A 71,163-nucleotide genomic window follows, 5' to 3' on the forward strand; every position below is an offset into this window, starting at 1 on the left:
CAGCGGCCAATGCCAGGTGCCCCAAATATGTCATAGTTATGTCTCCCGGGGATGTGAAAAATTCACACCCCTGAGTACTGTAGCTATTCCAACCTAACCCCTGGTATAGATGCGGCTAGACACAATGGAATAATGCTTCTGTTGACCTAGGTACTGCTGATCAGGGAGGTGGATCACCTACAAGGACAGAAAAACCCATCTGTCGCTGTAGGAAGCGTTTACACTACAGTGCTACATTGGCATAGTTGCAGTGCTGAAGCTGGTCCGCTGTAGTGCCCGTGGTGTAGACATGGCCTCATACTCCCTTGTTGCATCTATTTCAAAATTAAACTGTTAGCTTGTTGGGGCAGGCACTATATCTTCCTATCTATTTGTACCGTACCTAGCACAATGGAGCACTGATTCTGTTTTGCATATTTTGGCACTTGCCTACTAGAAATGAATAAATATAAGGATTTATAACCTACTAAGCAAGACTCTTCCCCAGGGCCGGCGCTTCCATTTAGGCGACCTAGGCGGTTGCCTAGAGCGCCAGGATTTGGGGTGGCGGCATTTTGCCGCCTTTGGCGGCAATTCGGCGGCGGGGGGTCCTTCCGCGCTCCGGGTCTTCGGCGGCAATTCTGCGGCAGGTCCTTCACTTGCTCCGGGACCCGCCGCCGAAGTGCCCCGAAGACCGGGAGCGCGGACGGACCCCCCGCCCCCCCCGCCGCAGAATTGCCGCCAACGACCGGGAGCGTGGAAGAACCCCCGCCTAGGGTGCCAAAAACCCTGGCGCCGCTCCTGCTCTTCCCTGAATGTTTAAAAAGTTTGTTTTAGTATGTCCAGTGCAATGAATTCTGGGAGAGCAAACTGGGTCTTTTAATGGTTTTAATTTCACTAATAGTTCATTATTATTATTTTTTTAATAATTGTCATGAATTGACTTTGCAACCTTCATCCTTTTCTTTTAATGTCGTTTTTGTGTGTAATGTATTATATAAAGTAAAAAATAACCAAAAGCACCTACAAAAATTATAATAAATGGAAAAGGCAACCGCACACAAAACTCATGGCACTAACATGACATTTGCAATGTAGATTGTTTTCTTTTACCCCTCCCTTAGTCCATGTTGTCTGCTAAACGATAAGTTCGTTGGGGCAGGCGCTGTCTCTTGCTCTATGCCTGTACAGCGGCTGGCATAATGGGGCCCCAGTGTTGGATGGAGCCTTGACACGCTACTATAATATAATTAATACATAATAACGATCGTTTCTAGCCTCAGAGAATTGGGGACAAACAGAGCAGGGCTCTCTCTGAAAGCCCTAAACAAGTTAAGCTCAAGATGGAGGTTTTTCAAGCCCGTTCTCTCAGGCATGTACAAATGTTTTCTGTCTTCCGTAGTTCTGAAGGACTTTCCCATTCCCACTTTTCCATTATACCAACCAACAGATGATTTCCCTGCTTCCTAAACAAGCCTGGCTGCTTTTTCAGCTCTGATCACTACCATTTGAGTCTGGCAAGCATTCCCACAATCTCTTCCAGGATCGTGGTAGCATTCATACTCCCACTGTTTCTGCTCTGCCTGTTGCTGCCTGCCTGTTAAACGTGATTAATCAAATGCTGCCTTCATCCACTTGTAGCTATTGGTGTAGTAGGAAACCCAAGTTGTGTCTGTACAGGACTATCTGCATTGTGGTTTTGGGGCAGGCTGGCTCGGTCCTTCCTGTTGCACTGGGCACAGTAATTGCTCTATGTTTCAAAAGAGATTCACATTAACAGACCCTCCTTTCACTCACTTGCTCCATACCCAGCAGAGTTGTCACACGAACACAGGTGTCCTCGTTACTTGCATTAATTGGGGATTGCTCCCATGTGTTTGGTGAGGGCTCGGCTGCTTGATCTTTATTTTTTTATGTTGGTGTTTTGCATTGTTATTGCGTGGCCCTTAGGTGTTGGGCAATCAATGCCTGTCACAGGGTAGCACTGGCCCTTTATGAAGGCAGAGGCCAGAGCTCCTGTGACTGGTCAGCTGACTTGCACTTGGGCTTAAAAGAGGGCCCTAGCGGGAGGAGCTTGGCAGGTGCTGTCTGAAACCAGGAGAGGCAGAGACCTGGAGAGTCAGACCCGGAGAGGACTCCGAGAGAGAGACAGAGAGGAGCTGGCAGGCGTTGCTTGGGCATGAGCTGAATTTGGAAGGAGAGCAGTAAATGTGAGTTGCCAGTGAGGAACTAGGAGGAAAGTTATGGGGGAAGTTCTCTGACCTGTGTTAAACAGCAGGTCAGACTAGATGATCGAAATGAGCCCTTCCGGCCTTGGAATCTATGAATAAACAGCAGTTGGGGAGACTGGTCAGATGAACGGAAGGCTTGGGCAGGGACCTCTAGGAAAAGTGGAAGATTCTGCTTGGTCAGGGGAAGCCAAGCCCGGAAGCAAGAGATTGGATCCTGGCCGGACCTGTCCTGAGCAGCGGTAGACTCACAGGCAGGGAGGCCAGGGAGTGGACCACTGTGGGGAGCTCTCTTGCGGGAGACCTGACTTGGGGGCTGAGGTAAGAGTCAGGAGGATCCTGGCCATTCTCAGGTGGAAAATGTGGAGAGTGAGGCCCGGGAGTAGGGGGAAATGGAACTGGAAAGCCAGTGCTATGGGGGGTCCTGGGGGTCTTGTCCCTAAAGTGGAGAATGGAAATGCTGTTGTGTCATTACATTTATTGTGGAAACTGGAAAATGGTTTTATTACAAGGTTTTGAGGAAATTACTGCAGTGGTGGATGTGAATAAATTATGTTTAGAGATGGGACATTAAGAGACTATCTTCCTTTCATGGGCAGACAAAAGGGGAAACTGAGGCAGGTGCCCCTGTCATGCCGCATCCTGCCGCCGAGGGACACCCTGGACAAAGGCTGCTTTTTCACAATGCCTTATAAATGTATTGAATTACTAAGTAAGGTGTGATCTAGAACAAGTTCTGCAGCAGTGCAGGTACTAAAGAGCCTATGGTGTTCCACCAATGCACATTATATTATTTATTGTGTATTATTGGTTGAGCACCGATCATGTACTTGGTGCACAGAATGTGCAGAACGAACGGTCCCTCTCCAAAGGTACCTCCCATCTCAACGGGCAGACAACAAGAATCAGAACTGGATGTGGAGAGACGATGGTCTCGGTCCTACTGCACACACCAGTGTAAATCGGGAGTCACTCCACTGAACTCATTGGAGTTACACCGAGAAGAACAGGATCCAATGCACACGTGGTGTTAGTGACAATCTGCATTGTTGGCGGGGGGTTAAGGTCTGTGAGCTCTGCAGAAGAAGTAGGTTGATGGGAGGGATTTAAATGAGGAGAGGGTGAGGACACTGCGATTGGGAAGTTAATCCAGGCCACAGAGGACAGCATGGAAGAAGGAACGGAGATGAGGGTGGGGGAAAAAAGATATGAAGGAAGCAGTGAAGCAAATCAGGTTGCTGGAGAGGTATGGGTTAGGAGGGATGATAGAGCAGAGATATAGGCAGGAATGGAGCTGTGTAGGGCCCTGGAGAAGTGAATGAGAAGTGGCGAGAAGAAACCAGTGGAGCTAGTCAAAATGGAGAGTGATATGGCCCAAGCAGCAGATGAGGAGGAGGATTTTAGCCACTTCAGTCAAGGTCAGTGCTTAATTTGTGCCAGGCCTCAGCCCTGACACCTCTAAGCTTGGCAGTTCATAGCCCCGGCACCTCTAGGCCTGGCAGTTCGTAGCCCCGGCAGCTCTAGGCTTGGCAGTTCATAGCCCCGGCACCTTTGGGCTTGGCAGTTTGTAGCCCTGGCACCTCTGGGTTTGCTGCATCAGTTATGAAAGTAAAAAGATGGCTTGCACCCCGGCACCTCTTTCATTACAAATTAAGCACTGGTCAGGATAGACTGGAGCAGAGCGAGATGGGAATGGAAGGTAGTTGTGGCAGTACCTAACGAAAGACAGGATGGATTCTTGAGTTGTTATGGAGGAAGAATTGGCAGAGTTTAGTGATGGGCCTGTATATTTAGGATGAAGAGAGAGAGAGAAAGAGAAGAGTCCAAATTGCCACTGAGGCTACAAGCCTGGCTGAGTGGGATGAGTGGGCTACTGTCTAACACAATAGAGAAGGGAGAAAGGGAAGAGGACCTCAGAGGGAAAATGTCGAGCTCAGGTTTTGCCATGTTTTACCATGCACATAGAGCCTCCACTTAATCAAATAACTACATCTCAAAAACTCCTCAGCACGGCAGGAAAGAAGTTGCTGGGGATATCCTTTAACAGAGTACGGATCATCACACTGAAAGTAATCTCCACGGCTGGATTAAGAGTCTGGCTCCTGGGAAGTCTAAGATACTGTGGTGCTGCTTTCCTCATCCTCCCGGGCCACTCACAGAAAACCGCACCCCCGCCTGAGGCAGCCACCACCCCGTAACCATGTAGAAGTCACTGCTTTACAAAGACTGCCATCAGTTCTCGCTGGGACATCCCCTTACGGCTACGCGTCGGAACAAAGACCTCTGGTGCCGCGGACTCGGTGCATGTGGCCCAGTGGTGAGGGAAATGAATTGTCTAATTGCAATAGACTGCGCTAGCATTTCTGACCTCGGCAGTGAGAAAACTCACGCCAATCAGGAGCGAGTGCAGTTCATCTCTTCCGCTGATTCTGTAAATATCTCAGCTGGAGAGCATCCTGCACATTTTCTCCATAGATTTTTTTTTGGTCATTATCAAGGAGCAACATAATGGGGGGAAAAAATGATGGTAACCCAGTGTAGATTGAGGTCTGATGAATCCTCTTATTCAAACACAGAGCAACCCAGCTGATCAGACTCAAGCTTCTAAATTGCTTCTCCTGGCCTCTTGCCTCTTTCCCGCTATATGTGTTAACAGCTAGAGGTGTCTAATGTTGTCTCTAAGAGGTCTGCAAAGGTTTTCTTGGGGGGGAAAGTGAAAAAGGAGAATAGTAAATAACACTGAGGCCAAGACCCTTAGTTCATAGATTCATAGATTCTAGGACTGGAAGGGACCTCGAGAGGTCATCGAGTCCAGTCCCCTGCCCGCATGGCAGGACCAAATACTGTCTAGACCATCCCTGATAGACATTTATCTAACCTACTCTTAAATATCTCCAGAGATGGAGATTCCACAACCTCCCTAGGCAATTTATTCCAGTGTTTAACCACCCTGACAGTTAGGAACTTTTTCCTAATGTCCAACCTAGACCTCCCTTGCTGCAGTTTAAACCCATTGCTTCTTGTTCTATCCTTAGAGGCTAAGGTGAACAAGTTTTCTCCCTCCTCCTTATGACACCCTTTTAGATACCTGAAAACTGTTATCATGTCCCCTCTCAGTCTTCTCTTTTCCAAACTAAACAAACCCAATGCTTTCAGCCTTCCTTCATAGGTCATGTTCTCAAGACCTCTAATCATTCTTGTTGCTCTTCTCTGGACCCTTTCCAATTTCTCCACATGTTTCTTGAAATGCGGTGCCCAGAACTGGACACAATACTCCAGCTGAGGCCTAACGAGAGCAGAGTAGAGCGGAAGAATGACTTCTCGTGTCTTGCTCACAACACACCTGTTAATACATCCCAGAATCATGTTTGCTTTTTTTGCAACAGCATCACACTGTTGACTCATATTTAGCTTGTGGTCCACTATAATCCCCAGATCCCTTTCTGCCGTACTCCTTCCTAGACAGTCTCTTCCCATTCTGTATGTGTGAAACTGATTTTTTCTTCCTAAGTGGAGCACTTTGCATTTGTCTTTGTTAAACTTCATCCTGTTTAACTCAGACCATTTCTCCAATTTGTCCAGATCATTTTGAATTATGACCCTGTCCTCCAAAGCAGTTGCAATCCCTCCCAGTTTGGTATCATCCGCAAACTTAATAAGCGTACTTTCTATGCCAATATCTAAGTCGTTAATGAAGATATTGAACAGAGCCGGTCCCAAAACAGACCCCTGCGGAACCCCACTCGTTATGCCTTTCCAGCAGGATTGGGAACCATTTATAACAACTCTCTGAGTACGGTTATCCAGCCAGTTATGCACCCACCTTATAGTAGCCCCATCTAAATTGTATTTGCCTAGTTTATCGATAAGAATATCATGCGAGACCGTATCAAATGCCTTACTAAAGTCTAGGTATACCACATCCACAGCTTTTCCCTTATCCACAAGACTCGTTATCCTATCAAAGAAAGCTATCAGATTGGTTTGACATGATTTGTTCTTTACAAATCCATGCTGGCTGTTCCCTATCACCTTACCACCTTCCAAGTGTTTGCAGATGATTTCCTTAATTACTTGCTCCATTATCTTCCCTGGCACAGAAGTTAAACTAACTGGTCTGTAGTTTCCTGGATTCTTTTTATTTCCCTTTTTATAGATGGGCACTATATTTGCCCTTTTCCAGTCTTCTGGAATCTCTCCCGTCTCCCATGATTTTCCAAAGATAATAGCTAGAGGCTCAGATACCTCCTCTATTAGCTCCTTGAGTATTCTAGGATGCATTTCATCAGGCCCTGGTGACTTGCAGGCATCTAACTTTTCTAAGTGATTTTTAACTTGTTCTTTTTTTATTTTATCTGCTAAACCTACCCCCTTCCCATTAGCATTCACTATGTTAGGCATTCCTTCAGACTTCTCGGTGAAGACCGAAACAAAGAAGTCATTAAGCATCTCTGCCATTTCCAAGTTTCGTGTTACTGTTTCTCCCTCTTCACTAAGCAGTGGGCCTACCCTGTCTTTGGTCTTCCTCTTGCTTCTAATGTATTGATAACAAGTCTTCTTGTTCCCCTTTATTCCCGTAGCTAGTTTGAGCTCATTTTGTGCTTTTGCCTTTCTAATCTTGCCCCTGCATTCCTGTGTTGTTTGCCTATATTCATCCTTTGTAATCTGTCCTAGTTTCCATTTTTTATATGACTCCTTTTTATTTTTTAGATCATGCAAGATCTCGTGGTTAAGCCAAGGTGGTCTTTTGCCACATTTTCTATCCTTCCTAACCAGCGGAATAGCTTGCTTTTGGGCCCTTAATAGTGTCCCTTTGAAAAACTGCCAACTCTCCTCAGTTGTTTTTCCCCTCAGTCTTGATTCCCATGGGACCTTACCTATCAGCTCTCTGAGCTTACCAAAATCCGCCTTCCTGAAATCCATTGTCTCTATTTTGCTGTTCTCCCTTCTACCCTTCCTTAGAATTGCAAACTCTATGATTTCATGATCACTTTCACCCAAGCTGCCTTCTACTTTCAAATTCTCAACGAGTTCCTCCCTATTTGTTAAAATCAAGTCTAGAACAGCTTCCCCCCTAGTAGCTTTTTCAACCTTCTGAAATAGTTGATGTAAACTGAAGTAGCACTGTTGACCTCAGTGGAGTTATGCCTGTTTGCCGCAGCTGGGAAGCTGGTCCTTAGCATTATATTTGTTAGCTCATTAATCCTCACAACCCCCCAGTGCAGTAGGGGGAGAGTTAATTATCCCCATTTTACGGATGGGGTCACCAAGGTCAAGAGGATCAAGTGACTTGCCCAAGAACAGAGATGAGATTAAAGAGGCTAGGAGTTTTCAGCTTGGAAAAGAGGAGACTAAGGGGGGATATGATAGAGGTCTATAAAATCATGAGTGATGTGGAGAAAGTGAATAAGGAAAAAGTTATTTACTTGTTCCCATAATATAAGAACTAGGGGCCACCAAATGAAATTAATGGGCAGCAGGTTTAAAACAAATAAAAGGAAGTTCTTCACGCAGCGCACAGTCAACTTGTGGAACTCCTTGCCTGAGGAGGTTGTGAAGGCTAGGACTATAACAGCGTTTAAAAGAGAACTGGATAAATTCATGGAGGTTAACTCCATTAATGGCTATTAGCCAGGATGGGTAAGGAATGGTGTCCCTAGCCTCTGTTTGTCAGAGGGTGGAGATGGATGGCAGGAGAGAGATCACTTGATCATTACCTGTTAGGTTCACTCCCTCTGGGGCACCTGGCATTGGCCACTGTCGGTAGACAGGATACTGGGCTAGATGAACCTTTGGTCTGACCCAGTACGGCCGTTCTTATGTAGATTAGAACTCCTGCATTTCCCAGGCCTGGGCCTAAACCACAGCTCTCTTTCTTACTTGTGTTCCAGGGGACAGGCAACTGTGTTGCAGGTAAGGAGTGTCCCTTATTTGGTGCCTAATGTTCCCTACTGATGGGATAAAGAGGCTGCGTTCAAGCAATAAACATGCAAATGACCAGACACTGATTTTATATCATGAAGAAAACACAGTGGGTTGGCGTCTCTTAAAAGCAAGCTTTGCCGTAGATTTTTTAGACAGTTGATATTTATTTCCTTGACAGGTGGTCACCCTAATCTAGATTGAAGACTCCTAATGAGATTTCCAATGCCCTTTTCTGCAGGAAGACCCACCGAATATCCTCTCTGGCACTTTGGAGCAACCATCACAGACCGATTCATCACAATTCCCCCACAAAACCCTCCTGCAATAGCACGCTTGGGAGGAGTCCGTTCACTAAGTTCAATGTGTTCAATCCAAGCTGCTGGTTCTTTACCTTAAAAATGAGTCCTAGTGCACTAATACCAGACCCCTCCCCAAGCATAAACAACAGTGGGCTGCTGTCCTGGTGGGGCTTGTGACCCTGAAAAGGGAAAGCTGTCAAAGCTACAGAACTGCACTGGCAGAAAGCTTGGCAGATGTCTCCTGTCAGACCTGATGTTCTGCCATTCCCACTGTCTTTCAGTGAAAAGCTAGAGGCCTGCACCCTGTGTGGTGTAATGTACCAGCTAATGGGTGTATTTGCCATGTGTTTTCCCAGCATAGCACAACCGTTTGTGATTGTGTGGCCCTGTAGCCAAAGACAAAACGATAAAAGCCTTCGCCCTTGCGGCAGCTAGCAGTGATGTTACTTCAGCTCATATGTTTTGGGTTGCTAATCCTAACTAATTCCTCCCATGGAGGGTAGGACTCCGCTGCTTGTGTCCATCTGTAGCCACAGATTTGTTGCGTTGTCTCTCTGTGCAGCTGTAGCTTTGGCACTAAACGGCACAGAAAACAGGGCTTACAAACACCCAACTTTCCATCACTGCTCAGAGAGAGGAAGAGAGGTTGGGAGGTTATTTTTTTGGGTGATATAAAGTGAGTGGTGGAGGGAGAGGAAAGGGCTGCTGGCTTGATATCCGGCCTCAGAAGAAAGTGTAATGCAAAGTCTATATAAAATTTCCTTTTAAAATAAATATATATGTGACGGGTTTGGTCACAAAGACCCCCTTGGGACTGTCACCTGATGTGCTCAAATTACCTCTGAGCCCATTTTCCCTGCCAGCTTGGGACTTCCAGAACCCTGCCTTGTTGAACCAGACACGCTAGCCTGCTGCAACAGAGACCCCGGGTCTGGACCATGCCCCCAAAGCTACAGGCTTTAAGTGAAAACAGCTCAGCAGGTTAGCTTCCTCCAGCACCCAGACACCCAGCCCCCAATGGGATCCAAACCCCAAATAAGTCCGTTTTACTCTGTATAAAGCTTATATAGGGTAAATTCATAAATTGTCCGCCCTCTATAACACCGATAGAGAGATATGCACAGCTGTTTGCTCCCCCAGCTTTAATCACTTACCCTGTGTTTATTAATAAACAAAAGTGATTTTATTAATTATAAAAAGTAGGGTTTAAGTGGTTTCAAGTAATAACAGACAGAACAGACTGACATGCATCCGACGAAATGGGCATGCACCCACGAAAGCTTATGCTCCAATACATCTGTTAGTCTTAAAGGTGCCACAGGACTCTCTGTTGCTTTTTACAGATCCAGACTAACACAGCTACCCCTCTGATACTAGACAGAACAAAGTAAGTCACCAAGTAAAATAAAACAAAACACGCAAGTCTAAGCCTAATACATTAAGAAACTGATTACAGGTAATATCTCACCCTCAGAGATGTTCCAATAAGCCTCTTTCACATACTAGACTCCTTCCTAGTCTGGGCCCAATCCTTTCCCCTGGTGCAGTCCTTGATAGTTCCAGCAAACATCTTAGGTGGTAAGCAGGGATTTTCTCATGACTGGGACCCCTTTGTCCTGCTCCACCCCCTTTTATAGCTTTGGCACAAGGCAGGAAACTTTTGTTTCTCTGGGTCCCCACCCCTCCTTCTAAATGGAAAAGTACCAGATTTAAGATGGATTCCAGTATCAGGTGACATGATCACATGTCCTGTGAGACCCCAGCCTCCATTCTTCCTGGGCTGACCCACACATACACACGAAGGTTTGCAAGTAAACAGAGCTATTTACAATTCATTGATTCTAAGCACCCTTAATGGCTTCCACTTAACCTGTTTACATCAGTAATATAAGTTTATATCTTATTCTCCTAACTCCAGACATAGAAATAATACATGCAAACAAATCGGATGAACACACTCAGATTATAAGCTTTGTAATGATACCTTACAAGAGACCGTTTGCTTAAAGCATATTCCAGTGACATCATATTCAAATTCATAAGCATATTTTCATAAAGCATATGGAGTGTAACGTCACAATATATCTTTGTTCTCCGACCAGAAAAGGCCATAAAAACCTGCTCCTGCAAAGCTCAGGCAGATTTCACAGCCAAAGCAAGGTCATTCGGAGACAGCTGCCAGGTCAAGCTTTTTACTTTGAACATTTTCACTGTTTAAACTAGCCCTCACTTCAACGATGAGACGCAAAGGAGAGAGAGAGAGGTTTGGGAGCGAGGAGGGGCGTTCCCTCTTTTTGGTAATTTGTTTACCCAGGAAAACTCAGCTTCTGAGTTTTTGGTAAGGATCCTATTTATTTCCCCAAATCTCCAGCTGTGCAGAGCTCAGGGGAGTCAAGTGACTTGTCCAAGATCCTAGAATGAGTCAGTAGCTCTGGAGAGATTAGAACCAGGATCCTCTTGTCTGCTCATCCTTTGTACTCACCCCAGCTAAACTGCACAGTGTCCTCTGATTTTAAAATACATTTCAACCCACGGCTCAAGACCCAGGTGGAACAGAAAAGTTTCCAGGCTAAAACTTTGGTGGAGCTTTAAGATGGACGTGGTCAAAATGCCACTTACAATAGTTCTTATTGGATTTTTTTTTTAACTTCTTCTCACTGTTGTTTATAACAGCCACCTGGGACTCACGAGACTGAAATCTATTTAATTACCAAAGTTGTCGTCTCCATTGTGTGTACACAGCTAGTTTGTTGTTATTACAGGGATGCTTGTGAAAAATAGGTCCTGTGTACTGGTTGTCATTTTAGGGGTGCTCATGGCTGGGGGGGGGGGAGTTACCCCACACAGGCAATGAAAGGGTTAAGGCCTGAGAAGTCAGTTATGTTACTTGGCTACTGTTACCTGGAGGGTGGGCCAGGCTTAATTAAAAATGAAGTCCAGAAGGGGAAGGCACTGGGTGGTGACTCTAGAGAAAGGGAGCGCACATTAGAAGGCTGCTGGGAACAGAGAGTGGAGACACCAGGAGGAAGCCTAGGCAGAGAGTTGGCCCTTGTGGGCGGAGAAGTCTGGCAGGAGGCCAGGGGAAACAGCGCAACCACTGGGGGTGGAGCAGGCGCTGGCGGTGAGCCCTGATAGAGGGGCAGGATCTGGCTGTACAGGGAGAGAACTCTGGGAGGTGTTCAGTGGAGGACCATTAGAGTGCTGGAAGGTCAAACCCAAGGAAAGCAGAAGTTGGTTGACGTCTATAGATTTGGTTTAGGATTTCTGGGAGGGTTCCAGGGCAGGCCCTGAGAGAAGGGTGGACGTAGACAGGCTGTGGGAGGGGCCTGCTGGCGGGCAAGGGTAGGAAGAAGTCCAGGAAGGCAGCAGCCAGGGGTCTGAAGGAGCAGAGCTTGGCTGTTGGTTATAGCGTCTCTGGTCTGGAACCCACTGTAGTGGGTTCTTCTACTGACCACTGGGGAAGGTGGTGTGAGGCCTCTGACAAGGCAATAAAGGCAACCGAAAACCCTGAAGGAAGGATATGAAGACCACAGGGCCCCAATGGAGCAAAGACCAGGCATGAGGATTAAGACTATTATTTGCTGGGCATTCCCTTACCCCCGAAGGGAGGGGCAGGGGACCAAAATGTGACCTGGCCAGAGGGCCGAGTCATGAGAAGAGAGACCACTGCAGGACCCGACTGACTGTTGGCAGGAGGACTGCAACGGAAGGAGCTGCTACGCCACACCCAGCCACAAGGGGGTGCACCTGCAGTGAGTCAACTCTTGCATTTACACCTGCTGTCTGATCATGACAAGGTTGCACTTGAGTGGTGGGCTCTGCCCTGGTTTGTGTTGCAGGGTTTTTGCTGGGGTTCACGTTGATTTGTTATTGCACGGTTGCTTGGGGGTGGGGGGTGCTCTGTGCGCCACTCTCTTTCAGCGGGGATGCTCATGGGTGCTGAGTTCATAAAATCATAGAATATCAGGGTTGGAAGGGACCTCAGGAGGTCATCTAGTCCAACCCCCTGCTCAAAGCAGGACCTAATCCCCAACTAAATCATCCTTGCTCCTTGGCTCCCGCAGGGTTGCTCGAGTGCCGTAGGGATTTTTCAAAGACTGGAGTGATCAGTTTAAACGGAAGAGACGGCCCTTTCCCTGTCTGTGAACAGCCTGCCATTCTTACTAATTTGTTCATCCTTCAAAATGGTTCGATGGCTGTTTCATATAGCCACTTCTCAGCCTATGTGACGCTCAGGTGTTGTTTCTGCTGAGTCGTCCTCGAGTATTCACTATTCAATCTTTGATATGTGAGCCGTCATCACTCACCTGAGTTACAGGTGCCTGCTTCTGCCTCCAATTGGGTGACCAAACCTTTTTAGAATGATCTCCACCTCCCCTCTAAATTAATTCCATTTATAGAATTATAGAATTTTATAGAATTATAGAATATTAGGGTTCGAAGAGACCTCAGGAGCTCATCTAGTCCAATCCCCAGCTCAAAGCAGCAGGACCAACCCCAACTAAATCATCCCAGCCAGGGCTTTGTCAAGCCGGGCCTTAAAAACCTCTAAGGATGGAGATTCCACCACCTCCTTAGGTAACCCATTCCAGTGCTTCACCACCCTCCTAGTGAAATAGTGTTTCCTTATATCCAACCTAGACCTCCCCCACTGCAACTTGAGACCATTGCTCCTTGTTCTGTCATCTGCCACCACTAAGAACAGCCAAGCTCCATCCTCTCTGGAACCCCCCTTCAGGTAGTTGAAGGCTGCTATCAAATCCCCCCTCACTCTTCTCTTCTGCAGACTAAACAAGCCCAGTTCCCTCAGCCTCTTCTCGTAAGTCATGTGCCCCAGCCCCCTAATCATTTTCACTGCCTTCCGCTGGGCTCTCTCCAATTTGTCCACATCCCTTCTGTAGTGGGGGGGACCAAAACTGGACACAATACTCCAGGTGTGGCCTCACCAGTGCCGAATAGAGGGGAATAATCATTTAGTGATTATATTAATCTCAGTTCTGGGCCTGAGACCCTCCTTCCGCAAACAAAACCCCCACTCACACAGTCTTTCAGGAGAAGGAAATATAAATGGCTGTGAACACAATCAAAGCAAGATTCTGCTTAGAAACTGCTTTACATGTTTGCAAAATATTTTTTCTCACTATCTAGAGACATCGATTTTAAGGCCACAAGCTACCACTGTGATCACCTAGTCTGACCTCCTGCATAACACAGACCATAGGCTTTCTCTATATTAATTCCTGCTTCAGGTCCAATAGCTAGGCTTGTCCTAAACCATATCTTTCAGAAAAACATCCACACTACCCAGGTCTGTACCCTGGTTTATTTTGGTAGGGTCGCTCATGAGCACTGGGCTGCATGCACTGGTTGGTTGTTGCAGAGTTGCTCATGGATGGTGGGGTCTTTGCAGTCATTTATTATAAAGTTGCTCATGAATGCAGGTCTGAACAGAATGAATTATTATTGTAGGGTTGCTTGTTAGCACTAAGTAGCTCTTACTAGTTAGACACTGTAGCATTGTTTGTAAATGGTGGGTTTTGTGTGCTGGCTCGTACAGGATATTCATGGGCACTGGGCTACATACATAATGGTTTGTTGTCGGGCTTGAGGTTGCTGGGCTGCTAATATTTGTGTGTGTGTTTGTGTGGGTGGATTTAGTTTATTTAGAAAAAAAGAGATTGAAGCATTTGGTTTGCGGGGCAAAATATCACACACAAAAGAAAGAGACCAACCGTGCAAATGCTTCTGTCAGAGCAAATGAGAAGGAGGTCCCATTTGGGTTCTCACCAACCTTTTAAATAATAAACCAAAGGAAGCAAAATGCTCGGCAGGGCTGCTCTCGCCAGTGTCCAAGGAGCCACGTTCTGTAATGCAGCAGAAGCCTGTTAAAGAAATAATCTGAGTGTCCTGACCTCGTATCCTTTCACAGGAGTTGTTTTGGAGAACTCTGCCGTATGACCCGCTGTAACCCACACACTTCCTGAGTGTGTGTGTGGGGAGAGGCTGAGAGGCTGACAACCGGGGTCTACCGGAGTTACAAGTAGGAGCTCTTCCAGGATTTCAACCGGGAAGTCTAGCCTCTGTTTGCCAGAAGCTGGGAATGAGCAACAGGGGATGGATCACTTCATGATTCCCTGTACTGTTCATTCCCTCTGGGGAACCTGCAATTGGCCATTGTCGGAAGAGAGGATACTGGGCTAGATGGACCCTTGGTCTAACCCAGTAGGGCCGTTCTTATGTTCTTATGTCTCTGAAGCTCGGGACGTTCTTCCTCAGCTAGGGGAAGCATGTAACCCACACACCTCCTGGGTGGGGTGTTCTGGCCCATCTAGTGGGTGGGGGAGAGAGAGAGAGAGAGACTGCTGTACAGCCAGTTGGCTTTTAGTTCATGCGGTAGAGGCTCATGCACTGAGGTCCCAGGTTCAATCCCACCCGATGACGACTGGGGTCTGTCGGTGTTACACCAGTACTCTGGAAATGTCTTCGTTAAACAGATCTAAGGCCCGCTCTCAGTTCCACTGATACAATCCCATTGACTCCAGTAGAACTGCAGTCACAGAACTAAGAGTAGAGTGTGACCCCCTTCCTCTTACATCTGGTCCCACTTCTATTGTATTTCACTTTGTGGTGCACATGGAATTTTATTCTTTTAACAGTTTGTGCCTTTATGTAGAGTTTCTTTAGAAGGGGGTCAGGCCTGTGGGGAATCAGTATGTGTGAGCTGTTTGATGCAAAAGGAAATGTATTCTCTTAACTCGTCTATTTCCTTAAATGAGGTTCTCAGTTGGCCTCAATGTGCTCATGGAAACGGCTCGTGCTGGAGGAGAAAGAAGCCATGAATTTTAACTCTACAGACGGGTGTGCGGTGATCATCTTAAACCACATAAAGTTTTGTCTCTGTCACCAACAGAAGCTGGTCCAATAAAAGATATTACCTCACCCACCTTGTGTCTCTAAACCACATGCCGGCAGCCTTGGGACTAGAGCTCATGAGTCATGAGTCACCAAAACCACAGCCCAGTTATCCCCGGGGCTAACGAAGAAATCTTTCTTACTACAGCCGGTCGGGGATTTTTCAACTAAACGTTATTCCATCAATAAAGCTGATTTGTCAAAACTGAATCTTTTTACAGGAAAGGGTCATTTGGGCGACTTTCCCATTTTGAAAAAGTTTTGGAAAATTTGGAAAAGGCAGAATTGTTGAAACAAAAAGTTCCATTTCTCCGTTCAAAGTGACTTTACGTTTCAAAATTTAATTGATAGTATTTTAAGAGGTCACAAACAAAACATTTCAAAATTATCTAAACAAAATATTTTGATTGACCCCAGCTGCATTTTTTTTTAGGATTTTTGATTTGCAAAATATTTTGAGATTTTTGACTTTTTGTTCCAATTCTTCAGGACTGGAAAAAATTTTGAAATCTTGAAAATTTTCCCAAGACAGAAAAAGCATTCCCCTGCCTGCTTTATTTCTGAATCTCCTACTAGAGGGAACTAATATATGCATGAACAAGTCTAAAACATTTCATTCAGTAGAGGCACGCATTCCCCTGAAGCACTGGAGCAACTCAGGGATCAGGGATCTAGATCAGTGGTTTTCAAACTAGGGCCGCCGCTTGTTCAGGGAAAGCCCCTGGTGGGCCGGGCTGGTTTGTTTACCTGCTGCATTCGCAGGTTCGGCCGATCGCGGCTCCCACTGGCTGCGGTTCACCGTCCCAGGCCAATGGAGGCTGCAGGAAGCGGCGCGGGCCGAGGGACATGCTGGCTGCCCTTCCTGCAGCCCCCATTGGCCTGGAGCGGCGAACCGCGGCCAGTGGGAGCCACGATCAGCCAAACCTGCGATTGCGGCAGGTAAACAAACCGGCCCGGCCCACCAGGGGCTTTCCCTGAACAAGCGGCGGCCCTAGTTTGAGAACCACTGATCTAGATGACTGGACGAGCAGATGAAAAATGTAGATCAATATAGACATATTGGTATGTGATTTAATTAATCTGAGGGGAAGGATCCTAGCTTGGGAGCATGTGATGAAAGAAATGATCGCCATCCAGCGATACTGCCCAAGGAAAGAAAATGGATGCGATAGTGAAGAAATCACTGAAACCATAGCTCAGTAAAAATAAGGTAAACAAGGTACCAGGTTGTGTTGAAAGAGGGGCTGAATTCAGAACAAAAGATGAGATGTTGTGACTTTACAGTACAAGGTACTTGTTGGGCCCTGTCTGGACTTCTGTGTGCAGTGGAGGGCACCGTCCCACAAAAAGGAAGTTACTGATTTGTAAAAGGTTCCCTGGAGAGCAAAATACACAATACCAGATCTGAAGAATCTACGTTCTGTGATGTGCAGAAGGCTTTGCTTATTGTTTGAAAAGATGAGACTTGTCGAGACTTTTCAGATTAAGGCAAGAAATGGAATAAGTGAACAGAAGTGTTGTTATCATTGAAGGGGTCACAAATTAAGGGGCATCATTTAAAAACTGAGATGCTAGCAGTAAATGGAAACTGCGGGCAGACCTATATCATAGAGAGTATTGACAGGAACCAGTTACCTTGGAAGCCAGTTGAAACAGAATATAAATTAGATCAGGATGGCTTGAGGGACTTCTGTAGAAGGAGGAGTGAAGGGAGGCTGGTGAATAATCAAGAAGGGGGAATTAAAATGAGCCATAGAAATGAAGACAGATTGGGGTGTATGAACGTGCTCTTTGCTTAAAATTGTCTACGGCCTTATGATCAGCAAGAAAGCTTTATTCTCAATTATATAAATTACAGGAAAGTAGCATAATCCTGAAGATCTCCTGGGGTACTGGCTCAGTCCCCAGCTTTCTTCTTCCCCAGACCATTTTGAAAGAAAAAGATCATCTCATGAACATGCTTCCCCTCCCCACACTGAAATCTTGCACTGCCTGGTTCTCAGTGTATTTCATTCTAAGGATTCCTGGTGACCCATGGGTCAATGTATGAGAACCATTGCTCTAGAGAAGCCCTCTTAAAATTCCTTTCCTGGAAAAGGGTTCAATGTTATAAACCCTAGTCATTCTTCCTCTTATCCAACCAAATCAGTCAAAGAGAGACCTCCAGAGACACAGACCTCCCTTACCAGTTGAGCAAACTAACAGTTAATTTTTCCGAAAATGCTGCGAATCATAAATCTGGGATGGCCACCTGCCCTGATCTTCTTGGGACGGGACTCACTTTTCATGGGTAGACTGTGAATTCTGCAAGGCTGTTTTGCTGGGCATAAAAACAAATACATCTTGAATGTAGTTCGTCTAGGGAGGAAAACACCTCTGCTTTCTTCCCAGCATTGTAATGTTGCATCGTACTGTGATGCGCATGCAATGTCATGAAATCTCCACAGCAGCTGGCCTCATAAATGTTTTTTGTCAGCAGAAGTGAGAACTCCATTTTTGTCCGACCTTTTGGGGTCCCTTAGTAATAACAATATAATAAACAGAGAGTCCTGTGGCACCTTTAAGACTAACAGATCTGTTAGTCTTAAAGGTGCCACAGGACTCTCTGTTGCTTTTTATAGATCCAGACTAACACGGCTACTCCTCTGATACTTAACAATATAAGAATACCTCTTGCATAGCAGTTTTCTTGGGTAGATGTTAAAATGCTTTACAAAGGAAGTCAATATCATTATCCCTGTTTTACAGATGGGGAAACTGAGGCACAGAGCGGGGACGTGACTTGCCCAATGTCACCCAGCAGGCGCGTGGGGTAGCCTGTTAAAGAACTTAGGGCTTCTGAGTTCCAGTCCAGTGCGCTAGCCTCTAGGCAACACTGCCTCCTTGGGAAATGCACTTTGTGAACCGTCCCCTCAAAATACCGTCACTGCCGGTACTGAAGTGCTCTCAGTCTGTCTGGCATCCTGCAGGACTAGCTTGTGGGAAGGTAAAGAACCCTGAATTAATTTCAGCTATTGCTATATTGCATCCCTACATGCCCAGTGCCAGGAGGATGCAAAGCTGCCCTGCACGGACCCAGCTCAGGGACTCAACATCGCAAGAATTGCAGCGGTCTCTTGATACAAATGCACAAAGCTGACGGCCTTGACGGAAAGCATCACGTGCTCCCTTCACCCCACCTGCGGCTTCAGCAAAGTCAGTACTGTTAACACCAGGCATCGACTTGTCCCCCTCCCTCACCATGAGTTTCTCTCTCAGGGCCCATCATGGCTCTGAAAGCAAAGGAGAAAAGTTGAGAGAGAGCAATGCGCCTGCTCCCAGGTTGTGAAACTCTTTTCTCATGGGCCTAGGGGGGGAAAACAAAAACAAAAAAACCATGACTTGGACCCAGTTCAGGCCTTTGATGTGCGCTCTGAGTCTTGGAAGCTTAGAGACGATTGTATGTTTAATGCCCCACTGTTTCTGTGCTTGGCACAAGCTCCTTCTTCTCTCCCTGCCTCTTGGATTGCCTTTCAGTTCATTACTTCTCCGGGGGTGGGAGGGGGGGGTAATTTGGTTTTATTTTATTTTATTTTGTTGAATGAAGCAATGAGATATTTTAGGGGCCAATCTCCATTTTTTTTCTGGACTGGTGCACTCCGGGGGTTGCTTGGATCAGGATCATGCATCCGACGAAGTGGGTATTCACCCACGAAAGCTCATGCTCCAATACGTCCGTTAGTCTAAAGGTGCCATAGGACTCTTTGCTGCTTTTACAGATCCAGACTAACACGGCTACCCCTCTGAGACTTGGATCAGGGTGTCTATATTCTCCGTGCTGCTGAGGTGGCAAGGTATTAGCTGGTGCACAGATGAACAATACAAGCCACAACAGTGTGCTGTTATAGCGCTCTTCGTACACACTACCGTACATGGCTTCACAGAGGGACCCGGCTGCAAGCTAAGGAGAGAAGGAAGACTTCACCGTGAGAGCAGGCAAGTGCCTGGGGAGGAAGCGGAGAATTCTTGTAACAATGACTCGTCCAGCTCCATGAATGAGTCCTGCCTCCTGCTCCCCGCCCCTTACGCACACTTACTGTACCTGGAGAAAGGGCCAAATTCTGTCCTGACTTAACACCCCATGAAATTGTCATTGAAGTCAGTGGGATTGTAGAGGGGGTAAAACAGGGGTGTGATGCAGGTCACTCCTCTGACCCTACTCACACCCTCCCCCCCACACACCTACCTCATCTCATCCCCATGGCTGAGTCCCCTGAGCTTACCCAGCCTGGAGATCATGGTTTCCCCTGAACCCTGCCCACCCTTCCAGGCATCATTCCCGTCCTTTCAATCCTGTCCCTTTGCCCACCTGAATGTCAAATCCACAGACTCCTTGAGAAGTGCAAGATCTCGGACATATGTATTAACTTGCAAAAGGATCCAGCTGTGGCAGAAGTCATGGCTGGATGGCAGAGTCCTCGTGGTAGGCTTACAGTAAAGAAAAACTGTGGCTGTAAAAGGTTTTGCAACAGGTTGATATGACAAGTGTCTGGCTCCTTATTTAATCTTCCCAAGGCCCATATGAACCCACAACGCAACGCAGGGTCAAACCGAGCAAGCACAGCATAAAAATCAAATGCTGAACCTGCCATACGGTCACACAAATCCTCCCTCACTAAGACCCTGGCTGTGTTGCAACTTTTAACTGGGTTTGTAACCAGTTAGTAACAAGCTGATAGACTCTAAAGTTGGCTTGTGCCTACATACAATGCAGTTAATACTCACCATGGCAGCCAGCTATGTCACGCCTACCACCAGCCTAGGCGTGTGAAGAACCTGAGAGCTATCTGCATTATTTTCGTTAATATTATGTGTGCCTCTGTTTATTTGTTGTTATGATGTTAGCAACCTGGTTGCAAAGGGTTAACTCCTGCAGGAGCTCACCTCACAACCACAGGAAGGCAGATGATGGATTTAGATATCCCAGTCACCAGTTCAGAACTGACAACGCACATGTCAACGTCTTCGAAATGTTGCCTCTGACAATGCTGGGCCGAAAGCCCCTGGCTTGGGACAGGGGAGGAGGCTTTCAGGAGGGAAACATGAAACAAAGAACCCTAAAGGAAATAAAAACCTGGGCCCTGGGCTTGCACAGAGAGAGTGGGTTGTCAGGGAGCTGCTCAAGGAGGAGAGAAGACTAACACACGGACAGACTCTGAACACTAGGTCTTAAATAGCTGTCCCTGCTTAGGCTTTGAGGGAAATGCTAAATTTTCGGGAGGATGTATGCATGTAGGCCATTTGTTGTTTTACGCCTTTTCTCTGAATGACATGTTCCTATGGATAAATAAACACTACCTTGTTTTGAGGAAGCCATTCAGAGTCACTGTATCACGTGCTGGTCACTGCTTCCACACAGAATCCGTGCAGCTGGCCAAACACCATCGGACATGAGGAGCAATCACATAGGGGTGCTGCAGGCCCAGTCTAACGGTAGATGCATTGTGGGATTCCACCAAGATAGAAGTGAAGGCATGGGACCTGTCACCTGAAACGATGCACTTGAGAGAGATCTGAGAGGGGTCAAAGGGAAAGCTAGCCCAGTAACTGTGACAGAGTGTTTTCCTGTCACCCATTGAGTGTTTTTTTGTAGTGTGGGAAATCCTTCTACCCCTGCCTGTGGAACTTTTTTGGCCTGTCCTCCTTCCATCCAGCTCCCTGGACATCCCAGAATACATTGCTGGTGCTCTTTGTGCATATTCTCCAGGCACTGTATTCCCTTGCTGAGGCACTATAGGAAAGCAGCCCAGAATGCAGTGTTACAAATACAGTCCAGCAGCGTGGAAGGTGCAGACACACCCAAGTGATCATGTTGGGGGGGAAAAGCTGCTGCATGGATGCATCTAAATAGCGTTTGCGATCAGGTGAGGGTGTCATGAACTGGTTAATGAAATGTGGCAGCACGTGTAGCGGCCAGGGAAAAGAAAAGGCACCGTTTAGAGTATATGGCTAGGGCCTATTTGTGCTTCCTAGTCATGATGCATATTAGGTGATAACTTTCTCCCGCCCCAGGACATCTGCATTATTGATTCCAGCGAGGCCGCAGAAGCAGATGGAGAAATGGGTAGCGACCCCTCCCAAGTTTAGTGTGAACTGTGCGTTCTGAGATTTTAATCTTTGAAACAAAGGAAAGCAGAGCTACAAGGGCAGATTTCTAGGCATGGGTGAACCCTCCAAATTGTCAACATCCCAGCTGGCTGGAAAACTGTGACTATTATACATTTAATTCATAGTAATCTTGGAAAATTATAACTTTTTTTTTTTTTTGGTTTAGCTTTTTTGGCAATCAAAAAAGGTAACTCAGTGAAAACGCTGGCCAGAAATCCAACAGAGCTTGAAATGCTTCAAATGAGGAGGGGGAAAGAAGGGGTGTGGGGTAATTGCTTAACAACTGCTCTTGGAAAAATACCATAGTCATATTTTCATTACTCGGGGGAGGAAGGAAACAAGAAAGAAAATAAGTGGCAGGATTGTCGTTAGAAAATAATTGTGATGAATGTTAGAGATGTGGGGCATGGAGGTTTCTGGGAATTAGTTAAAGGGCCCACACCCAGCCTGTGTTAGTAGGGACTGAAAGGAGTTGGTATCTGACAGTTGCTCCATGTCCCATTTGGAATGAGTTGGTAGGTCTCAATCTAGTTCCAAGTGGGTATGTGTCCACATCACAGAAGCCAGCATTAAGGTTGGTGCTAACTGGACCCAAGGTGACAGTCTCAGCAGACTGGCCAGGATTTGAATGGGCCATGAGGTCTAAACGCCATTCTTTCTTCCTGTTGGTAAACATAGGGGGAGATTCCATGCCCACTGCCAATGTTGTACTTGAGAGACAAGATGAGTGAGGAAATACACCTCTGCCCCGATATAACGCGACCCGGTATAACACGAATTCGGATATAACGCAGTAAAGCAGCGCGCCGGGGGGGCGGGGCTGTGCACTCCGGTGGATCAAAGCAAGTTCAATATAACGCGGTTTCACCTATAACGCGGTAAGATTTTTTGGCTCCTGAAGACAGCGTTCTATCGGGGTAGAGGTGTATTTTTTATTGGACCAACTTCTGTTGGTAAAAGAAACGAGCTTTTGAAATTACACAGAGCTGTTCTTCAGGACATGATGCTCTGTGTAGCTCAAAACCCTTGTCTCTTTCAACAACAGATGCTGGTCCAATAAAAGATATTACCACAACTACGTTGTCTCGCTAATATCCTGAGACCAACACAGTGAAGGCATTCTGTACTTGTACAAAGGATGTTTCCCTTTAGGGCTTTCAAGCCATGTCATTCACTATGGCAACATTGATTTCAAAACGCAAAGTGCTCTACAAATAATTAAGCCTCACAGCTGCCTTTTGAGATGGGGAAATATTATTCCCACTTTAGAGACAGGGAAACTGAGGGTCGCAAAGTGGGGCCATAACACAGGCTGGAACAGAACACTGGTTTCCTGATTTCCACTCATGTGCTTTAACCATTAGACAGCACTCCTCCTCTTTAACACTTAATAAAGGAAGGATTAAGAGTTAGATCCTATACAAAACTCTAAGGGCAGGTCCACACTGGGGCGGGGGATCGATCTAGGAAACGCAACTTCAGCTACGAGAATAGCGTAGCTGAAGTCGACGTTTCCTAGATCGAACTAAGTTTACTTACTGCGGGTCCACGCGGCGCAGGCAGGCTCCCCCGTCGACAGCGCTTCCTCCTCTCGGCGAGCAGGAGTTCCGCAGTCGACGGGGGAGCGCTTCTGGGGTCGATCTATCGCGTCCAGATGAGACGCGATAAATCGATCCCAGAAGATCGATCTCTACCCGCCGAATTGGGCGGGTAGTGTGGACCTACCCTAAGAGAAAGCGATTAAATCGAGCAATAGATAAGAAAGAAAGGAAATAAGCATGTTTCCTTGCAGGACAAAATTATAACCTAACTTAATGTTTCCCGTAATGGACATTTTTATTTTAAAAAGTCAAATCCACCGTCACGCTGTTGCAGAATGTTTCAAAGCAGATTGACCACCGATTACCATGGACCCACAGTATTTAGGCACTGGTGCTACACAGCCAGGCAGGTGGCTATCAAAGGAAGCACAAATTAACTAGCAAAACCTGGCCCCAGAACTATGTGGACATCTCTGAGAACTTCAGCAGCCATGCTGAAGAATTGACTGGCTGGATTTCAAGCAAGTTGCTCTTCTGCCATCACGTACTTCAATGGACATGTCTCCTCCTCAGTGCAGGTTGTTCTCCAACCTACTTACTCACACTTCTCCTCAGTGCACACAGAAACGCCCCCATCTTTCTTCTGTAGGGAGATCTCTACTCTCAGTGACCTGAAGTGCTGCTCCTCTCTGGTCCGGGGAGTGGAAGCTGGTGGTGGAGTTGATACTTCAAAATTGTGCCCAGCCAGGTCTTTGACATGGCCAGTTGGAATGCTCTCAGCACTCCACCCACACAAAGCCAATCCACCCCAATCATGCTACAACAAGGAAGTAAAGCAGGCAAAGCCATGTCAGCTGATGCGCCATGATAACCCAAGGTGGGAGAGGAAGGATCCATGTTTGTTAAATGGTAAAAGACCAAATCGGTAAGGGAAGAGAAGTTATTTTCAAACTTCTCAGGGGTTACGAAATGACATATCTGGCTTCAGGACGAAGCTTGATAAGTTTATGGAGGGAATGGTATGATGGGATAGCCTAATTTTGGCAATTAATTGATCTTTGACTACTAGCGGTAAATATGCCCAATGGCCTGTGATGGGATGTTAGATGGGGTGGGATCTGAGTTACTACAGAGAATTCTTTCCTGGGTGCTGGCTGGTGAGTCTTGCCCACACGCTCAGGGTTTAGCTGATCGCCATATTTGGGGTCGGGAAGGAATTTTCCTCCTGGGCAGATTGGCAGAAGCCCTGGGGGGTTTTCGCCTTCCTCTGTAGCGTGGGGTACGGGTCACTTGCTGGAAGATTCTCTGCACCTTGAAGTCTTAAAACCACGATTTGAGGACTTTCAGACACAGGTTTGATACAGGAGTTGGTGGGTGAGGTTCTGTGCCCTGCATTGTGCAGGAGGTCAGACTAGATGATCATAATGGTCCCATGACCATAATGGCATATGGGATGGTATATGAAATTCATGGCCAAAATCAGCAATGGACATAAAAGGCAGCCATCACTTAGAAGGAGCTGGATGGTTTTCAGTGAGACAAAAGAGCCACAGAACGGTGCAGGTGTATTCCCTGGGTTCAGATCAGCATTCTTCTTCTCTCTCGACTCCTAATGTGCCCTCTCTTGCTTACATTACTACGACACATCTCAGTAGCTGTCAAAATGTATAGGAATGGTAAGGAAAACCCAGACGTTGCCAAGATCCTTTAAGGAAGCTTGCTTCTCCAGAAGCTGCTCTCTGATTCCATCTACTGTAACTATCCGGCGTATTTCTGTTGCACCCATCACCATGGTATCAAGCTACGTAGCTAAGCTGCAAAAGCGCTATGCTTTGCAACAGTTGGCACGACACCCCCCCCACCCTATATTTTATTGCACCACAAGGTAAATAATTGCATAACACCTATAGAATGCAGCAGGCTGGGGCATCTGTTCAAGTTTCCCGGAGACAGCTTGAATTTATACTCCTCTTTTTATTTATACTCTTTGCTGGATATTGATGATGTTTCTCTTTGTTTTTATTAGACGCAGGTGTTTTCTACACTTCAGCTGGGAGCACTTTCACTTTGCAGCCAACATCCAGTTTGTGTCTTGGTCACCTTTTGAATGTGATACTGAGAGAGCAACTGATTTTTTTTTTTTTTTTTTGCTGCCTCAGCAGATGCTTGCAGCCCCACCTTTTCACCATTAAACTGTTGGAGAGATTCAGTCAGTGACTCTGGCTGGGGCTTAAGAGGCATTGTCTGAATCTAAAATGAATTGCAGTGAAAAGCTGGGCTGCAGGGAGGGAGGGAGAGAGAGAAGAGAGAGAATAAAAAAATATATATATATTTTAAACTCACCGAGCACACTGCTTGAGGCGCTCGGAGCACTTTCGAAGATGTTCATTAGTTAAGCCTCACGACTCCCTCTGATGTAGGTCAGTTTCATTAGCCCTGTTTTACCAATAAGGAAACTGGTGCGCAGAGCAGTGAGGTGACATGGCCAAAGTCGTACAGCGAGTTCAGGGAAGAGCAGGTAACCCAGGGGTCTTGTTCTCCACCATGGTCTGATAGGGTGTTGCTTCATGTCCTACCAAGGGAAGAATTGGCTCCTGCTTCCCAGTCCCATGCGCTAAGCAAAGGAAAGAAAAATCTCGATAGCCCTTTAATTATGAAATAACTGTCTGTCAGTCCAAGAATCTTGGGCCAAGTTCTCTGGTCACCGATCAATTTAGATTGTGGAATGTTGCCCCTTAGTGGTTTCTGCCAATGGAATTTAAGCACCCTTGTTAGACTTAAATTTGGGCAAGATTTTCAAGTGACTAGTGATTTTGGATGCCTCTGTTTTCGGGGTGCCCCATTAGAGACCTCCTGATTTTCAGAGGCTGGGTACTTGGCATTTTCTGAAAATCATTCCTCTTTACTAAAACCAAGGCCCCCATAACTGCTCGTCACTTGAAAATCTGAGCCAAAGATCTTACATAATGCAAAACTCCAGCAGGGTAGCAACTCCAGTGACCAATGACTTGAGTTGATGTCGTTTAAAATTAATACTCTCAAGAAGCATGTTAGGAACCAAAACACCGATGCTGTCTTCACTTAAAGCACTGAAGTGTTTAGGGTTTTTTAGTGATACAGAAAACTGCTTGCAAGGAGATAATTTTGTTCATCATTGCCCAGATCATGTGTGAAAGGATGTCCCTGGAGGTAAACATCCAATGTATCCACTATGCCACCTAGCCCTCACAACCGCTATTACACCCATCACTCCATTGTGCTCTGCCATTGTGTTTTGTGTATTGGTATATAGGGTTGCTCCATGCACAAAACTGCAATGGTTTCTTAAATTATTGTTATGATTACAAATCAGAATGCTGTTTAAAGGGACACTGTCAAGAGAAAAATGACATATTTGGAAAGAAAAAAAAGAATGTTTTACACAAGATACAAAAAAATACCTTAGAGTAAATAGGAAAATAACTTGGAAATCAAAATCCCATTTTGTTGCCTGTTTAATTTTTTGCACGTCTCTCTGATTTCACTTGTTATTGGTCAGGTTTCTGTCTCTGGTTCTTATGCCGTAGCAATGTTGAGCTCTCGAACCCTGCGAAGAGATGTTCGGATTCCAAAATAGCTGTTGTCACTGGCTTTTCTTTAATTGCATGAGAACACTTCTTTTCATGTTTATAAAACTTTATTCTCCTTCACAAAGTCTACATTTTGGGCTGAAACTCATTTGACAGTGTTCCCTGAGGGGGGGAAAAAATCCATATTTGTGAGTCACCTCTGAACTTGTTGGATATTCCAAGTGGCACCAAAATACACTGATGAGGCCAGACTAAAGCATACGCTCCATCTCTTTTATCACATCCTTGAAAGCCAGGGCTTTTACACATTACAGAGAGGATTATAATGAAGTGTAACATAGCTGAGAAGTAAAGAACAGTGACCATTTTCCAAAGAGATCTTTTGTAACAAAAATCCATATATAAAATATGCAGTATATGGACTTAAAGTATATTAGAAGAGGCTAACAGAAACATGGATTTCATCTGAATGCTTTCTGTTCACTCCCCAAATAAGAAAGAGTTTTATATAAATTTCAAATATTATCCTGCTAACCCCCTTGCAATGTACAGGAATGGAGAAATATGATCTTTGCTGGTTACAGGTTCTCTTGCAGCTGAAGACCAGCCATATGCTGCTAACTGGCTGGTTTCTTTTTTTCCATTCTTTTAAAGTGAAATAGTTACTTTCTGGCTGGTGAAAGATGCCAGATTGACAGCCTTGGAGAGGACTCAGACTCCCTGCCCCAGTCATACACTGGCAACTCTGTCCAGACTACAGACAAGGGGGCTGTTTAATGCCCACTGTTGCACTGCAGCATACAGTACAGAGGCTGCTCTTATCATTTTGAAGAGTCCTCAGTCAAGAGGGTACAGACAGAATCAGCTTATGGCTAAAGGTTTAAGGCCTACAGGCTTAAGACTTCAGTTTGCCTTTTGCCATGGTCTCGTGGTTAGAGGACACGGCTGAGAATAAGGAGAGTGTGCTAGGCCTCGGAGAAGGGGGCCCAGCATAGAACTTGCAGCCCAGTAGGAAGGAATTTAGGGTATCTTTAAGACAGCTTTGCTCTCACATGATCCCCCGGTGTAACTTAGCTCTAGGAACCTGTCTAAATGAGGGCAGCCTCCCCAGACTCTCCACAGTACAGTCGGGAACCTCCACCCTCATACACATCACCCACTCCCAGTCTGGCTCCGGGCCCCATTGCTGGGCTTGCAGAGAAGTCCTCGGAAGGCAGGCCTTACACCTGTCTTCCACAATGCTCGCACCAAGGGAGTCCTCCCATGAGTGGAACTGGGGCTTTATGCCTGGCCATTTTTATACATTGTGCAGGGGCCAGAGAGGGGTGAAATCTCACCCCTGTATTGTATTGCTGTCTCTGCCCATGTCTGGCTGTCATGCTGTGGACCATTTAATTTCTCTATGCCTCGGTTTCCCTGGCTTTAACCATGAGGGGGGAGGAATTATCACCCACCTTAATCACTCCTGCAAAGTACTTGAAGATCTTCAGGTGAGAAGTGCTATATAAGTGCACAGCCGTGCTGTTGCGACATGCAAAAGGCCCCTTAAAATCAATGGGAGAGCCTCACGAAAATCAAAGGCAGAATATTTGCAGTGTTGGTGTGGCCATGTTGGTCCTAGGACATTACAGAGACAAGGTGGGTGAGCTGACCTGACGGAGAGCTCTGTGGAGCTCAGAAGCTTGTCTCTTTCACCAACAGAAGTTGGTCCAATAAAAGAAATTACCTCCCCCACCTTGTCCCTCTAAAAGCAGGATATGACTAATATTCCATACAAATGATCAGTTTTGGGTCCAGTGTAGAATTTATATTTAAATATGTCTTCTTGACTCTATCTATCTATCCATCTATCTATCTAATCAGCCTCTTGGATATAACAAAGTGTGATCTAAACAGATAGTTTACAAGAAAACCTATGAAGACCTTCCTTGTAGAAAAACAATTCAGAAAAAAAAGGGAATCTCACATTTAATACAAAATCCATTTATATGGTGAAAACGTGAGCGATGCATTAAAACAATGAACCCCCAGAGATGACTAAGGCTAAGGCAGGCTTAAGGCTAGACAATGTTGGCAGAAAAAGAGTTAACCTTTTTAAGCAGCAGACCCAATGTCTTATCATAGATAAGGGTGCATTCTAGTGGCAAAATCCATGCAATGCAGGCAGTCACATTCATGCGGGAGCTGAGAAGCAACCTAAGGAATATGGAACAAGAGGGGCCAAGGGGGGGCTCTGATATTTCATTTAAATCTCATGAAGAGATGGGCGATCCCTTTCAATTTCTCCCTCTGTCTGAAGGCAACATCACTTAGTTGACTTAAAGAACACAGAACCAAGCCCCCAAAACCTGTTTTTTGTTGCCATTGTTGCTCAAGGTGTATCGTGTCTGTTAACAGTGGTTCTGGAGTGTCAGGGGATCGGGTGATGTATTTATTAGCGGAGATTTAGTGCTACAAAAGTTAATCTTTACAAATAATTAATAAGCGTTGAAGGACTTTGTTGTGTGCTAGTGTGAGGGGATGTGGCCTGACCATTTGTGTTTAGGAATGCTGTGTCCCTACCAGAAGTCTGGCTCTTTTCACATGAGGGGGTGGGCAGGGGAATTTATGGGGCAGAACAGGATTGAGATAAAATATACAAATTGTGCTTCGCGTGGCAAAATTCCCCTGGCTTTCTGGCATCCTGCAAAGCACAGCTCACTTTTCCAGAGAGGAATCTAACACAGTTCTTGCAGTCGGCCTATCCCTGCCTTATGTCATGTTCATCCTTCAGTTTTATTAACTCTGTGTGTTTTCCATGCAAGGGACTTGTGTCAGCGGCACAGGTGTGCATGCAAAGGAGAATATATTTGTGTCAGGTGTACTGCTGTGTAATCACACCAATGCACAGTTAGGAATGTTCTCTGCTCATTCTGTAGCTACAGTCCTGAATAAATGACTGCGTTAACACGTGGTACATACACGTCATACTTACAACGGATGGACATTATCTCCCTTATTTAGGGCCCAATCCGGGGGTGGGGGGGTTCATGATGTCTTGGTGATAAGTGCTATGCCTGACAGCCAATGTTTGCAGGATTGGGCCCTGCGTGATTTAAAAAGTCATTAGAACTTCAGTGGGAAATCAAAACAACAGAGCACTCTGCAATATCTCACAGACAGACATGCCAAACCCGCGGAACAAAACGCAGAAATTGGGCTTGGTTTTGGCTTAATTGGCTTGTGAGTTGCTTGTTGGCTAGTTTTTGGCTTGTTGTTCGTTGTAGCTTGTTGCTTCTTTTTTGTGATCGGCTCCCAGCAAGCAGGGGCAAGGGAGGGGGGGCAATCGGGGGTAAGGGGAGGAGAGAGTCAGGGGTGCACAGCGGGCCCACCACAGTTCCAGACTGCACCCCCGGGGGATCTAGTCATATAGAGTGTTGGCGTTCTTGTTTTGAAATGGGACTAGTTTGATTTTTGGCTTATTGTGAAGGCCGGGGGGCTTATTTACCGCGTGAAAGTTGGCAACTGTGCTCACAGGGCTTCCCAGACAAATCCTCTCTCGGTGTCTCTCTCAAGCGGCACTCCTAACTGGGGAAATCGGAACAATTTCTTTTCGTGACCCTCCCTTCTCCCCCCACCCCCAATTATATTAGCGTTGATCGTTGCCCGGGGTTTGAAACCTAGAAGTCAAAAGCTGCAGCCCCCACCCCCACTCACTCTGAGTGTGCACTGATATTGCCCCAGTGCTGGCACCCGTCCAAGCTGAGGTGTCACTGGGCTCTCAAATTGCAGCGAAGGGCTGGCAGGCAGCCAGGGCAGTCTATTTAAAAGACAGCCTGCTCGGCAGTATTCAGCCTCTTTAGAAACTTCTCCGGGGGGAAAGTGTTGAGAGATCTACAAAGTGGAATTTTTTCCTCCTTTTTTTTTTTTTCCCAATTTCTTTTTTTTTTTTAACTCTTCTTCTGCAGCCTTTGCAAAAAATAATAATCATCATCATCCAAACTTTTGCAGAAAACTTTTCTTGACAGACCCGGAAGAGGAGGGGGAGGCAAAGAGACCCAATCAAAACACCAAAATGTGCTTTCAACCAACCTCTCCGGCCGCCTAGCGCTACCTGCTCGGCAGTAGTTCATTAGTATTGGCTGCACTCCTGCCAGGAGCCCCTTCCGCAAAATAACTTTGCTCCCCACTTGCCCTCCTCGCCAAGCTTTGGAAAACTGTTGGGGGGCCGGCGGGGGAGGGAGGGTTGGGGATACTTGCTGCCGGTTTGGGTAGCCGTCACCCCCCAGCTCTTTGCTGGCGTATGATTTCCCCCCCCCCAACCTGTTGCAGCAGCTCTCAGCCTTGCAACCAGGCTGGTTATTTTGAAGCCAAAAAAATAATCATTCCCGGGACTTTTTTGGTGCTTTGTTTTTTTGGAGTTTAGAGGGGGAGTTTTTTCCCCCACCCCGCCCTTCAAAAACCAACTTCGCAGCCTCGCTCCCGCCCGCGCCTGGAAGATGCTCCTGACCCTCTGCCTGCTGGTGGGCATCTGCCTGGGCTGCTCCCAGGGCCTGGGCTCCTTCGTGCACTGCGAGCCGTGCGACGAGAAAGCCCTGTCCATGTGCCCGCCCAGCCCGGCGGGCTGCGAGCTGGTGAAGGAGCCGGGCTGCGGCTGCTGCATGACCTGCGCCCTGGCCGAGGGGCAGTCCTGCGGGGTGTACACCGAGCGCTGCGCCCAGGGGCTGCGCTGCCTGCCCCGCCAGGGCGAGGAGAAGCCGCTGCACGCCCTGCTCCACGGCCGGGGCCTCTGCCTCAACGAGAAGAGCTACCGGGAGCAAGCCAAGCTGGGTGAGTGGCCGCCGCCGCCGGGTCCCCCCCCGGCCCTCCGGGGCAGCCCCTGCGGTGGGGAGTGCACCTTCCCCCCCGGCTCCAGCCGCGCTCACCCCCCCCCCCCGTGCTCCCCAGCTGTGTCCCCCCCCCATGGCATTGCACCTTCCCCCGTGCAGCCCCTGCGGTGGGGAGTGCACCTTCCCCCCCGGCTCCAGCCGCGCTCACCCCCCCCCCCCCGTGCTCCCCAGCTGTGTCCCCCCCCCCATGGCATTGCACCTTCCCCCGTGCAGCCCCTGCGGTGGGGAGTGCACCTTCCCCCCCGGCTCCAGCCGCGCTCACCCCCCCCCCGTGCTCCCCAGCTGTGTCCCCCCCCCCATGGCATTGCACCTTCCCCCGTGCAGCCCCTGCGGTGGGGAGTGCACCTTCCCCCCCGGCTCCAGCCGCGCTCACCCCCCCCCCCCCGTGCTCCCCAGCTGTGTCCCCCCCCCTCCATGGCATTGCACCTTCCCCCGGCCTCCCCCGTGCAGCCCCTGCAGCCCCTGCGGTGGGGAGTGCACCTTCCCCCCCGGCTCCAGCCGCGCTCACCCCCCCTCCCGTGCTCCCCAGCTGTGTCCCCCCCCCCCATGGCACTGCACCTTCCCCCCGCCTCCCCCGTGCAGCCCCTGCGGTGGGGAGTGCACCTTTTCCCGGCTCCAGCCGCGCTCACCCCCCCCCCCCGTGCTCCCCAGCTGTGCCCCCCTCCCCATGGCATTGCACCTTCCCGACCTCCCCTCCGGCTGCAGCCCCTGCTGTGGGGATTGCACCTTCCCCCCCGGCTCCAGCCGCGCTCACCCCCCCTCCCGTGCTCCCCAGCTGTGTCCCCCCCCCCATGGCATTGCACCTTCCCCCGGCCTCCCCCGTGCAGCCCCTGCGGTGGGGAGTGCACCTTCCCCCCCGGCTCCAGCTGCGCTCACCCCCCCCGTGCTCCCCAGCTGTGTCCCCCCCCCCCATGGCATTGCACCTTCCCGACCTTCCCTCCGGCTGCAGCCCCTGAGGTGGGGAGTGCACCTTCCCGGCCCCCCCCCCGCCTCCAGCCGCGCTCACCCCCCCCCCGTGCTCCCCAGCTGTGTCCCCCCCCCATGGCATTACACCTTCCCCCTGGCCACCCCCCCCCCGGCTCCGCTCATCTCCCCCCTGTGCTCCCAGCTGTGTCCCCCTCCCCCCCCCCATGGCATTGCACCTTCCCCCGGCCTCCCCCGTGCAGCCCCTGCGGTGGGGAGTGCACCTTTTCCCGGCTCCAGCCGCGCTCACCCCCCCCCCGTGCTCCCCAGCTGTGCCCCCCTCCCCATGGCATTGCACCTTCCCGACCTCCCCTCCAGCTGCAGCCCCTGCTGTGGGGATTGCACCTTCCCGGCCCCCCCCCCGCCTCCAGCCGCGCTCACACACCCCCTGTGCTCCCCAGCTGTGTCCCCCCCCATGGCATTGCACCTTCCCCCTGGCCTCCCCCCCCCCCCCCGGCTCCAGCTGCGCTCCCAGCTGTGTCCCCCCTCCTCCCATGGCATTGCACCTTTCCCCGGCCTCCCCCCCCCCGCTCCAGCCGTGCTCACACACACACACACAGTGCTCCCCAACTGTGCCCCCCCCATGGCATTGCACCTTTCCCCTGGCCTCCGCCTCCCGCCCACTGCAGCCCCTGCTGTGGGGATTGCACCTTTCCCTGGCTACAGCGGCGCTCCCCCCGTGCTCCCCAGCTGTGTCCCTCCCCCATGGCATTGCACCTCTCCCCCCCCACTCAAGCCACGCTCACCTCCCCCGTGTTCCCCTGCTGTGCCCCCCCTTAGGGCATTGCACCTTTCCCCCCTGGCCTCCACCTCCCCCCCCTCCGCTCCAGCCACACTCACACCCCTCCTGCTGCACCCCTGCTGTGTGCATTGCACCTTTCCCCCTTTGCTTCCTCCCCACACACTCCAGCCGCGCTCATACCCTCCTGTGCTCCCCTGGCCTCCCACCCCGGCTCCAGCCGCGCTCACCCCCCTCTCCCCCGTGCTCCCCTATTGCAGGGTGTCTACTGCCCAGCCCCCTGCAACATCTCCCCCCCTGCCGGGGATCCTCCCCTACCCCCTCTCTGTTCCTCTCCTCCTGTTCATCTTGCTGCACCCTCTTCCCGTCCTATGGTACCCCCTTCCCCTACCCAGCTTGGCTTCTCCCCCAGGGCATCCTCTGCCACCGACCCCTCTCCCCTGGTCTTCCACCCTCAACCCATCCCTGAAAGCCGCTGGTTCCCTGGCCCCTCCGTCCATCCTCCCTGAGCCCTCTGCTCCTGCACCCTTCTTCCCTTTTCGTATCTGCCTCCCCACCCCCTCTCCCTTGGCTTGGCGGCTAACTTGTGCTTTGGAAGTGAAGCAATACAAGCCCGAGCCTTCCATGCCAAATCCCCACCCATCCAACCCTTCAGTTCAGCCCCCAACGCCCGCAACACGTACCCCTCCACCCCCACCCCTTCAAGACCAGCTTTTCCAGCTTCCCTGCTGGAGGTCTTTGCTGGGCGAGGAGCAGGAGCAGGTGCAACAGGGAAAGGAAAACCCAGATGCAAAATTAATGCAAAAAAAAAAACTTAAAAGAAAGCCAAGGTGGTTTCGCCTTTGTACACTGCAGATTGCAAAGGCAAAAAGGAAGCTACATTTCCTTTGATTATCTCCAACTTTGGGATCCTCTTTAGGGTGACCACCTGGCCCTGAGTTCATTGATTTCTCCTTTAGGGTGACGACCCATCCCTCGTTTTCAGATGTATTGAAATGGATCAAAACTGATCATAAGAACCATTTTAAACGTGAAACGGGAGCTTATGATAATTGTACTGTATACCTGAGGGCAGTCGCCATGTCCACCTGAGAGAAAAAATACATGATATGCGAAGGGAAACACTATTTCCCTAAAATCTCCCTTTAAATAAAGCATTATCCCTTATTGTTCATAGGCATTTCCCTTATTTCCATTATCCCTGTCTAAGATCCAGTAGGATCCTGTCTTTCTATATCCCATTTGGGCACCTTCAACCACCAAAGCGGAGGGGAGTGGGGGAGGAAACACTTATAAAAACCCCAAACTGCTTATGCAAAAGAAAAGAAAATCATTTTTTTCCTTTTGCCAAGCCGCTCGTTGCATCCGTGCATCAGCGATTTGCAGCTTATCCCTTCTAACACCCAATAAATCTTGCCACTTTTATTATTTTTCCCCCCTTCTGCTGCTGCAGGCGTTCGCTGCTTTTTATTTGTCTTTCTTCATAGCAAAGCCAAATATATGTATTGCACACACACACAAAAAGCCAGTCAGGCTGTCTTTGGAGCAGTTTAAAGGCACAGGCAGGCCACTTGCCTGGATCATGCAGAAATGTGGATTGGGTCTGTTAAGAGGAAGAGGGTAAAAAAGGAGCTGATTTCCTGTCTTGGAACCCAATAAACTGAGTAATAATCCGGTAACGCTGAAACGAGGTGAAATATCTCCACGCGTGTCATGCATAGCATTATTTACTCTTTGTGTGTACATGTGAGTGTACGCCCAGCGCAAGAGGCAGGCGGTGTGGTCAGGGCAACAAGTAATGTGGCTAAAATGCAACAGATAGGGAGCCCAGCTCAGCGATCTGCGTGCTGCTATCTGCAGTTCAGTGTAACAACAGTGCCCCTTGCAGACAGATGGCACCAGTAACACTTTGACTTTCCACTTATTTCTCAGCAAGGCTGATTATTCTCTCTCTCTCTCTCTCCACCCTTCCCAAGGAATCCAGTCCCTATAGCAGGTGCATCGATATGAACCACTTGGCCGGGCTTCCTTTAATCAGCTTGCTTTTTTTGTCCTGTAAGGCACTTTCTGGCTCTGGCTCAGTCAGGAATCCAGCGGATGAACGGGGTGAGAGAGACGGAGAGATTGGATTGAGTTGTTTTACTGGTCCCCTAGTGGCCTTCCACCCAAATCTTGCAGGTGGTCCCATTGGGAGCTCTGTTGGTTTCTCAGATTAAGTGAATAATTCTGAAAGTCTGAACTGAAATTTAGAATAAAACAACCTTCCTGAGCCAAGAAATGCCGGGATTGTATTGGAAGGGAGCAGCAGAGTTCGCTTTAGACTTGCGAGGTTGTAAAAATTTCTGAGGACAAGGAGAAACAAAACAAAACAAAAAACCCCTCGTGGCTTTTGAGTGGTAGAGTGTGAGAACAGAGAAGTATATTTTCATAGGCATGTTACTAGGCAACTGGGGAGGAAAGAAAATGAAGTTTGACTTGAACTTGCTGGCCTCTGCCAGTTTGGCCAGAAATCCAGGGACAATGTGTCAGGGAAGCTGGCCTGGATGTCTATGGATGTCCAAACTTGGCCCTGAGCTGAGAACTGCTGCAAAAGAATCAACCGTGTATAACTAAGTGACAGTCGAGAGGGATGGATTCAGCTGCATATTTATTTATTCGTGCTCTTGCAGCAGGTCTGTTTAAATCCACTTCTCAGAAATATTTTTTTCCTCCTCGTTGTTATGGTGGATAGACAGCTAATGCGGTGGAGATTACAGCGTAGGACTGGAAGGCAGGGGACCTGGCGGTCTAGTGCTAGGTCTGCTATAGACTAGCTGTTTTACCAGGGGGCAGGTTCACTGGCTCTCACCTTGCCTCAGTTTCTCCATCTGTAAATTGGGAATAATGATACTTGGGAAATTAATCTACCTATGTACAGGCTACATTCATTAATGTTTATAGAGAATTCTAAGTGTCTTGAATGAAAGCCGTGACAGAATTGCAAAGGAATATTATGTTGTTCATTATTATTATTACTGGTGCTTAGATACCAGTGTGATGAGTACCCTGTAAAAATACTCTATTATCAGAGGGATAGCGTCCTTACCTTCAAAACTGTAACTTACCCCAGTGAAATTTACAGGACTGTAAAAACACAAGCAGCAGCATCATTTATGTAGCTCGGTTTTTAAAATGTGCCTGCTCTTTCCGTTTTTGTTTCACGATTTGCCACATCACACCACCGCCTGTTGACCTCAGAGACAGAGAGGTCAGAGACAAGCACCAGAGTGGAGTTTACTGGCCAAATACAAGTCTACCGACTTGAAAAAGTTCATGGAAAAACACATGTGGCCAAAAATTTCTCTCTCTCATTCCTTCTTTCTTTCAAGAAAGAAAAAATAATCTCTGGCAAGTTTCCTTATGAAACTCGGAGCCAATGATAACTAGCTGCGAGGAAGAAATCCAGAGCTAGCTTTAAGAAAATGCATTTTGCTGTGTCAGCTTAAACGAACCAGGAGAAGCAGTGGGTGTACCTACATTCTCTGCAGCTAGTACCAGGTTTAATTCTTTATCATTCCCTTGACAGATTTTCCTCTCCCTCTTTCATGCTCTCAGTTTAAATGCGCTTTAACATGCGGCTGGGTTTAACAGACACACAACAGCTGTAAATGAGTGACTGGGATATAAGAGGGGCAGGTGTGCAGCTGTGGACTGGAAAGCTGGGGTGAACTGGGGTTAGATCTAAGGGTCAGGGTTAGGGCAAGGGTCATGGGAGCAGGGAACTATGTACACACTACAGTTACGAACCTGTGCTGTCCATAGTGATCTGCGCTGAGTGGTGAGTTCTTTGTGTGAAGCTGAGACCATTAAAACCCTTGAGATCTTAAAGCTAGTAGCAACAGGCCTGGAGCTCTCAGAGCAGAAACAGGAAAAACTCCATTTTTCTTTTTGATCTAAAGTTTAAAAAAATTGTGAAATCCATCAGGTGCAAGCAAGAAAGTTGGTTTTTGTGGTGTGGGGGGATGGATCAAACGGGAAGGGATGGGGGCCTCTTGACAGACAGATTCTGCAGCAGCCTAGTTTTTAGAGCAGGAACTAGTTTATTGAGTAGTTGATCCAAAAAAAAAATTCTGCCTAATCCCACCAGAGAAAAGATGCATGGCTGTGTGAGTATTATATAGACCAAATTCTGATTTGTCTTGCACTGCCATTAATCTGGTGTAACTCCACTGCCGGCAATGGAGTTACTCCAGATTTATACGACTGTAACTGGGAGCAGAATCTGACCCTATTTAAGTGAGCCTAAGCAAGTTTGAGGGAATCTAGAGGAAAGTCAAGGACCCTGGTCATGCAAAGACTTAAGCACAGGCATACTTTAACCACATGAGTAGTCTTACTGTCATGTCAATCACGTGAATAAAGTCAGTCATATGCTTTAAGTGTTTGTAGGATCAGGGCGTAGGAAAACATACGTGGGGACCGGAAGAAGGGAGGATAGACACTGTTGTAGGTTCTTTGCTGACTTAGGTTAGGCTCACCTCTACACTGTTCCTAAGTATATTGTAGATATAGTTAGGGGGGTGTATATCGATAGCCTAGCTGCATTGATAAAGAGAAAAGAAGCCCCAAGATGGCCTAATCTGCTCCACGGAAGCCAGGCACTGGTCTCACAATACTCAGCATTCTGGTTTCTCCTTATGTCCACTGAACGTTTTACCTGACGGCAGCGACGGGGTGTATTTATGGGGCTTCCCATTTTCCTCAAGAGTCTCTATCAGACGCAGGAGAGCTGGTGAAGAGGCCCATTCTGGGGCGGCAGTTCCTAGGTTCTTAAGTAGGATTTCCGGAGCTCCCTGTTCTGTTAGGGAGTAAAGAGGAAGGAAGGAGTCATAGAGTCACACCAACCTGCACAGCACAGCCGATAAAAATGCCATATTCGGCCCTCACTTACCAAACACCTTCCAACCCTGTTGAAGTCAACAGGCAGCTACAGAGGTGTAAAGGAAGCCAGAATTCACCCCGAATGCACACATTACATACGTGTATACCTATATCTTATTATATTATTACATATATAAAATGTGTGTTTACTTGCCCACACCTATGTACGGCTACTCAGATATGTATGGGACTATATAGTATTCTATAGAAATACGCACATATACACTCACTCATATATGCAATAAGACATAAATAGAGAAGCACTGTGTGCATTACTATTAATATTTAATATCTGAATTTAGGGTAGCCCCCGGAAGCCCCTGTTGAATTGGGGCCTCATGGTGCTAGGCGCCCGTTGCTGTCCAAATGCACAGGAAGAAGAGCCCCCAGCCCAAAGTGCTCACAGTCTAGTTCAAGACAAGACACAAGTGAGTGCAACAAACAACAGAAGGGAAGGGGGAGAGCGGCTAAAGGCAGCAGCAGCAGCAAGACCTTGTGGTTACGTCGTCCAGCTGTGTGCACAACTGGATGGAGCTGAAATCATATAAGATTTTTTTCTCAACTAAATAAATAGCACTGATCCCCTGTTGGCCTCTCTCTCTAGCCGCTGAGAGTTTGGAGGTCTGATAGTAAGGGGGTGGGTTAAGGAGAGGGATTAGTGGGAATGGGTGCAGGTGTCTGTCCGGGGAACTTGTTCCACCCAAAGGGGTGGCAGGCAAAAAACAGGGAGACAGCTGTGGTGAGGGAATCTTGACCTCAGTGGTGGAGCTGAGGAGGCTGGGTGCTGCAGCAAGAGACAAGTGCGGGGAAGGAAGGGAAGGCTGTCAAGAGCCTAGGAAGTGAAGCCACGGAGCTTGTACTCGGCATGGGAAAGCCAGCAGAGGGATTTCATGACCGCAGCAGATGCCTTTTTATACGGGCCCGAGGGCAGTGATGTGGGTGCTGGGGAGAGGAGAGGAGAGAAGAGGGCCAGTGAGAACAGAGAGCTTAGAGATGCTGAGGAGGAAGAAGCGAAGATGGCCTGGAGGAATCAATTATACATTTGCCAACCGGAATAATATGTGGCTGGATATGCAGTAATAATCTGCAGGTGTACATAATGCAGGTAAAAGATGTCACCTAGAGACTGAAATTGTCTCTTTAACCTCAGGTCAGGTCCTGTATTGGCAGCAGCAAAGCAGGCATCCGCTGCCGCCTCAGCTACAGAGACCACGTCTAGCTGGGAGCCGGGGAGGGTCTAATCCCAGGCCTCGGTGCTCGAATGCCAGCAAGGGGGGCAGCTGATGTCAATACCTGTCCTTTGAGACCGCCAAGCTCATTGAACATTGGCCATGAGATGGAAAGGATTTTCAGTCTCTGTCGTCATGGCCTTCCTTCCCTCCAGCGACATGGCGGTGAAATGCACTGATGCCTGGAACCATCCAGGGCCGTAGATCTTCAGCAGGTGTCAGTGGCCAGGGCAAATCTCCGTCAGATGTTACTTTTTAAGTGGCTCTTTGATGCTGATGATCTAAGGGGGCGCTGGTGTTTATTTCAGTTCAGCTGCTTGTAATTTGTTCCTGCAGGTGGCAGGATAATATGCTCGCTGAAATCCACGGCCCTCTAGAGTGCTGTATGGTCAAATTCACCCGCAGGGAGACTGATCTTTCAGAAAATGGCTCTGAGTTCCTTGTCGCTTTATGTTTTCATCAGTGCCTGCTACAGACTAGTTCTGCCTGTTACACAGTCACCGGCTTCCTGCTGACACAGCTCTACAGACTCAAGCTGAAGCAAATAGGGAGGTTTGAACCTCCGCTGCACATATGGCAAGAATCCGGCCATCCGGTGACAGATGCCAGTGACGGGTTAAGTTCACGCTAGGCCTCCAAAATTTGCATGGGTAGAATTTGCAGGCCTACCTGTTTGTTCATGCAAAGCCCCGGTCCGTGCACACAGACACAGAGGTCTGCAATGTATTAAATCGAGACTGGGTGTTTTCCTGAAAGATCTGCTCTAGGAATTAGTCTGAGAAAGTGCTCTGGTCTGTGTTATACAGCAGATCAGTTATGATCTTGGAATCAGGGGAGCTGGAACAATTTGTAGAGTGGGGGTGCTGAAAGCCATCGAACCAGACTGTAAACCCTGTATATAATGGAAACTCCTTCAAGCCAGAGGGTGCGGCAGCACCCCTAATTCCAGCACCAATGCTTGGAATAGAGGAATCTATATGCAAACGGGCACAGCCATAACATTTTTAAAGGTAGGGGCCCTCTTGGAGTAGATAACGCTCAAAACTTAATTCCCCCTATAGGTGACTCCTGGGGAAGTCAGTGGGAATTCCACATGCAGAGGGTTTAAAGGATCAAGCCTACTTGCAAACAATACTCTAATAATGATACTTAGCTTTTCCCTAACACTTTTGTTCTTCCAAGGATTTCAACTGGCTGTTCAAACATTAATTAAGGCTCACAACACCCGGTGAGCGGTGAAAGTTCTATTCCAAGAGAACTGTGCATGGTGTGATTGTTTTAGCTTTGCTGATGGGGATAACCAGTCTGGGTGTTATTTAAGGTGGAGAAGGTCAGTCTGATAGGTATGTAATGCAGTAATTACTGAGCTAGCATCATAGATTGAGCTTAAAGGGGCGCTTTTTGGTCAAATTTGGTCCAAAAAATTGATTTTATAAAAGCAGCACAAATGTTTCCATTTGATTTGTTTCGGTTTTGATCATTTGTTTGTTTAATTCAAGTGGAATCTGTTTTTTTAAACAATCCTTCTGCTCCCTCTTAATAACCCAAACACCACCGCCTTGCCTTAGGACATGAGAACCAGACAATGAAACTGAAAATGTCTAGAAGCAAAAGTGAAACTGACTAGTTGGTTTTCATTTTTTAAGCCCCAAGCAATGCAAAAAGGAAACAAGAATCTTAGTGAAAAATAAGTTTTGTTTTAAAATTTCTAAAAATGGTTTTAACAAATGTAGGTGTTGCTGGTAAAATCTGTTATTGTAATATGATTTTTGATCTCATTTAGAAACAATGCACGTGGATAGACTCTTTGTACACAATTGTGTAGCACAGATGCAATCATACAAACTGCTTCATGGCCTCTAAGGTCATAGAAAGAGGCACAGTTTGAACATAAAACACTTTGCTAATTCCAAGAAGTTATGCAGATTTTTCTGGAGGAGCAGTATAGAAAAAAAGTGTCCTTTCCAATCATTCTGTTGGATAATTTTATGACCAATGAGGGCCTGGTGGTAATATATGGGTGTTCCGTTGTCAGGCTTCAGAGTATAAGATGTTCTCCTCCGGATACCAAGAAAGAGTTCTGTTCCTCGCTATACAGCTTGGTACAGACAGCTACGTGCATTATGGATTGTTGGGGTGCTGGGGTTTTGGGGGGACAGGGTTTGCCTTGCTGTGAAGTATCAGATATGAGTCATTACCGGAGGCAGGTAGCCGACCTGATGGACCAAAAATCTCAGCTAGTATTACTTCTCCTTTGTTCTAATTGGCCAAACAATGTGTCATGTTATACAGCGGTAGCCTAGTGAGACATCTTCCTACCTGGTGTAACAGACGACTACGTGTGTTTAAGGGCAAATTATGGCCCCCACACCCTTGTGTGGGTTCACTAGCCAGGAGCCCACAGTGGTACTTTATGGATTGGCCAGCGCCCAGCATAGTAAGGGGAATGCATTTTGCCAAACGGTGATTAAAAATATCCTGTGGTCGGTAAAGGACGAATCAACACAATGGATATTTTTCCCCTTCCCTTTCAACTCCTGTGGGTCTCCAGCGAACTGGCCACCTGCCTGTATCCACATGACCTCTGCAGTCGTACAGCCAGACAGTGGGTTGTGTCATTCCCGCCAGCCCTCATGAGCTGGATTGGGTCAGTGTGAGGATGAGAGACCCCCCCGTGGTGTTAGAAGAAGTGGTGGTGGGGCGCAGTGAGTGACCCCCCCCTCCTTGAGAGCCAGTACTGAATCCAGTGCCAGGTTGGAAGTAGCAGGGAGTTAGTACTGTGCCAGTTCCCCAGCACGGTGCTAGGGGGCGCTGTGCTGCGAGAAATGGCGCTGGTGATGCGGCCCGGAGTCGATACCGTGTTATGGACGCTGTGTTGCATGCAGTGCTCTCTCTCCCACGGTTCCGTCTGGCTGCGGCCATGAAACATCCAAAGGCATTTTTTAGAAGAGCTGGGATGTCGGCCCTGGAACGTGGCCTGTGTACTAGGGTTATCTAGCACAGGTACGTACATGGCCCCTATCACCACAGCATGGGAGCCACTCACAATCTTTGATCTCACAGGGAAGTCTCCATCCCTGGCAGTTTTTTAATCAAGGTTGGATGTTTTTCTAGAAGGCCTGCTCTAGTTCAAACAGGAGGTATTTCGGGGAAGTCCTATGCCCTGTGCTACGCAGGAGGTCAGACTAGATCCTCACAGTGGTCCCATCCAGCTTTAGACTCTGTTTCTGTATTCATCCTCTGTATTCATCCCCCGTTCACTGGGGAACGGAAGGATGGAGAGGGTAAGTGACATGCCAAGGTCACACAGGGAGTCTGTGTCAGAGGAAAGGATTGAATCCATGTCTCTTATGTTTCGGGGGGTTGTAGCACAGACAGGGAAAGTGCTAGGAAGGATTTGGGGGGTGCTGGTTCAAATCTGGCTTGGGAAGGAGGGGTTTCAGTCTGCCATACAGGAAGAGGGTAAGCATCAAGCTGAGAGAGGAATTGCCTAGGGTGGCAGCCAGGAGCAGAGTGAGTAGTGAAAGGATTAAATTGGCTGAGCGATTTCCTGCTGATGAGATCTATTAGAGAGTAGAATAGTTTCCCAAAGGAAGAGGCAGAAAGCCGATTGCTTGCAACGTTTAATACCGAGCGGCACAATCTCACGCTAGTGCAGAGATGGGAGCGGATGATCCAACCGATCTTTTCCCCCCGACTCCAGGGATGTCCTTGAGAATCAGGCTGGAGTCCTAGAGTGGAGTCCTGTGTGGTTCAGATGCTGAAGGCACAAGTCACTAGGTTAAGTTTCTCGTTGGGTTTTACTTCGTCTCTTCCAGCGCATGCACCCGCCTATTCCTTCTGCGGGTTGGTAACGACTGTGCTCGCTCTTCTGTTTGCCCTCCTTCTTGATAGTGCTGGCGAAAGGTGACAGCGCGAAAGACTGAAATCCTCCCTCTATTTGTCCCCAAACCAGCACAAGATTCCTCCACGCAGTCCCCTTCCAATGCACCTCACCCCTTTAGGGATGACACAAAAGTTCAGTCTCCATGGCCCGCTGAGTGCTTGGCTTCTCTGCTCAGGCTGGTGACAAGGGCCCCAATGTATTAGAAATGCTGGATTTTGTGATGTAGAGACCTGTCCACCAGGAACAGGCCTGTGATTCCCCACCCACCCCCTCCTCTATCTCCCCTGCTCATTTCTACTAGGCCACGGAACAGCTGTCAGATGATAACAGCTTTCACTCACTACTTGCCTGCCTTGGAATCAAACCAGTATCCTGGAGGTGAAAGGCCCCCTATCCCGTTACCAATCCCCAGAGCTTTTTCTAGACCAGGGGTTCTCAAACTTCATTGCTCCGCGACCCCCTTCCAACAACAAAAATTACTACGCGACCTCAGGAGGGGGGACCGAAGCCTGAGCCCGTCCGAGCCCTGCCACCCCGGGTGGGGGGACCAAAGCCGAAGCCCAAGGGCTTCAGCCCCGGGGCGAGGGGGAGGGGGCTGTAATCTGAGCCCCACCGCCCAGGACTGAAGCCGAAGCCTGACCTGCTGCCCAGGGCTCGGGCTTCGGCCCCGGGCTCCAGCAAGTCTAATGCCAGCCCTGGTGACCCCTTTAAAACAGTTTGAGAACCACTGTTCTAGACTTTTGTGGCTACCTCTCATGCAGCTGTCTTTAAAAGGGAGCTCAGCATCTGTAATGGGGCAGATCCCCTACTCTAGAGTCCCCTACTCTAACCACTCGGAAAATAACAAAGATCTCCCCTTTATCTGAACATTGCCCTTGGGCAAAACCACTCCCCTATTCTACAGCAATAGCCAAAACTTCTGCAGTCTTACCCCTGGAATCTCTAGTGTCTGGGATCCTCACTCCTGAATACTGTTGTATTTTCTCTTCCTCCCCTTAGCTTCTAGGCCTGTCCTTGTTATGCTTCGTCGGGCCTGGCTCAGTTTTGTTTCGGTAACTCTGATTTATGTTCTAACAGTGCAGTCATTTCTGCAGAACGTACATGCACGTTTCGTGCAGGCTGTAGCAAACTGAGCCAGGCTCCAACTGAGCTTTAGGGAAGGCTCCGGCTAGCCAGAGAGAGCAAAGTTACTAACAGTCCCAAACTCACAGGTCCTCCCCATGCCTCTCCTGTTGAGTCATCTGGCACCAGGGCCTAAGGAATGATTTCTGACCCTTGCTGTGTGATGTTTGTTAGGGTCCTGTTCCAATCTGCTGTACCCCCTTCATAGCAATGCAGCTGAGATTTTTTTAGGGGAGCTCATTCCCGCTTTGGGGTTGTCTCCTGCGGCCAGGCCCCTGGCAGCTCAGGGTCTGGAGTGCCAGGACATCCTCAGGGAAGAGTCTCACGTTCCCATTTTTCACATAAAGTTTTGCAACTTTTTCGTTACCAATAAACACGGCCATGACGAGATGTTGGCACCTCTGATTCTGACCTTCTGGCGCCCCGTTACCACCAAGCAATTCATGGGGCTGTTTACAAATCATTTTCTAGAAGGGTGTTTCTCTCTCTTTTCCCCATCTCCCTCCTTGCTGCTTGGAATTCCTTGGGGGATGGGTAAGGGAAGGACTTGTTAATTTCTCCACCTGTGGTCTGTGTCTGGTGGAAGGGGGTGCAGAGAGAGTTAACCATTTTAACCTCTGATCATGGAAACAAAAATACGGGTCCTGACAATATTGAATTTAGCTGCCTCTGTACTCTCCCTCTGTTCATCCCTCTGCATCTTCTGTAGTTCCAGAGGTCATGGAGAAATCCCCACCATCTGGAGAAATGCTAATCTCTCCATCATCAAGACTGAAGCTACTGCAGCTTCCCATTGTAAGCCTGATTTTGAAACAGCTCCTCCCCCACAGCCCACTGTAGCCTCACCAAATCCAATCCAATCCACCTGCCGTTCCCTTGTGTGGTCTGGTGCCTGAGTCAAATTGCTTTTAGAAAGCACAAGGCCAATGAACCAAGGCAATTCAGAGAGAGGAGTATTTACATTAGAGGCCAGATCCTCAGCTGGTGTAAATCCACAGTGCGTGACTGAAGTCAATGGACCTTCATCGAATTACAGCTGAGGGAATTCTTGCCCTCAGTGTTTTCATTCTTTGGAAAGTTTCCTAATTGTTTTATTTGTTTGATATTTGTGGCTCATCCTAGCTCAAAAATGGCTTGCACTAGGAACGCCACATGGGTTTTATTTTGTTGGCCTCACTGAGGACTAGCACCTGTGATGGCTTTAGGAGCATTTGGTGGCCAATACTGCAAACACTTACTCATGAAGTCAGTGGGACTGTTTGAGTGAGTGCATGGATTTTTCACCTGCATAAGCCTTTGTGGGACTCCTAAGTTATTACAGGCAGTTAAAATACTTGTGTGATTGAATACAGGGAGTTACAGCACTCTCTACCACTGCATCCCTACGCCGCCAATAACAAAAGTATATTGCAGGGACTATTTTATCTCTCCCACTGACAAAAACACATGAGCATCACAGACAGATCATGCTAAGCTAGTGATTTGACCCTCTGCCTACACCGATCGGGCCTGTACTTGTAATGCAGATGAAAAATGCAGACTTCTAAATGAAGTCGTTTCCCTGGGCGCCTTTCCTAGGCACTAAACTAAGCTTCTTTCTTCTCCAGCTCAGCCCAGGCGCCTCGCGGTCATTGGGTTAATGCGCTCCCAGGCCTGCATTTCAAATCAATCCCATTTGTTTTAGAACAGCCCAGGTAGTAGCACTGGTGTAAAACACCTTCCTGTCCCTTGTCGCACACAGTCACTCCCTACAGGCGAGCAGCCGCTGACTCAGCACAGTCTTCTCCTGCGGGTTGGGGCAGAGGAGACGCTGATGGGTTGAGAAGGCCCCAATGCGCCACTGGCCCAAGTAGCTCCTCTGGAAGGGGAAGGACAAGCCTTTTGTGTCACCGCTTCATCCAGCTGGGACTGACAGATGGCTCAGCCTGGTTTTCCCCAACTGGGTCCAATGTGCTAGAATGTTGGTGCCGGATCCAACCGAGAGATGAGAAGATCCTCCAGCCATTCTCCAAACCATCGCAGGGTCATTCCTGACAGTACCTGCTCCAGTGCGTTATTCTAGTCTAGTTCTAATCGTCCGAAACGATGACTCAGGAGACAAGGTCACACATCACATTGTATCTGTGATATCTAGCCTAACTATTACCTCTTCCATCACACCTTCTCTCACACCGGAGAGCCACCTGAAATCATCCTCTCGCTGTTTACACTGCGGATATTTGTAGGCTGCTACCATGTGTCCTGTTGATTCACCACTTGGCTAAAGTAGGCCAAACGTTGCCCCATAGTTCAGTCCTTCCAGTCCCCTGACCACGTTTGCTGCTCTTCTCTGAGCGTCGTCCTGTTGAGCGATACCCTTCTCTTAAGGGGGTGCGCCAAACAAAGCAAAACATCGCCAAAGGAAGGGACGGTCATCTTCCTGCTCCATGATGTGATGCTGTTGTGATGTTGTTGTGGGGTTCCAAAGAGGATGGAGATCGGCAGTTCTCAGTGGTGGCAGATGACAGAACAAGGAGCAATGGTCTCAAGTTGCAGTGCGGGAGGTCTAGGAGGTCTGGGCTGGATATTAGGAAACACTATTTCACTAGGAGGGTGGGGAAGCACTGGAATGGGTTACCTAGGGAGGTAGTGGAATCTCCATCCATTTTACGGCCCAGCTTGACAAAGCCCTGGCTGGGATGATTTAGTTGGGGTTGGTCCTGCTTGGAGCAGGGGGTTGGACTAGATACCTCCTGAGGTCTCTTCCAACCCTGATATTCTATTATTCTAAAATTGCTCTTTTCTGCAGCCATATATCACGTTGCAAACTTGCATCGGATGTGTGCTCCACTCGCACCCTGGGACACATTCAGCATCGCTATTTCTCATCTTGCTCCCTCCCAGCGGGGACTTATGTTTCAGATCGTATTCCCTAGGTGGCTTTGCGTCAGTCGTCCCAGCTGAATCTGCCCACGTTTCTAATCTGCTCCCCCTCCTTTGGGGGGGTTTTCTGTCCACACTGCTGCGGGCGACTCCTCCCAATGTATTCTTATCTGCGAACAAACATCACTGATGTGCTCTACATGCAGTGCAATAGATCCTGCCCCTGCCCCTTGGCAGCCCCTCCGAGAGCCCCCTACAGCCCAGAACTCTGCCACTAACTCTTACCAAGCCCAGAGCCCGTGGCAGCTGATCACGTCCGACTCGAGCCGTCCCTCTTGCTTAGAAGGACGAGGTCCCCGAAAGCTGGCTCAAGCTCAGGCCCTGGCCGCTCTCGCTCCTGCTTGTGCCAAAGGATGCTGAAGCTGAGCTCAGTGTGCCTGGCTGGAGGCTGGGGCCCCCGATCTGTGGGGGGGGGAGGGATGCCGAGGAACTGAGATCACCAGCTGACCTCATCGGGGCGTTGGACCTGAGTGAGAACCCTAAGGCACAAGGGTTCCCTGTCTGCCACCTACCCTCCTCTCCCCTCCAGCTCCCTGATGAACAGGGTCATTTGTTCACACAACTGCTGTCATTACAGGGCCCATCCCGCCTGCCAGGGTTTTCCTAAGCAGCCCGTTCTTGTTAAGGCGTTATCATCGGTTGTAAAAGTTCTCTCTCTCCCACCTGATCCCAGCAGCCTCTGTGCAGTCCCTCATGCCCTTCGCTTTCACAGCAAAAGGAAAAACCCTGCCAGGTGATTGGATCAGTTTGAAACCTGCACACCTCCTGGGTGTGGCGATCTGTGGCACGGAGACCACTTAGAGATGAATGAGTCTGCTACAGCCTCTGCTCTACATGTGGGCCATGTGGCTTTCAGCTCATGCAGTAGAGGTTCATGCATTTAGCTCCAGAGGTCCCAGGTTTGATCCCGCCCGCCGATGACCGGAGTCTGTCAGTGTTACACTGAGATAGGGCCTCATGCCCCTGTACCTCAAACACAGGGTCAGTCCTTGCAGCTGGGTTAGACCAAATGGCTCAGGGACGTGGTGATGGGCTCCCGAGCCTTCCCCGCATCACGAGCACGGGTTCAAGTCCAGGCTGGGTTAGAAGCGACAGAAGTTTGTCAGCTGTGACGTGTAGCTGTTGTTAATGATTATTGTTGTTAAACTGGTCCTGCTCTCAGCCCGCTGCATAGGGGGCAGGCTGGCGCATGGCACTGTGGCTGTTTTCTGCTTACCAGGGCCCATGGGAGGTTAAGGGAAGCAGAGCACAGTTTAGAGCAGCCCTGAGGCTGTTCTAATGTGTGTCAGTCACCAGGCAGTCCCAGAATTCAAGGAGCACAAAGGTTGCTTAAAGCAACTTTTGCCCCCTGCCTTTCCTGCCCCAAGGGGTAACTAAGAATGGGGCCCACTGAGTGCATTGGGGTCCCAGTGGAGATGGGGCATAGTAGGTGATGCCGTACTCAAACTCCACCCACTGTCCCAAGCTCCGCCCACATTTCAGAAGAGTTACTCTCTCTCCGCAGTCGTCCACAATGTTTGTGTTGAATTAAACTGCCACCCTGCACTGGGCAACGAGCCCCAACTAGGAACGAATAGGCCAGTTCTTGCCCCCAGCAGCGTCTTCCTCCCCTGGGTCCCGACGGCTCTCGCCAAGGGTAAAACGGTGGGAAAGGTTAGCAGTTCCTGCCTCTGCAAAAGGCAATCCGACTGTAACTGAATCGTTGGGGCTGGCAAGCTGCTTAGAGGTTGGCCTGGGATGTTGCGCTGGGGATGGGGTGGATCATGCTGGAGTAGGAGGCAAACTTCAGTTTCCTTCCTGAGCCAGTAGGGCCCTGTAGGGCCCTGCATGCCCATCGGGGGACGCTGCCCTGGGAGGTGTTTTCCCCTCCGTCTGTATTCTTTTGGGAGCAGAACTGCGGCACCCCTGGGTCTTGTTCTGCCCCAGCAGCCACGACCTGGCCTGTCTGGGGGTTAACGGAGCAGGTTTCGGGGGGCGGAGGCTTTCTGCAGGCATTAATGTGTCGCTGACGTGGGCGTCTTATCCCGATTGCAAAGCCCGGCTCAGGTTCTCTCGGCCGGAGCGAGGAGGGGGATTGGGTGACAGCGAGAGGCTGTATCGGTAACGCGGCCTGGGCCGGGAGTGTGCACGCCGCCGGATACAAGTCGCTCCCTAATGTTCCAGCCAAGGAATACATGATCCCTGGCAGGATCCCACCGAGCTCCTGTTTGGGGAGGAGAGGAGAGGGGGGTCTGGCAGCGATCCTCGCCACCCTCCCCCAACCCTGGGCACCGCTTGGCCCTCCCTTCCCAACTGGGACGCCAGCCTCATGAGTAACTCTAGCAAAGCAGGAGCAAGGGAACCGTCGTTGGATTTCTGGAGCTGGGGAGCCCCCTGCCGTAGGCCCCGAGAGGTGGATTGAAAACACAACCAGCTCTCCCGGATTTATAGGTTCCCATCCTCTCCCTCTGGCAGGCAAGGACTCCGCTAAAGTGAGACCTGGTGTCTTTTGTAAAAGCTTCGTCAGCTGGGCTGTGGTTTTGCACAAACTAAACCATGTCCGGGGGGCGATAGGAAGGCGAGGTTAACCGAGGAGTAGGCTTATCATCACAGTGACCGTTTGAGACCCAGCTTCGGGTGCAGTGGAGAACAGAGGACGCTAGGGTGTTGATCGGAGCAACATAATGCCCTGGCGAATACGGAAAAACAACTCTGGGGTAGCGGGAGCTAGACAGGTGTAAATCAGTTTGGGATATACCAGCCCCCCAGCCACGCACCCCTCAAATCCATTCCCTTTACAGGGTGTCTGCTCACACATCTTCCATCTCCCTCCTACCTCCCAAAAGGGATCAGAACTGGGCCGTCCACTCACTATTCATGATTCTGGCTTGCAGATAAATTCCAGGTTTGCAAAATTACGGCAGGCAGAAACAAAGTGCTCTGTTGGTGTCCTTATTATATGGCTTCTCTCTGGTCATACCTGTGCCACTGGCAGCCCCTTCAGAAAAGAGAGGAATGCTGCATTCAAGCTGGACCAGGTCATTTTCTTGAGTGGCCACCAGATCCCGCCAAAACCAAAATCCACATGACAGAGTTTGGGAAGATCCAGGACCCAGGCTTCCAGTTCATGATTATCTCTGTAGCCGACACTGTACAGACAGTAGGGGAGGCTGACCTGAGTGCTGGGCTTCACATCCTGGTTTGATATTGTAGGGTTGCACAAGAGCAGTGGGCTGCACATCCTAGTTTGTTATTGTAGGGTTGCACAGGAATGTCAGGGTGCATACCCTTGTTTGTTATTGTAGGGTTGCACAGGAATGTCAGGGTGCATACCCTTGTTTGTTATTGTAAGGTTGCACAGGAATGCCAGGCTGTACACCCTGCTTTGTTATTGTAGGGTTATTTATTAGGGTTATATGTTTTTAAAGGAAAAATTCAATCTGAACTATTCATTCTAAAAACGGCTGCATACCAGGAGAGAGATGTTAGTTTTCAGCTGGCTCTTCCCCCCCCCCCCCCCCCCAGAGCTTATACCCTACTATTATAGCTGAGTATTCAGTGGGCGTGGGATCTTGGCGCTCACACATTATTCCAGCAGGAGCTGAGCACCCCAGTGCCTGGGCCCAATGTCCAAAACAAGTTTTTAAAGCCGACGATGCTGCTGCAGCTGGTGACTGGAAGACCGAGAACGGTGAGGGCAATAATGCTCTTCAAAAGTGTTCCTGGGAGATGTAATGAGAGCTGCGGTGCTCACGCCTGACTCCCAGCTGCTGCCCTATGTTCTGCTGCCCGGCTCTGCCTCGTCCGGTGGCCTGACCCAGGTGAATGAAACTAGCTTCTGCACGGACGCGAACTGGGCTAAAAACGACCAGGGCCGTCAAGCCCCATTCTTCAGGGCGTAATCCAAACACCAGCTGGGTTTTCGGAAAGAATGTTTCCTTCCATGGAGTAGTACAGCACCAGTGGCCAGGGGCATTGTGGGGGGGGTTTCTTCCTTCCTCTGGAGTATCAGGGCTTGGGCACTGCCAGAGGTAGGATGCTGCACCAAGTGGATCTGGCGCTGTACCGCCTCGCTTCTTACCTGCCTTCCCAGGCTGATGTTCTGTGGTCTGTGGGCCCGATCCAATGCCTAGTGCAGTCGGTGGGGGTGGCTTGAGGTTGAAGACGGGAGTGTTATGCTGTGGTACATGCTGCTTTTCTGCCCGGCTTTTCAGTTGGCCTGGCGAGGGGGGTCACTTTATATAAAGGGACGTCACTCATTTAGGCCCAGGGTGTAGGTATGGTTAATACAGCTTGGCAGAAGAGGGTATTCATTTCAATGATCTGGTGAATGAGAAGACTTCAGTGTAAAACTGCCCCAACACCTTGCACTAGTGGCTGCTGGCTGGTCATTGTGACTGACAAGACACAGACCATGCAACTGACCGGCTCCTGATTCCCATTCTTCCAGGCCTGATCTTTTCATGTTTTATTTAATCAATACATTTGTTTCCTCCAACAAACAAAGTGAGCCCTAAAACACACACCGTCTGCACCTGAGAAAACCTGAGTGCACAGATAAGCCTTGGGCCTCACAAGATGAGAGAAAGGGAGGATGGCTTGGTGGTTAGGGTGCAAATCTGGGACTTAGAACAGGGAATTGACGCAAAGTCTTCCGCCAGAGACTTCCTGTGTGAGCGTGGGCAGATTTCTGTGCCTCGGTTCCCCCATCTGTACAATGGGCATAACAACACTGCCCTGCCTTGCAGGTGTTGTGAGGTGTTAGATGCAGGGATGATAGAATCATAGAATATCAGGGTTGGAAGGGACCTCAGGAGGTCATCTAGTCCAACCCCCTGCTCAAAGCAGGACCAATTCCCAACTAAATCATCCCAGCCAGGGCTTTGTCAAGCCGGGCCTTAAAAACCTCCAAGGAAGGAGACTCCACCACCTCCCTAGGTAACGCATTCCAGTGCTTCACCACCCTCCTAGTGAAATAGTGTTTCCTAATATCCAACCTAGACCTCCCCCACTGCAACTTGAGACCATTGCTCCTTGTTCTGTCATCTGCCACCATTGAGAACAGCCGAGTTCCATCCTCTTTGGAACCCCCCTTCAGGTAGTTGAAGGCTGCTATCAAATCCCCCCTCTTTCTTCTCTTCTGGAGACTAAACAATCCCAGTTCCCTCAGCCTCTCCTCATAAGTCATGCGCTCCAGACCCCTAATCATTTTTGTTGCCCTCCGCTGGACTCTCCAATTTTTCCACATCCTTCTTGTAGTGTGGGGCCCAAAACTGGACACAGTACTCCAGATGAGGCCTCACCAATGTCGAATAAAGGGGAACGATCACGTCCCTCGATCTGCTGGCAATGCCCCTACTTATACAGCCCAAAATGCCGTTAGCCTTCTTGGCAACAAGAGCACACTGTTGACTCATATCCAGCTTCTCGTCCACTGTGACCCCTAGGTCCTTTTCTGCAGAACTGCTACCTAGCCACTCGGTCCCTAGTCTGTAGCTGTGCATGGGATTCTTCTGTCCTAGGTGCAGGACTCTGCACTTGTCCTTGTTGAACCTCATCAGGTTTCTTTTGGCCCAATCCTCTAATTTGTCTAGGTCCCTCTGTATCTGAAAGGGAACCCTTTCAGTACTGAAGAAGGAGTAATGGTCTCAAGTTGCAGTGGGGGAGGTTTAGGTTGGATATTAGGAAAAACTTTTTCACTAGAAGGGTGGTGAAGCACTGGAATGGGTTACCTAGGGAGGTGGTGGAATCTCCTTCCTTAAAGGTTTTGAAGGCCTGGCTTGACAAAGCCCTGGCTGGGACGATTTAGTTGGGGATTGGTCCTGCTTTGAGCAGGGGGTTGGACTAGATGACCTCCTGAGGTCCCTTCCAACCCTGATATTCTATGATTCTAAGGTACATCAGGCTCTGTGGAACCCAGCGGGTTTGAGTACGATCCTGAGAGGCTGTAATAGGATTTGCCCAGCACTGATCAGGTTCATTGCACGGCTTTGGATAACTAGGCTGGGACGCTTGACTTTGCCAAGTAGTGTATTTGGGTTTTCTCAGAGCTGGGAGAGGAAAAGTTCGACTTGGCGTTGATTGAAATTGTGGTGTGGGTGCGGGGGGCCTGGACTGACAGCTGTAGGGACCACAGGGGCTGAGCTGCCACCCTCCAGCACACCAATACTGAGACCCTCCCGCCCTTATGAAACCCCCTGTGATGATTTCGCAGGGTTTTGCCTTGCGTTAAAGTGCGAACTAAAGGCATGTGCTGCCACCTGCTGATCAGCAGGAGAAATGCTTCCTTTCTGTAAGTGCAAGTACCCAGGTCAGCGATAGCTGGACCGTTATTTATTGCTGTCTGGCTTGACAGACTCCCGAGGGCCTGTGAATGACACTCTGAAATATAACATAACTCCCATTACATTCTGCCTCCCTTAAAACTTCCCCTCCTATCCTATATGGTGTTGCCGTGTGCTGTTAAACACAATGTTCCACCCCAGAGGTGGCTGCATTAGGTCCTGGTGAAAATCCCTTTTTGGCTTTTTCCTAGCCTGCACCTGGGCTAGGTCAGAAAATAATTTTCTTTACGTCAATGAGTGTCTCTGCTTGTCACAGAATAGTCTGCTGTGGGGCTGGCGTCCCATCTGCCCCAAGATCATCTGCAGGCTTATTCCTTGCACGAGGATCATCCTTTGCACATGTTGGGTTCATTGTGACCAAATTCGAGTCATATCCCCCCCACACCATCATGAGAGCATCTAAGTAGGTTGATATTTGTATTCCTGGCTGTGTGAGGCAGAACAGTTCTGTTCCATTCTTCCCCTTGTTGTCCCCTGCCCCAGTGTTGTGCATTTGCCATCTCTTTCTGTTGCCTCTGCCAGAGGGGCCCCTACAATAGAACAGGCCTGGTGGGAATATGGCCTAGGGTTCCACTGTCTCTGGAGGGGAGAGCTATATTCACAGCTAGACCCAGAAATAACCCTCTTTCACTCCAGTGGCTGTATTAAAGGTCACAAGTCAGCTAAGTATAGGCTGTCACCGGCTCACTCCTATATATAAGCACTCGGGAGCCCTGCTGACATCCCAGCTGTTAAAATCATATTGCCTGGGAGCAAAGTGTTCAGAAGGTCTCCCAGCCTATATGGGGGTAACTACAATGGATGAAACGGCAGATGACTTAGACACACACACACACACACACACACAGAGCTTGAGGCTGATCATACCAATAATAACTCATCCAGAAGGATCCCCCAGCACTGCAGAGACTAGATATACACTCTACAGGGATGACTTAGCCACCGCAAACATGCAGTCCCCTCTGGTTGGACCGTGACACCCATTCTGCACCAGCAGTGCTACACACGAGGTTTTAGGGTGGACCCTGCGTTCAGCTACCTAAAAGGAACCTTCCAGCTCTGCCAAAGCTCCCCGAACCTGATGCAAAGCATCTCCTGCTATTCCCCTCCCGAGCCCTATATCTCCCTGGCAGCTGCCCCCAGACCTGACCTGCTGTCTCGAGCGAAGCCTGCCAAACCCTGTGGTGATTTTGCCCCCGGGGGCAAATGAAAGCCAGCAGGAGAGAAGCAGGCCATCCCTACCACCATCTCCTCCACAGTGGGGTTGGCCCTCTGAGCCCCACGCCCCAAAGAGACGATGGCTTTTCCGCCCAGCCTGAAGCCGATTCAGGCACTGTGCAGAAACCTACAGACGTTGTCCTACAGACGCCCCGTCTCCTGCGCGTCCCAGCGTCTGTCTGTGCATGTATGTGACAGGCAGAGTGTGCACATTCGGTAACATGCCTGTGCCTCTCTTGGTTCAATGTAACGATACACAGCGGCCTGGTGGTGTGTGTCTATAGGGACCACTCCCCGACCCAATGCGACTGAGTCTTGTGAGAGTCACAGGGGGGTGCCCTCATGGGGAATCGCGCCGGAAGGAAGGGTCTCTCCTTTATGGGGAGATGGTGCCCAAGGCGCTGCAGTACTTGGCATGGCTCTCATTGGGTTAGTCGGCCCTCCCCCTGTGCATGCTGGGAAGGCGCCGGGCACTCAGGTTCCATGGGCAGCTCACGGAGAAGTCGCTCTGCTTTGTCCCTTCCCCCTCCAGAGCGGGAATCCCGTGAGCACGAGGAGCCGACCACCTCAGAGATGGCGGAGGAGACCTACTCGCCCAAGGTGATCCGGACCAAGCACGGGCGCCTCTCCGAGCTCAAGGCTGAGGCCCTGAAGAAGGACCGCAGGAAGAAGCTGACCTTGTCGAAGTTCGTCGGCGGGGCGGAGAACACGGCGCATCCCCGGGTCGCCGTCCCCGAGCTGAGGCAAGAGTTCGAGCTGGTGAGTGCTGGGTTCCCCTCGCCTGCCCCCTAGCGCGCCCAGCAGCAGGTGCTGAGAGAGACGGGCACGGTTGCCCAGTGGGGGGCCGTATTGCCACGCAGGAGATGGGGCTTTGCCCTGCTCTCTCCTACCCCCGCGCTGGGGAAATCCATCCCTTCCAGGAGCCCAGCGGGTCACTGACTCGTGGGGCGTGCGGGATTCCTGGCTCTCGGTTGGTGATCGGGCCAGGGCTTGCTGGGCTCTCGCTGATCCTCTCGCTCCTCTGGCAGGGCCCTTGCCGCAGGCAGATGGAGGCCTCACTGCAGGAGATCAAAACCAGCGAACGGATGATCCCCCGAGCCGTTCACCTTCCCAACTGCGACCGGAAGGGATTCTACAAGAGGAAACAGGTGAGCTCCCCCGGGGGAAACTGACATGGCCCTCCCCACGACAAGGCCGCTCTCCCCCCCCCCCAGCTCCATGTCGAACCAATATAGTGCGCAGGGACATTAATGCTCTTACACAGCACTTCCCGTCCTTAGCTCCCAAAGCACTTCACCAAGCAGAGCGGTAGCGTCGTGCCTCGGTTTCCCCATCTGTAAAATGAGGGTAGAGTGGTGACGTGACTGCCAGGAACGGAACCTGACCTAGAGCCCCAGCCTGGCAGTCTAGCCACTAGGCGACACTGCTGTCAGGCCACTTGGGCTGCCCTCTTTCAGCTGAGATGTAAAACCGCGACCAGGGCGTGGGTTCCGGGGCTCACCAGGCGTGTGCACAAACCGGGCCGTCCATTCGTCAGTTCTCTCCCACAGCGCTGTGCCTTAGACGCGCCCTGCAGGGTTCCTCTGGTCGTGTTAGTGGTGGGCTGTCGTATTACCCACCCTCCTGGGAGGTCTATCAAGTCAAGTGTCATGAGGCACGCCATGCAGCAGCTAGCAGGAAGCTGCATCTTCCCTGAACCATTGGGAATGCCCTGGCCTTGGGAATCAGGGGGGCTGAGGGTCTATTGTGCTAGCATGCTACACACTGAGAGCAAGAGACAGAGCGCATGGTCCACCTGAAGAAGCCAGGCAAAGGGTGGGAGAATGGAAGGATTCCTGATCCCATTTCACAGAGTGGGAACTGAGGCCCAGAGAGTTGAGCTGACTTGCCCAAGGTCGCACAGAGCCAGGAACCGAACCCTGCTCTCTCCTGAGTCCTGCACAGTGCCTGAGCCATGGGGCTAGCCTTTGGCGAGGACGCGGGCTGGTGCCAGGTCGCACCCCCATTAGAAGTGGCGGCTGCGTCTCGCTCCCGGCACTGAGACCTGGGCTCTGCTCCCTGCGCCATTACTTCCCCGTGACGCACCCGCCACTGACCTCCCTTTGCGTCTCTCCTCGCCTCCCCAGTGCAAACCGTCCCGGGGGCGGAAGCGCGGGCTGTGCTGGTGCGTGGACAAGTATGGACTGAAGCTGCCGGGGACCAATTACGTGGCGGGCGACCTGCAGTGTCACAGCTTCGACAGCGGCGTCACCGAGTGAAGGGCCTGCGCCGTCCCCCCGCCCCCTGCCCCCACGCCTCCCCACGCCCCGGGACTCCGAACCCTTTCATCTCATTTCGAAAAACGGAAGAAACTGAGGACCTCGGAATCTGCAGCCCGTCCTCGCCTGCGCGGCGGCGGCAGCTAAAGGAGAAGAGGAAAGCAGAAGTCAAACCGGCGCCGCCTTCCCAGTACAGACTCCCCTAAATGCTCTCGACTCCCCATGCAGGGACGCAGCCAGCGCCAACGTAGGCATCGGCTTGGGGGCTTTTCTATTGTGGGTTTGGTTTGGTTTGTTGATATTGGGGGGGGGGTGTCTTTTTTTTGTTTGTTTTGGTTTTTAGACTAGCCAGCAACTTTCTAAACGGTCTCCAGCGAAACCAGACAAAGCCCCACGATGAGGCCCACGTCCACCGCTCAGCCCTTGCGTTTGAGTGGCTTGTTTGGCACTGCCAGAGCTAATATTGATCCTCCACTGGCGCCAAAAGCCCTTTGATTGATATCTCCATAGAGATAGATGCACAGCTTTCTGGGCGTTCGGTGTCTGGAACATTGTTGTAAACGGGTTTGCATTTCTTTAGGAAACGAGTCAGGGGATAACAGCTCCTGCTGGCAAAAGATAGTGGTGGCTCCTTTAAAAAAAAAAAAAAAAAAAAAAAGCAACAGCCAAAAGATAACCAATCACCTTTCAGCTCCATCGGGGACCGTTGTCCCTGAGCAGTGTCAGGAATCTTATTTCCTGTCAAGTGAAATAATTTGAAATGTTGTTGGCCATCGGTGTGTGGCAATTTATGTTGTGTGTGTACCTGTGGCTCTATTTCCGCCTTGCAAAACTGGCTCCAATCCTGCAGTCACATGTGCTTAACTTTACGCACATGAGAAGTCCTGGCATTGGCCGCTGTCGGAAGACAGGATACTTGGCTAGATGGACCTTTGGTCTGACCCAGTCTGGCCGTTCTTATGTCCTGTAGACATGAATGGGCCTTTTCCCATGCTTAAAATCCTGCACAAGGTCAAGGGTTTGGAAAATCAGCGTCCAAATTCAGGCAGAAGGACCCCCCCCACACACACGCACAATCCTGCAAACAATTTAGCATGTGTCTAACTTTACTCACGGGTGCAGTCCCACAGATAGCTGTGCTTAAATGGCTGTGGGATCGGGCTCAAAAATCTTTACCACCCTCTGCCATGATGGGAAAAATGAATGATATTGTCCTTGCCCATCAAAAGAATCATTTGCCCAAATGCAAACCTCTCTCTTCTTCTGTTGCAATGGTAAAATACAAATGTCAAGTCTCTCCCCCTGCAATGAGCTCCATAGACGCCTAGGCCCCGGCAGAGTTTATTGCGGGATTGGTGCCGTAACTTGGCCAGGACTGTTTGGCCAGCTCGTCGGCTGTTGTGACTCACACCACGGAAGCCACTGATCTGACCAACTCAAGCGGCATCTTCAGGCGTGGCCAGATCGCTGCAGCCTTTGGACTTGTGTATTTTTTAACTCTTGGGACCGTTTTTCCCCCCCTACTTTCCCCACGACAAGGGTCTTTGTTAAGGTCGCTCCCAACGAGACTCCGCAGCAAAGAGGACGGGGCGTTTGGCTGACTCCCTGCTTTGGCGAACTACCGGTGCTCAAGGTGTCGCTACCCATTGCTACGTCGCTGAGTGTGCGGACGTGCCCACCGAAAGAACTAGCCCCCACTCCATCCTGGCAGAGGCTATGACTGGCCCAGGCAGCGTGCTAATTAGAGATACGAAGAGCGCGCCGGTTTCTTCCCTGTGCCAGCCGGGATGGGCCCTGCTGTGGGCTGATCCTCAGAAAAGCTAGAACGACGCCCACAACACACTAGCGCAGATCAAAGGGAACCAAGGAATCTTCCCCGAGCTAGACTGGCTACTGCATGACTGGGACTTGTGGGGTTTCTTCCTCGACCTTCCCAGAGGCGCATGAGCCTGGCACTGCGGGGGCTGGGCAGTGCCTCCCTCCCCTGCCGGGCTTTGGGCAGTGGTGGGGGGAGTGGTTACCCCACTGGTTTTGCTGAGCGGAGCAGAGGGTTTTGCCCCGTGGGAGACTGGCAGGGAGTCTGTGTGTGCCAGCGTCCCCTGTCTGTGCTGTGCCGCCGGGCTCCCAACACCAGAGCATGCCGTGCTCACGGAGCCTGATTCTCAGTTCCCCAGACACGTGCTCAGGGCAGAGGGCGCCTTGTATTCTGGGGCTGGGCAGCCCCCAGGGTCAGGTAGGGCAGCCTCAGGGCTGCTCTGGCTTACGCTCTGGCCCTAGTGCAGTGTGCTCTGGCCACCCTTCCTCCCTCGGCCAGCCGGAGACACAGCGCCTAGCATTGTGCAGAGGGGCCTCGGTGTAACCGGGAACCAGGCCCACAGAACAGGCCCTGGCGAGGGAAGCGGAGACTTAGGCTGAGAAACTAGCAGTGATTTGAGAGCGGAAACCGCCTCAAACGCCTTTCTCCTATCACCAGGTGGCGCCATTTCCCAGGGCAAGACTGGCTGCGCAGGTCCGTGGGTCTCGCCATATGAGATGTGTCCCCTCTCTGCCCACCCACGGCCTGGTTCTCAGGACGGTCCATGGACTCCCCTCCACACACACACACACACACACACACCAGCCCTAGCTCTAGTGCAGGGAGGTGCAGAAAGCTCACGACACTTTTCCCTTGCCCTGCCAGCCAAATGCATGCGGGGAATGCAGGGCCACCCCCAGGGTACTCAGTGGAGTTACAGGAGGCCTGGATTTATTCCACGCAAGGCCACGGATAGCACATCCATTGGGACCCACCCCCCACTCCCACCCCAGGAAGCATCAAAACCCGGCCACCCAGCAGCCATGGGCATCTCTCTAGTTTGTCCTGGAAGCTCTGGGCTACTTGAAGGGACAGATGAGCACACACTGCTGCGGCCGAGTCCGGCCGGGGAGCCCGAACAGGTCAACGTTCAAAGGCGTTTGGCGTTGGTGGGCTGGGTCAGTCCATTGGAAATGGAAAGATGTTTGCCAAAGTCACCCCTATATCCTGGTCCGGCTCTGCTCCCCGCCCCCAGGAGCAGACCCGGGGTGATCCCACCTTGCTCCGGAGGTCACTGTGTGCATTAGAGGCGAGCCACAGCCTTGGAGAATGGGGTAGCTGGCAGAGAAGAGAGCACAGGGGCCATGTACACCCCAAAGGAGGACGGACGGCGCTAGCAAAGCTCTCGCACGGGGAGGCAGTGCCCCCATCAGCCGGGCTTGGCCAGTCCCTCTGCCACGCGCCCTCCCCAAGTGACCCCGAGTCCTGACTCTTTTAGGCCAGTACCCACCTTCCTCCCTTCTTGCGCGCTCTCGCCCTTGCTTGTTTGTTTGTCTTGCTGTGGGTTTAGTCCCCGAAACTTGAAAGCTGCGAAAGCAGGGCCGGGCTGCGGTCTCGCCGTGTCTGCACTCAGCTAGGGATGGCAGCTACTGGCTGCGGGGGGGGGGGGGGGGGTAGGGAGGTGTCACCTCCTAACTGTTTCTTATAGCTCGCACCCTGAGACCTTTTATTGAAAAGTTGATGGGGCAAAGGTGAGCCTAAATTTGACTCTTGGCTACCCCAGGGTCAAGGCCCAAGCCATTGCAGTCAGTAGCACGGCTCCCATTGTTTTTACCAGGGGAGAACTTGGTCCTCACTTCTGTGCTCTCAGTGGCGTTTACAGTGGGGGGGGGAGAGAAAGGGACTGTCTCTGTGGCTCCATTGGGATCCCCCCAGTGTACACAACCTGGGGGAAGGAGCGGGAACTAGAGAAATGCTGGGCCTGGGCCTGGGGCAGCAGCCTAGGAAAAACCCTGGCTCTCCAAGTTAAAGGGCGGGTGGCAGCAAGACGACTCTCAGCTGAGCCTCGCCCCCTGTCCCATTGGCTGCTGCCCCAACCCCGAATGGCAGCCCCCCCCCCCCTTTGTACTGGGCGCCCACGGCAGTTCTGCCGGGAGGAACAACCCCGGGCCACCGTTTGCGTGTTCCCCCAGCCTGAGTGGCTCTGGGGGTTGGCACTAGCTGGGGGCGCTACAGCTGGCCGAAAGCTAATACTCTTCTGCCTCAGTTTCCCCCCCCCCCCGGTTGAAGTGATCCCCTGTGTGTCTGTGAGCTCAGCCCTGGGGGGAGGCACAGCCAGCCATTGCCCCGTGTTACGGCTGCCAGTGGGATCCCCCCGCCCCGCCCCCGAAGCATTAAAGCTGCCCATCGGCCCGCATTCTGCGGCCTGCCGTCACTCATTGAGGGCCTGGAAAGGGGGTTGAGGCTGGTGCAGATTCAGGCTGTCCCAAGGCCTTCTGCTCCGGGGGACCCCAGCAAGCACACAGTGACTGGGGGGGGGGTTCAATCCCCCCCCACTAGGGATCAGCATAGGGGTCCCTTCCCCCACAATGAGAGCCTGAGTGGGCCAGTCCAGGGACCGGGAACCCAGTGGAGACACAGCCCCTCAGGTGCTTCGCCCCCATGGAACTGTGGGTCTCTGCCATCATTGCTCACAGCTGCGTGGTCCCCTTTGGAGGGGCCCGGGGCTGAGTCCGGAGAGAGGAGGACGCCCGGCTGCACAGAAGGGCTGTCAATACTCCCTAGGGCCGTGACTGTTTGAAAACTGCACTAAGATTTGCTAAGCGGGATCGTGCCACGTCCCGGGAAATGGTGACCCTCCCACCCTGCTCCAGGAAAGGAGCTTGCTTTGGGGGAGCGGTTTGGGTTTTTTTAATAGTGGGTCGAGCAAACCCAGACGGGAAGACTCCCGCCAGTAATGGCTTAATCCCCGGGGAGCTCTGAGGCACATTTCACCTTTCGGTGTTGTTCTAGCCTGAGTCTGTGCCAATGAAACAAGCGGGCGGGGGAAGCAAAAGGGGATCTAATAGGGTTCAGATTGAAAGCAAGGCAAGGGCATGGTGGTGAGCAAACAGTTCCTCTCCTCCACGGCTGTGCTGCAGCAGGCAGTCTTATTTTAAAACCACTAGTACAAGAGCATTTTTGCACTATTTTCCACTCTCTCTTTCGGTTGTTTTTTCCCTAATGGAGTGTGTCTATTTAAACAAGCGACAATTCCCCTTGATTCCAGCCCTCCCCGTACCAGCACCTTGGCTCTTAGTTCAGTGCACTGCACTGCCTCTTGCCCCCCCGCCCCGCTGGCCTTGGTACAGCCCGTCCACAATGCAGTTATCTACCATTATAGTACAGTTGTTAACACACCAGATTCCGAGATTCCTGCCTGGTTTTTAATCTTTAAGCAATACTCACTACACATTTTACGGTAGCTTTTTATAGCTTTACATACATACAGTAGCTCTGTTTTTTTTTTTTTGTTTGTTTTGTTTTTTTGTTATTGTTTTTCCATTAAAGAAGACATATAGATAATCGTACTGGTGGGGAAAAAAAAAAAAAAGCAGTTTGTGAAAAACTGACAACGGATGAGGAGCTTAATGCTCTGTTTTGTACTTTTAAAAACAAATCTCACGTTTTATTAAAAAGTGACGATTGCTGTATACTATTTATTCAACGTATAATTTATGTTACTCTTTGATCTTTGTCTTTTCTCATGGCAAAGCATTTATTTAATAAAGTTATGCATTCAGTTAGCGCGGGGTCTACGCCCTGGTGGATGTCTGCATCTGGGAGGGGGGGCTGAGCATGAACAGAGCATGCTACAATGGCTTGGAAGCAGCGTCACTACGGTAAAGGATGAGAGGAGCTTATAAAGCTCCACGCTTCAGGCTTTAGCCAGTCTAACTATTTAAGGGGTTAGGCCAGGCCGTTCCTCCCATAGTTGCCGGGGTTCCTGCGTCTTCCTCTGAAGCTTTTGTTAATGGCTGCTGTCAAAGACAGGACGCGGGGCACCTCGGGTCTGCTCCATGCTGGCAATTCCTATGACACCGCTGGACATTGCTAAACGCTCTCACAAGGCTGATTCCTGGTTAGTTTGGAAACCGGTCCATTTCCTGATGAGCGGAAGGCCGTCCTGCTGGGGAGAATGGGCTGGCTGCTTACTAGAGTGAGCACACATCCCAAACCCACATGCCTCTCTCCCTGGACGATAGCCCTTGCAGTCTGTGGCCGTGTTTTAGCAGAGGCAATAGCCTTTCACTGGAGGGCAGCACCGCTCCCTCATACCCCCCATGTGACCAGGGCACGATTCCTGACTCTCCCGCCGGCTTGCTGGGCGCCTCCCACAGGCCAAAATAAAATGTTCCAACTTAGGGTCCTCACGTTAGGCATCCAAGTGGAAAGCCGGCCGCTGCGTTAGGTGCCTAACTTTAAGCAGTCAAGTTTGACCTTTGATGGCTCTGTGCCCTACCTTCCCCATTTGTAAAGTAGGCAGGAAATATTGACCTCCCACCAAGGGTGGGCGGGCGGGCAGGGGCTTTTCATTCATGGCTGTGCCACGTTGGGCCCTTAGGCAGCGCTTCATAACAATCTCCGCACATCCTGATAAGGCCCCCTGAGCCGTTATATCTCCACAGCCCTTCACAAACTGCAACGACCAAATCCTCTGGTGAGGACGGGCAGAATCACGCGCCCCCGTTTCCCAAAGGAGAAACTCAGGCACAGCGTGGCTAACGGAGCTAGCCAAAGTCTGCGGCAGGGCTTAGAGCAGAGCCCAGGGGTTCTGTGCCTGTGGCTGAGGCCAAGGGAACTGGTGGGAGTGCAGGAATGTTCTCCAGTGCTTGGGTCAGGCTAGTTTTAAATTACTCCAGTGAGGAGGCTGAGGAGAGACGCCTTATCCGAACGGGATGAAAAACAGGGCAGCGGATCAGGCCAGTGTCACCAAAGGTCAATGGGTCTGGCCGCACACGGAAGGGACTAAAGGCCTTGTGTTTCCCACACAGGAAACGCTGCCAGGCGCTAACAAACAACCCCAGGCCGGATGCACAGAGGTGCGCTGGCGGTCCGCGCAGCACGGGGAATAGAACTCGCGGACTCTTGCGCCAAAAACACAGCGAGCGCCTGGGGTGTCGCACACGCTAATGAAGCAGCTGCAACACACGGCAGCCATTAGAGCAGCACTGCCTACAGAGAGTGAGGCAAGACTGTGCCTTATCTCAGTGAGTTAGGCAGAGTTTTGTGGGGTCACATACCCACCCGCAGCCCCAGCCCAACGCCCTGACTATACGGAGCATGCGACACTGAGGCAAGCCACTAACTTAGGCCTGCACAACATGTGGCCCGGGGGCCGCATGCGGCCCACGTTGGCTCACTGTGCGGTCCGCGGGGGGTGAGTAGGCAAGCCGCGGGTGAGGGAGGGGGGCTGAGGAGGCAAGCGAGACGGCAGTGGCGAGGGGGCAGGTGAGCCAGCGGCGGGGGAGGGGAGCTGAGGAGGCGAGTGGTGAGTCGGTGGTTGACCTGTTCTACTGATCTGGTCTGGCTCCCATCCCCTCTCCAAGGGTTGCAGCTGTCTGGAGGTGCCTGCCTTCCACGTCTTCCTCATGCACACCTCATTCATTCAACAGGGCAATTGATTACAAAGTGGGGGGAAGATCTTATTCTACTTCTAGCAAAAAGACAGTTTTCTTTTACCTTAATTATACTACCTTAGGGGCCCGCTATAACACATTACCAAGGTTCAATACCGCTGTTTCGGTGGGGCGGTGCTGGGGGGGGGGGGGGTTTGTTTTGGGGGGGCTGGGAGGCGCTGGGGGGGGTTCGGCAGCGCTGGAGGTGTTGTTTCCATGAGGCGGGCGGCGCTGGGGGTGTGTGTTGTGTTTCAGGGGGGCTGGGTGGCGCTGGGGGGGGGTGTTCGGCAGGGCCGGGGTGTTTCGGCCCTCAGCTGTTTTCTTTGGAGTAATATGGCCCTCGCCGCTTTACGAGTTGTGCAGGCCTGCACTAACTGCACACGTGCAGTCATGGGAACGCTGCCTGATGGGCTAAAGGAGCAGCACATCCTGCCATGGTTTGCAGATGCAGCCCAGCTCAGGGAGGACGCCCAAGCAAGAGCATATTCTAGATCCAAAAGGGTGAGTCCTCATTGAAAGTGCCATTAAAAACAGACTAAGTCACACTGCACACATCCAGGGAATAATCTCGCCTTTCCAAGGACCCAGTTGCTGTGAAGAAGGTCTGGTCTTTACGCAGCTTTTGGGAGGGGGAGCGTGGGCTCCCCAGGATGCGAATGGGAGGCTGCAGTACTGACTCTCTGCCACCGGGTGGGGGTGGTGTGTCGCTGTAACCCAGCTTTCATGTCCAGGCCTATGGACACTAGTTCCAAGGTGGCATTGAGCAGTGACCAGGCCCCGCTGGCTCCCCTGAAGCCCACGCGCCACCACCACCATCCAGCAGGATGCATGTCCGTCCGTCCCCCCCGCCCCCGGGGCAGGGGGGTGCCCCTTGGTGCAGCAGGATGGAGGGGAGCTGCAGCTGGCTTTGGCCCTCCTGCTCCCTTGGGCTTCAGGGAGGAGGACATCTCTCAGGGTTGACCCGTCAAGCACATTCCCTTTGGCTTGCTCTGGCCCAGGCCTCATCAGACCTCCAGCAGTTCCTCTCGCTCGCTCGCTCACACGTGTGTGGCGCTGGGCCTGCTGCTGGCCCTGGTCTGTGACTAACCAGACACGCTGAGCCATCCCGCCCGTGCGGTGAGCCCGGCGCCTGTCTCCAGTATGACTTTTCTCCTTAAAAGACATCATGTAACGACCCGATTTGCAGCCCCACCACACGAGGGCAGAGGGGTGCTGCACCCCCCTGCACAAATCAAAGGCGGGACGGTAAGGTTTCTAGGTGCTGAAGGGTGACAATGACCCATACGGCTACACTTCGTACAGACCTGACTAGCCGGCTCTGGCTTTTGGGGTCTGTCAGGGACCCACCCGGGTCTCTCCCCACCACTGACCCTGCAGATGTCTCCAGCCCATCCCCCCACCCCTAGCTGCCTGCCTGATGACACTCCCCCACCCCCCTCCCGCCACACACATCCCTCCTTTGTTTAAGAGACTCCATAACGCAGGCAGCCCCGAGGAGCCAATGTGCAATGTCCCATACAGGGAGCAGGGGCGGCTGTGCTCAGCACCTCCCCACCACAGCCCCTGGCAACCAGAGCCAGCTGGGCTATTAGCACATTAGGGGTCAGGGACTGATGCAGCCGCAGAGGTCAAAGAAAAGCTGGGGTTGCTGCTCAGCGCTAGCTTAGATCCTTTTTCCTCAGGTCTGGGCGGGCGCGTGTTTTCCATGCCCTCCACCCCGGGTTATTGGGCCAGGCTGTATTTTCATTTGTAAATGCACTACAGAGAGCTGATACATGCATGCATGGGTGTGTGTGTGTGTGTGTGTGTGTGTGTGTGTGTGTGTGTGTACGCACGTGTATGTGTGCACACATGTGCTGGTGTGTGTGTGTGTGTATGCGTTTCTGTCTGCTATGTCACCAGCCCTGAGCATTCAAAACTCAAGCGTGAGGACCAGGGCCGGCTTTAGGAAGTGCGGGGCCCGATTCGAACAGTTTCAACGTGGCCCCGGCAGGGATGACTAAAAAAAAACATGTTACAAAAACACGTGGGGCTTGTACTCACCGGGCCGCGCTCCTAGTCTTTGGCATTGGGTCCTTCAGTGCCGCCGAAGACCCGGAGCGAGTGAAGGACCCGCCGCCAAAGTGTCGCCAAAGACCTGGAGCGAGTGAAGGACCCTCCACCAAAGTGCCGCCAAAGACCCGGAGCGCCGCCGGGTGAGTAAAAATTAAAAAGGCACCTCTAGCCAGGGAAGGGATTCTCTGCCACTTGCCCCCCACTCTGGGCGTCCCTGCCACTGGGCGCGGGGCCCTCTTAGGCGCGGGGCCCGATTCGGGGGAATTGGTGGAATTGGCCTAAAGCCGGCCCTGGTGAGGACTCCCCCAAATCATGAGATTTTTCACTCTTTGATACCTTCTCATTCCTTCACCTTGCGGGGAAGCCACTGCCCCCTAGCCCCGTGGTGGGGGTGAGGGGAGGCTGCCCTGCCATCCATTGCTATACCCAGCCCTAGCAACTGCCTCACTGGCCCTCTCTCTCCATCTTTCCCACAGTCCCCTGCCTTCACTTTCCCCTCCCCGCCCCCCCGTATAACCCTCCCTTTTCCTTCCCAGCCTTCTACCCATCACATTCTCCCTCAATGGCACCATTTCAAGATATTTTGGTGGGAGGGGGGTTTCCAGTTCCTACCCCCCCTCATGGTAGGGACCCTGTTCTGGTCCCTGCTCCTGGCCCCTCCTCGGATCCGTGCCAGGAGTCGATTCTGGCTGGACTCCCCGGCTCTCCGGGCGCCAGGTCCCAGCATCGTTTGGCCTGGCCGCACATTTCAGAGGCGTTGGCACCAGCCAGCCGGCGCGATGCTCGGGACCACGCCGGTAGCAGCTATACTGATTTAAGCAGGGGTCCTGCACTAAATGTGGTCAGGCCACAGCCACCTGCCTGGCTTTGTGGCCTATGGGACTTTTCACAACGGTTAAAGTCTTGGGGGGGGCGATCATCCCCCACCCCACTAATTGGTGCCACTGGCTCCATCTCTCCCCCCCCCCCCCCCCCACACACACACACCATCCCCTGCACGCCCTCAATCGGCTTGCCTCCTGCCCCCCTCATTCCCTGACACCTTCCTGTCCTGCTCCCAGCCTCCCGAACCTGCTGGCCGACAGGCTCACTCTCTGCCTCTTTACATTCCCCTGGCCTCTGCCTGCCCTTCACAGGGAGCCACTATTTTCCTTGAGGGCAGGCCGGCTTCAGCCCCCTGGGAAACAAGGGGAGCCAGTGGCCATCTTTGCTGAAGGCAGGCTGGCTGTCACTTGCAAAGGCAGTAGGGAAATGGCAGCCATTTTGCTGAGGGTAGCCAGAGGCTTGGGTGGTCATGGGAGAGGGCAGCCATTTTGAATACGGGCCAAATGGGACCGAACTCAGAACAGGGGCGGCGGAGCCTTCCCAAAAGTGTGGGGGGGGGCCTGGGGGCCCCCACAGGGTTGCCAGGTGTCCGGTTTTGAACGGGAACACTCGGTCGAAAAGGGACCCTCCCCAGCCCGGTGAAAATGAGCGAGCGAATGAGTGAGGGTGGGGGAGAACGAGCGACGCAGGGAGGGGGGGCTGGAGTGAGCAGGGGCGGGGCCTCAGAGAAGGGGTGGGGTAGGGGGCGGGGCAAGGGTTTTCTGTTTTGTGCGATTAGAGTCTTGGCAACCCCCACCCCACCTCTTCCACCCGAGGCCCCGGCCCGCCTCTTCCTCTCCTGCCTTGCCCCCGGCCAAGCCAAGAGCTGGAGCCATGGACCCTCCACCTGCCTGGGGCGGGGAGGCTGAGAGCAGCCCAGGGCAGGAGGGTCAGCGGTGCCCCAGAGCTGTCTGGGCTCCTTGGCCAGGCTCCAGCTGCCAGCCTGGCTGCGGGGGCAGGGCCTTGGGGTGGAGAGGAGGGGCGGGGCCCCATGGCGAAAAGTCAGCAGGCCCCCATTCTGGCATAGGGTGACCAGACAGCAAGTGTGAAAAATCGGGATGGGGTGGGGGGTAATAGGCGCCTATAGAAGAAAATGCCCCAAATATCGGGACTCTATCACCTGTCTCGCACTATTTGGCTTCTCAGGCGTTTCTGAGTCTGAGAATGGGGTGACCAAAGTCACAAGAGCTGGCCAGGCCGGGTGGGCCCTGGGCTGTGCTCTTTGGATCAATGAGCTAGGTGGACGTGGCCATGGGCCTCTGCCTCCCTCTAGCAATGTGGGTTCCTATTTCCCTCCCATCACTGTGTTATGTCGCCCTCCCATCCTTCACGGCTCCTCACTCCCCCAAGGCATCATCACGATTCACAACCATCTTACCTAGCATCAGCTCCCTGACTCCCAGGTCCTAGGGGCCCGGTCGCTCCCCTCTGGCTCTAAGCAGGACTTATAGAGGGTAAGACTATGTTTGCCGTATGGTGGGTTGGGCTGGAGAGGCAGTTGGTCCCTTTGACTATTAGGTCAATGGTTTTCTCTGCTGTTGCCCCTTCCACTGAGTTGGGGTTTCCTTAGTACCTGCCAACCACCACCACCACGTGCAGCTGCAAAGTTCCCCTGGAGTTAGTACCGATCCATCAACCCAGCCTGTATGCTGCAGGAGGTGCCATCTTTTGGATGAAACATCCAAGTAAGCTCCTGGCCAACTGCAGGTATTACAAATCCCAGGGCACTTTCTATAAGAGTTAAGGCTCTGCTGCTAATAAGTGCAAATTAATTAATTAATTTGCACTTATTAGCAGCACAGCCTTAACATGTCAGTTGCGAAAATGTGTCTTCTCTGGCTCTGGGGTCCTGGCTGTTTATTTGCCAGTTTCACAACAATACAAGGAGATAATATATTTGCGCGCGCACACACACACACACACACACACACACACACACACACACACACACACACACACACACACACACACACACACACACACACACACCCCATCACTGAACCCAGCTCTGATGTGGAACACAGCAGCTGTTTAAGCGCGCACTGCCCGTGCTACACACAATTTGGGACAGGAAGTGCTAGCGACTTGTATCCATGTAACGCTGCAGGGAGAGCGAATGTTACCTCGGCATTTCGACCTGACATTGTTGACTGACACCTGCCTAGATCTCAGAGGTACTGACCCTTCTGTTGATCTTTCCAGACAGCTCAGGCCTGCCATGATTCCAGGCCGGAAATAGAGTTTTGGATAAGCTCAAAAGCTTGTTTCTTTCACCAACCCAATAAAAGATATGCCCTCACCCACTTTGGCTCTCTAATATCCTGGGACCAACATGGCTACAGCAGCACTGCTGACACAATTCCAGCAACTTGCTACTTGGGGGAAAGCCTGTTCCATAATGTCTGGTGCAATGTGGGTGGGTGGCCCCGACTCCCATCCACCTGCAGGCTGGTTGGCATTTGAACAGAAGTCGGTATCCACAAAAACAACGAGGAGTCCAGTGGCACCTTAAAGACTAACAGATTCATTTGGGCATAAGCGTTCGTGGGTAAAAAAACCCACTTCTTCAGATGCAGAATAAAGCAGAGTCCTGTTGCAGCGTCCTTTATTTGGGTCTGCTCCCGCTCCCTCTGAAGTCAATGGGACAGCTCCCAGAATCGACCTTTAAGAATCACCTATTACTGACCAAATCCTGCCTTCCCCACATTGTCAAACGCTGCCTGAGCTGGAACCGAGTGGGGCACCTACACGCACCTGCTTTGCCTACCAGCATGGAGTTGGGCGTGGGAATAAACTGTCTCTGACCCTCTTCTAGCACATAGCCCCGCCTTGCCTGGAACACATGTGACAACTCAGTCAGCCCACAGAATCATAGGACTGGAAGGGATCTCACTAAGTCACCTAGTCGGGTCCCCTGCACACAAGGCAGGACTAAGGACTGTAATAACTAGACGGTTCCTGGTGCTATCTGGCAAATCCCTGTTAACCCGGGACTGTTTGTTATTCCAGATTGTCAGTGTCTGCTTTGTGCCATAAACTCTCTAGTACAATGCATTGGTTTAGGGCAGTGGTTCTCAACCTGTGGCCCTTGGGCCACTTGCAGCCCAATCAGCACACAGCTGCGGCCCACGTGACATCCTCAGGGCCATGCATGTAGAATTAGATGTGGCCCACAATGGTAAATAGGTTGAGACCCACTGGTTTAGGGTCTGAATCACAGACTCTGCAATTGGCCACCCACAATGAGGCTACCAACCCGCTCCTTACTTAGCTGTACCAGAGCTACTGCTACTGTACTCATAAGATACAGGCTTGTTCTAAAGGGCCAAAGTTTGGTCCCTGCTGATGACTCTGGTGTGGGCCTGGATGGTCATGGTGTCTTATGTAAGCAGAACTGGGGTGCTCTGCAAATAATATGTAGTGGCCCTGATCCTGAGGTGCTGAACACCCCAAACTCCCTTTGACGTCAAAGACAATTAACAACCAAAGAGACAGTTCCAGGGGCAAGAGAGCCTCTCTTTTAAGCAAGGTCACTCCTTTAAAGCAGCAGAGGACAGGCCAGCTTCCATTGCTAATTATACGGGACACATTTAGGCCTCCATGAGTGGCAGCGGATAGCCCACTGACGTTCAACGGGCGTCTGGCACATACCAATCCAGGGGAGCACGGGGCCTTCATGGAGCAAACGAACTTTATGCTGGTATCACTATTATTTGTTCAGCATCTGGTTGTCACATTCTGCAT

At 50.7% G+C, this 71,163-nt stretch overlaps 1 protein-coding gene across 1 annotated transcript; it reads left to right on the forward strand.

The window, feature by feature from the left end:
- The first annotated feature begins 31,078 nt into the window (after positions 1-31,078).
- IGFBP5 (insulin like growth factor binding protein 5) lies at positions 31,079-57,048 on the forward strand. The gene is made up of 4 exons (XM_065413657.1): positions 31,079-31,409; positions 55,323-55,549; positions 55,819-55,938; positions 56,917-57,048. Exons 1-4 carry the CDS (start codon positions 31,079-31,081, stop codon positions 57,046-57,048), a joined length of 810 nt encoding a protein of 269 aa, XP_065269729.1.
- The last annotated feature ends 14,115 nt before the right edge of the window (positions 57,049-71,163 follow it).

The sequence above is a fragment of the Emys orbicularis genome, chromosome 11, assembly GCF_028017835.1.
Source record: "Emys orbicularis isolate rEmyOrb1 chromosome 11, rEmyOrb1.hap1, whole genome shotgun sequence".
Classification (NCBI taxonomy): domain Eukaryota; kingdom Metazoa; phylum Chordata; order Testudines; family Emydidae; genus Emys; species Emys orbicularis.

What these genes read in the sequence shown, in the direction of transcription:
- IGFBP5 (XM_065413657.1), top strand. Translation starts at nt 31,079, where the DNA reads ATGCTCCTGACCCTCTGCCTGCTGGTGGGCATCTGCCTGGGCTGCTCC. An exon ending in CCGGGAGCAAGCCAAGCTGG is followed by an intron (nt 31,410 to 55,322) that starts GTGAGTGGCCGC and finishes TTCCCCCTCCAG; the next exon opens with AGCGGGAATCCCGTGAGCAC. An exon ending in GATTCTACAAGAGGAAACAG is followed by an intron (nt 55,939 to 56,916) that starts GTGAGCTCCCCC and finishes TCGCCTCCCCAG; the next exon opens with TGCAAACCGTCCCGGGGGCG.